We start from the raw sequence: 72,089 nt of genomic DNA on the forward strand, positions 1-72,089 counted from the left end.
AAAACACAAGGTGCGAGAGGGACTAAAGAATACTAGGGAAAAATAAAGGAGTATGGAATCTGACTGTTAAGGATTCAAAAAGACATATGGTTGATGAGAAAATAGGCAGTGGAAACAGCATCTATCCAAAATGCTCTGGGAACCTACATATGAAACAATGGTGTTCGAGCAATTTCTAGTAAGTGACGATTCTTACGTCCAGCAACATCGTTTTGCTTATGGGTAACGATACAAGAACTCTGATGAATAATACCATGATGGGAAAGATATGATTGGAAGGTGCTAGATACATATTATTTAGCATTGTCAAATTTCAAATACAAATAGATTTATTAAATTGGGTGTGAATCTCACCATGAAAGGCACAAAAGATAGTAAATAATTATGAACAATATTTCATAAGATAAAGCCAAGTAACATGTGAATAATCAACAAAGGTTATAAAATAACGAAAATCAAGTTTGGACACAACATGACACAAACCCATATATCAGTGTGCACCAAATAAAATAAAGACTCGGCATGTTTATTTATTTGCGAAGGATACAAAACTCTATGGTGCTTCAAAAATTGGCAAGCTTCACACTCTAGAGTAGAATCCCTCGAAAGACTGGGACATAACTTTAGCAAAATGGGAAACGACAGATGATTAAATTGACAGTGAATTTGTAAAAGATACGAGCTTGTATAGTCAATAGATCTTGTCACCTATCGATAAGTTGAATCAAAAGCATATAATCCATTCACCAAGTTCCTTCCACTAGTAATTAGCTTTGTCCCAAGATCATGAAAAAGATAATGGGTGGGATAAAAGTAGCACAACAATTAAAAGTCTTTGTAAGTTGTCTGACAGATAATAAGTTTAGAGAAAAACTGGGTAAGCATAAAACATATGATAAACAGATGTTGGGTGAGATATCCCTTGTCCAATTACATAAGCAGTTGAGCCATTGGCTAACATAATAGATGGAAAATTGGCCAAATGTTGAAAAGACGAAAAAATACATGTGTTGTCGGTCATATGGTCTGTAGTGCCATACTCAATAACCCAACTACGTGAGGATGTGGATAGACATGCAACATGATTATATGTATTATCTAAAGCAGAGTTTAAGGTTGATGGTTTTTCTACATCATAAGTCCCAGAGAGTTGCTGAAACCGAGCATACTCATTTGTAAAAATTGTGATAGAGAACGTGGTTAGGATGATGCCACCTTAAGTTTCCATATTTGCAGATCTCTTGAGAGCATTATGTCCTGATACTAGGGCGGTTTACAATGAAATTTCCAGCAATTTTTCTTAACATGCACTTCTCCCCCACAATGATAACAAGTACGAGGGGAACTACGGTTTCCACTAGGAATATTATTATCTTCACCTCTATGACCTTACCAACATTGCTTACCAATGGGATTGTGTTAGAGGACAATGTACCAAATACCATTACGCCATCCTTACAAGCGTTAAGTAGACGAGAATAAACTTCCATGAAAGATATGAGTGCCCTACTAGTCAACAACTATGTACGAGCCACATCATACTCAAGACCTAAACCCGCTTGAAAGAAATAAACAACAACTCGCTCCTTATATGCTTGCATCTGTTTTATATTAGACGCAATGGGAAACATAGCATTCTCTTCTTTGTATGCATGTTTCACTTCAGTATAATATTGTAGAAGAGATCATTTTTTTCTACATGATAAATCTTTAACAGTAACATAGGAAGATGAGACATATCCTTTTTATTAGCATGTAGAAGCTCAGGATATTCCCATAATTTATTAACAGTTTCACAGTGAGGCACAACATCATCAACAACGGGATCGAGAGTGTTTTGAATTTGATCAAACAATTTATACTACTCCATTAACCATTTCTTACGAACATCAACAATTATTTTAGGTGAGAGGTTACTAGTTAAATGGTCTTCTAAGTCGATACTGTTGACAAATCTATGAATAGTTCATCGCCATTGAGAATAATTTTGACTCCCACTTAATTTTCTATTTGTAATTTTAGAGGAGTTTAAAGTGAGTTTAGTGATAATTTTCTTTTCACCTCCCTCTGCAAGTGAACTAATTCAAGATGAATAAGGTAAATTTCTTTTTCCTTTTTTTAATAGCAATAGTACACTAAAATCCCAAACACAGTAACACAGATTCCATAACCAAATACAATAGAAAGAAAAGGCAAGAAGAAAGTTAGATTCAAGGGAGGACTTTCCTGACAAAGGTGCACACATAAAGTGGTCAGAAATGAAGTTGCGACGTCAGGAAGGTAAGGTGAAGCCGCCATGCCTCGCCACGCGAAGATGAAAGAGGAGGAGTTCGACAGTGGTGCGTGAGGCCCACACGCTGGTAAGATGACGGAGAAAATGAATGGGAGGGGTTGGAGATAAATTAATGTCCCAAACTATATAGTATTTAAGAGAACCAAGCTCTTGACATATATACTGAACTCTAGGAAATACTACCCAAAAAACAAAATTTAAAAATTTCTCAAAACCTTAAGCTCTAATACTATGTAATTTTTGCATTGGTATTTCGATAAAGTCTGTATTACATGCACATACATTTATATATACAACTAGCTAGCTAGTGATATTACCCTTAATGTCAATGAGACATCTTTATCTTGCAACGACCTAAACATCTTTAACCTACATTAGTCTCAGTAATATTTCAACAGTCTTAGATATGCTCTAGATTAATTACAATCTACATATACAATAAAATAATAAAATTTATGATCGAGAAGATAACTCAATTAATGCATACCAACATTAATCTCAATTGCATCATTTATAAAGGTAAGTAATATTACTCTTTAGCTTGCAATGATAAGAATACTTTTCTACCTTCTCTATTTTTTTCACTTAAAAAATCACTTATTCTTATATTTTGTTTGGTAAAATTAAAAAGAAATTAACTCTTTTTTTTAACTTCATTATTTCATTGGGTGTTTTTTACAATAAATGAATAAAACACTTGTATTTAAAAAATTATTATAGATACATTATGGCAAGATAATATTATACTTAAAATATTATCTTTGATAATATTTAGTTAATTATAACTATTAAGATGTCTCCTTAACTAAAGACATTTTGATTTTTTTTTTCTTTACAAAATCACTTAAACTTATATTTTGTTTTAAATTTTAAAAAAAGATATTTAATGATTTTTTATTTATAAAACACTTAATAAATTAAAAACAATTATAGAGACAGTTTGGCAAGATAATTTAATAATTAAAATAGTTTAGTTACTTTGTAATATATGTGCCAAAAGATTATAGATAATTAGAGTAACTCAATATTTAAATAATTAAAAAGATTGAGATATTGGAGCTATAATAAGTGTATGACCACTAATGATAATTAATAATTAATGATTATAACTAGATCTTGTGAATTAGTTGTATTAATATTTTAATTAAGAATAGGAATATGCTTTAAGGTATATAGTGATGATTAAATCCAATGATTGCAAAAAAATAGAGTCAAGCTTGATATTTTCACATCAATCAAGTTTTGTAAAAAATAAAATAAAAATAAAATTAGTGTGTACTAAATTAGTCAAAAAAAGATGATTTAAATTGATTAGATTTTGGTAATGATAACATAAGATTAGATTAGATTATATTAGAAAAAGTAGCATAATATAGACAAATAAACGTGCACCATCTTCAGTAAATTAGATTCACCTATTTCTAATTTTGGATTTTACCCCTACTTTAATTCTTATTTTTTAGTTTATTTTTACTGTTTTATTCACCAAAAAAAGAAAAAGAAAAAGTAGATTTAGATTTGATATTTTCATTTTTTTTTTGGTTGGTAGGGTTATTTTTTTTAAAGATTTTTTGGTTAGATGAAAAAAAGAAAAAATGCAATAAGTAAAAAGTGAGGAATAAAACACCATATAAACTAAAGCTAATACAAGATTCACGAAGGGATGAAAATGACTACAAAGAGCCATAAAATGTATAAAAAAGAATAACAACAAAAAACATATAATTTTCGTAAATCTAAATCTGTAGAAAAGCACATGTAATCCAAATTTCACCATTTAGGTCATTTTGAACATTTGGATTTGAGTCATTTATTTTGTTGCAACCACACGGATTTATTGATCCATAGATAAGATAAACCGTTTCCACTTTTGTTAAATTCGGAAAAGGTATAAACGACAGAATAGTTTAGATAAATAAAGATATCCGATAAAATATATGAATACAGATTACACAGAAAATAACAATAAAAAAAATACAAAAACCTAACTGGAAAGGAGGAGAAAGAAGGAAAATACACTTCTTCTGTCCTCAAAGTAGACTTTGAAGGACAAAGGGGAGGAGAAAAGAAAAACATTGACATTTTTTTTTGTTTCTGCAACCCTAAAAATAACTTATTGAGTTATTAAAACTTTGTTCCCAATTTTTGTAAATTTCAGAAAAAAATTGTGAAAAAAATTGTTGATCAATTATATACAATTACACACATTAAGATTTAATTAGTTTTTTTATTTTAAAAAAATTAATTAGTTGAATAAACATTAAACTTAATTAAAAATGTGTGACATCATTTGCTAAATTTTACTAGATATGAACTAAATTAGTTTCTTTTTATTTTAGAATAAATTAAAAAAAAACTCATGTGGTTACACGAATTGTTAATACATGCTTGTAGTCTTTTCCACGATCAAGAGATAATTGAGGTTATTTGCTTTGCTAAAAAAACGAAGATATTTTAGTTTGACACTCTTAAAAATGATCGTTAAAGACCTTAAAAAAAGAAATTTTCAAGAATTAATGTTGTTTTTAATCAACTTTAGTTTCTTGGAAATTTTTATTTTGAGGTCATCGACGTGTTGTCTGGTGAGAATAGATAAAGCGAATGTTTAGAGAGATAAAACTCTAAAAATGATGATTTTGAAAAATAAAAAACGTGATTCCATAATAAATTTTATACTAAACAACTTTTATTCTTGAAAGTTTTTATTTTAAAGACCTCAACAGTCATTTTTACACTGTCAAATTAAAATATCATCGTTTTAGCAAAACGAGAAACTTGATCGCAAAAAAACCACATGCATACGTTTAACAATTCGTGTAACTGCAATTTTTTTTTTTTTGGAAATTATCCTTTATTTTGTGGATTACTAAATCTAGCCATGAATTCCCACCCCTAGCCCCGTGAAAAGACCAAACTACCCTTTACCCAAAATTTGAAAAAACACAAAACCTCTCAAATACCCTACACACTCTTTGATCAAATCCGGACTAATTTGTGAACCAAAACATGGAGTGTAACAACAACCGTAAAGGGAAAGCGAAAATAATAAGATTTACCGTTTTTGTTTTTTGATTTAAGTTAAAAATTGAATCTGTGGGTGATTTTTTAAAAACGCCGGAATCACAGTCGGACGTATGAACATCACGCCCGACCTATGGTTCCGGCGTATGAATATCACGCCCGACCTGTGGTTCGGGCGTGAGGCTATCACGCCCGCACCATAGGTCGGGCGTGATATTCATATGCCCGCACCATAGGTCGAGCGTGATGTTCATACGCCCGACCTATGGTTCGGGCGTGATGTACATACGCCCGAGGGGTTTTTGAATTTTTAAAAAAAAAAAAAATTATATTTACATTTTAATTAAATTGTTAAATGTTTACATTAATTTGGAGTTTAATTTATATGTGAAATTTTGATATTAATTTGATTATAATTTATATGTTAAATTTTTAGATTAATTTAGTGTAATTTTGTAGATGGAGCGGCCTACTATCGGGAGAAATCCGTCCCGTCACCTGCTCGTCGTCTAGATATGGACGAGGAGGAGGATACATGTATTTATGGGTTAAATTCAATAGAGGAATAATTTTTTTACGGGTTTAATTCAACAACGGACTAATTTTTTTTACGTAACAGGTATTTACGGATTTAATTCAATAGCGGACTAGCTAATTTTTTTGCTCTCCCGACACGCGGACGTGTGGCTATCATGTCTCACCGTGTGGTCGGGCATGATAGCCCCACGTCTCACCGTGTGGTCGGGCGTGTAGCTTAAAATATAGAGAATTAAGATTATTGTATTCATAATATTCCAACCTGATTTTAGAACATCTTTTGTGAGTCCAGCTTGATTATAATTAAAGCTTCTGTTTTAAGCTACATTAAAGTGAAAATATAAAAATAAAAAATGAACTACAAAAAGAAATACCAAACGTATACTTAATTAATTTCTTTAATCTATATATAATATAAAACAGTAACGATGGAGCTGAGGTGTCACTTCCTCCTTTTTTACTGATAAAGAATATAATATATTAACTTTAGTTATATTATTATATTTATTTATAAAAAGATTATTTTATCCGTACTATATCTAAGAGTTCTACAGAATTTAAATTAATCCCTAAAATCTCTCTAATTCTCTGCATATCTATATCTAAAAGTTCTACATAATTTAAATTAGTCCCTAAAATCCCTCTAATTCTCTACATATCTATATATAATATAAAACAGTAACGATGAAGCTGATGTGTCACTTCCTCCTTTTTTACTGATAAAAAATATAATATATTAACTTTAGTTATATTATTATACTAGTTTTTGACCCGTGCGATGCACGGATTCATCTTAATATATAAATATTAACAAAAATATAATTAATAATTACAATTAATGATATAAAAAAAGGAGGAAGTGACACCTCAGCTCCATCGTTACTGTTTTATATTATATATAGATATGCAAAGAAATAGAGAGATTTTAGGGACTAATTTAAATTATGTAGAACTTTTAGATATAGATATGCAGAGAATTAGAGAGATTTTAAAGATTAATTTAAATTCTGTAGAATTCTTAGATATAGTACGGATAAAATAATCTTTTTATAAATAAATATAATAATATAACTAAAGTTAATATATTATATTTTTTATTATATTTTTTATTAGTAAAAAAGGAGGAAGTGACACCTCAGCTCCATCGTTACTGTTTTATATTATATATATAGAATATAGATATGCAGAGAATTAGAGGGATTTTAGGGATTAATTTAAATTATGCAGAACTTTTAGATATAGATATACAGAAAATTAGAGAGATTTTAGGGATTAATTTAAATTATGTAGAACTTTTAGATATAGATATGCAGAGAATTAGAGAGATTTTATGGATTAATTTAAATTCTGTAGAACTCTTAGATATAGTACAGATAAAATAATATTTTTATAAATAAATATAATAATATAACTCAAGTTAATATATTATATTTTATATTATATTTTTTATCAATAAAAAAGGAGGGAGTGACACCTCAGCTCCATCGTTACTGTTTTATATTATATATAGATATGTAGAGAATTAGAAAGATTTTAGGGATTAATTTAAATTCTGTAGAACTCTTAGATATAATACGGATAAAATAATCTTTTTATAAATAAATATAATAATATAACTAAAGTTAATATATTATATTTTTTATTATATTTTTTATCAGTAAAAAAGGAGGAAGTGACACTTCAGCTCCATCGTTACTGTTTTATATAGAATATAGATATGCAGAGAATTAGAAGGATTTTAGGAATTAATTTAAATTATGTAGAACTTTTAGATATAGATATGCAGGGAATTAGAGATATTTTAGGGATTAATTTAAATTATGTATAACTTTTAGATATAGATATGCAGAGAATTAGAGAGATTTTAGGGATTAATTTAAATTATGTAGATCTCTTAGATATAGTACAGATAAAATAATCTTTTTATAAATAAATATAATAATATAACTAAAGTTAATATATTATATTTTATATTATATTTTTTATCAGTAAAAAAAGAGGAAGTGACACCTCAGCTCCATCGTTACTATTTTATATTATATATAGGGGATTAATTTAAATTATGTATAACTTTTAGATATAGATATGCAGAGAATTAGAGAGATGTTAGGAATTAATTTAAATTATGTAGATCTCTTAGATATAGTACAGATAAAATAATCTTTTTATAAATAAATATAATAATATAACTAAAGTTAATATATTATATTTTATATTATATTTTTTATCAGTAAAAAAGGAGGAAGTGACACCTCAGCTCCATCGTTACTGTTTTATATTATATATAGATTTATTTATAAAAATATTATTTTATCCGTACTATATCTAAGAGTTCTACATAATTTAAATTAATCCCTAAAATCTCTCTAATTCTCTGCATATCTATATCTAAAAGTTCTACATAATTTAAATTAGTCCCTAAAATTTCTCTATTTCTTTGCATATCTATATATAATATAAAACAGTAACGATGGAGCTGAGGTGTCACTTCCTCCTTTTTTATATCATTAATTGTAATTATTAATTATATTTTTGTTAATATTTATATATTAAGATGAATCCGTGCATCGCACGAGTCAAAAACTAGTTTTATTTTATTTACACAACCATCAAATTTTGTACATTTAATCAAGATTATTATTATTATTATTATTTGAAATGATAATCAAGATTATTATTAATAAGTTAAGCACGTATTTTTTTTTCATTTATTCATTTTCGAGTTTAACAAAAAGAAAAAAAATTGATTTAGTGAACTGCTAAATACCACCCACCAATTACTAGTCACCGCTTCCATTTGAACTTTTTTGCCCTTTTCACAATTTTGATAAAAAACTGAAAATTCTTTCTCCAAAATCACAAACTCGAACAATAATAATTGAAATTATGAAAATAATTGATATATGACAATCCGAATCCCGAAAATGGATGATTACGAGTCGAAAACATTAACATTTACATTTTTTTATCAAAAAAATCATGAACATAATCCATATTTTTTGTGACGATTAACATTTTTCGTCACAAAAAATTGGAGAATTTTGTATTTCCCGTCTTGAAAAATTAAACGATTTAACAATTTCCGTAACTAAAAATCCACCAAAGCCATTGGCTGGGCGGATCCAGCACCTTCCTAGACCAAATTGACGTTTTTTTTTTCAAAAATTAATTTTTTTTTTCAAAAGGGTAAAATTGTCCGAATGGAGGCGATAAATAGCAACACCCTTGATTTATCTAAATAACGCATGGTCAATACACGTAAATGGTTAGATCTGTGCGATTTTATTCGGATCCGTTTATCCGTAAAGGTCTCAATCATAATTGATATGCAATTTACAATTTTATATTCAATTTAATGGCCTGTAATTGACGCAATTTACTGAATGGGGGGAAAATATAAATGAAATCTAGAATAGAATCTCCACTAGGCCATGTTTACTATAATTTGCATACACTTGACTAGAATAATTATTTTAAAGGGGAAATAGAATTTATTTAGTTAAAAAGAGAGAATTTTCATATGAATAATTCAGAGGTGCAACGTACCAAATTTAGTATATTTATTAATCACATAAAAATTGAGGGTCTTATAATTAATTGGAATTTGTCATAATTCTATAATATATGATTTTTGTTTGAATGTTTGATTTTATGAATTCCAAAAACTTAGTATTATTTGATAACATTTGCTTCTCGGATATTTTCATAAGTGATATTTAATCAATTTTGAATGGAAAACTAATTGATTCATTAAATTTTGACATGTAAATATAACAATTTATTATTTTTCTATATTATTTATCTATATATTAAATTTATATGGTAAAAAATTAAATCAATTGCCACATAGATGTCATGTATTAAAAATTGTATCATGCAACAAGAAATTTAGGCCTAATACATCACCAGCTTTCTGAACTTGTCCATAAAAATAGATTGACTCCTTGAACTTTGATAGTGTCTCACCAGCTCCCTAAACTTGCTTATTTCGTAACACCAGATCCATAAAAATAGATTAGCTCCCTGAATTTTGCAAGTGTATCACCAGCCCACTAAACTTATTTATTTCGTAACAACTAAATACAAAAACTTGTTAAACCTAAATTCTAAAAATACATATTCATCTATTCGAGAGGTAATTTTTTCTCTTCTCCTACCTTTCAACCTATTATAGGAGTAATTGTTGCAGGTTTGGAAGATCAGATGGATGAGAATCAAAAGTTAGCATTATGGTTTTTGTATTTAGTTGTTACAGAATAAACAAGTTTAGGAAGCTGGTGTGTAACTTGCAAAGTTCAGAAAGCTAATCTTTTTTTTTGAATCATAAAAGCTAATCTATTTTTATGGATAAGTTTAGGGAGCCGGTGATACGAAATAAACAAGTTTAGAAAACTAGCGAGACACTAACAAAATTCAGGGAACCAATCTGCTTTTATGAGCAAATTCAGGAAGCTGATGATATATTAGGCCAACATTTTAACGAGGTAGTTAGTTTTCCATCCAAAATGAATTCTATAAAAAATACTTCAAGGAATAAATGTTACCCTATAATACCACAAAGAGTAAATAACCAAATTTTAGATAACACAAGGACCAAACATGAATTTAATCCCACCTAAAATTCATAACATTTAAAATTATAATAATGATAAAAGAATGAGCCTGACTATAATACTACAAATAATTGCAGGCTATCTTGATTTTTCCATTTTATTTTTATTAACCAATCATTTTATTGATGCATTAACCTCAAAAACAATTATAATCATACATATTAAGTCATGCTTAATTCTTAATCATTTGCCCCTTTATTTGACCCAAAACTCAATTGCTCTATGTTTCAAAGACTCAGTTCTATATTCTTATCCAATTGCATTCAATAATCCATATTATTGTCCAATTAAAATCAATAACACTAAAACTTCAACTATACCGTTAACTTTCAAAAATTTCTATTCATTTATCTATTTGGCATTTTACTTTTAACACGTGATGAGACGTATTTCACATTTACGAATTACTAGAAAAGTTTGTTAAACATCAAATGTTAGAAATTGGATTTTATTTTTAGAGTTAAGCAGCACCCACCTTAACTTGGTCCAGCATGGCCTACTGGCCATGTGATGTCTTTTGACTGATGTTATTCTTTCTTTCCTTGTTTGAATTTAATTCTCTAATTCTTTCAATCTGAAATGTGAAATCTTCTCTTTCTTTTTTCTCCATCTTTTCATAATAATAAAGTATGTGGGAATCTTTTTCAACTCCATGTGATCAATTCAATATGCCTAGGATTGGATCACATTCCAACCTACTTTACTTTGTCCTCATTCCATCTCTTTTTTTTACTATTTTTTTTTTGCTTGCAAATCACAATTTAGATCATCTTGTTATTTACATGTATCATATAATTATATAAGATAAATGATAATTATATCCATCGTGTCATATCAATTAAGTTGATATCTATAAAAATTAGACACTTTTAATTGCAATGAACAAAGAGATGGAGATTTTGATCCTGTTTGTCAAATGGCTGTTAGCTGATTTGACTAGCCGATTGTGTAAACTTGTTTGGTAAAACTTAACTGATTGTTAATAACTATTTGTATAAAATGACATACAAGGACATAGTAAATTCTTTATTTGGAACAAAAAAAAACCCTCTAGAAAGACTTCTATTGTGGGCCGGAGGGAGTAGTAATTAAGGGTAAACGTGTCTTTCAAAAGAGATAAAGCAATAAGCTAATTGAAAAAACTCATAAAATGAGCTTTTTAGACCCAATAAACACAACAATTAGATGTTTGACTAGTCAAAACCTCTAAAGTGGCTCAAATCTCTAATTTTACCCAAAAAGCTCTTTACCAAACAGGGCCTTTAGCGTATCTATTGATCTTAATTTTTCCAGTTAAGGCCTAATGAAGTCAAATTCAATTATAGCCTAATTAGTGCTATCTTGTTTTTATTTATTTATTTAAACACACTTTTGTGCACTAATCACACCCCAACTGAAGTTACTTTCAACTCTTAGTTGTAAAGATGCCTACTTTAAAAGCATGTTTATAAAAAATTTGAAGTTTAGCCAAATTACTCTAATTTTGAAGTGGTAGGCACTTCATGTAAAATACCAAAATTTGGAATTTTAAAGAAGTTTATTTTAGTTTTTCAATTGTTGTTGTTAGCTACCGGTAGGTATTAATTGGGTTTTCTTCTAAAACTATTACTCAATCCTAACCAAATACTTTATATCTACCAACCCGTTTGAAGTAAAACAACAAAAACGACCTACAAAAAGGAGAACAAAATAAACCATTAATATATAAATCGCTTGTCATAAAGGATCTCCAAATTTGTTCCTCGTCATGAAACTTTGAGATACATTTTAAGGTGAATTGGACTTTTATGAAGCGGTATTTTAGATATCCCATATCGTTTAATTAAGAAGCTATTATCTAGCTCATAATACATATCACACAATCCTCCACCTTTAAGGTACATTTTGAGTGAGTTATGTCTTTGTCCATATACAGCGACAGATCCAAAGGGGAAATAGGAGAGCTTGAGCTCCCACTGGTTGCAAGTGAACTCCAAACAGTGTAACAACAACAACAACAAAACCTTAGTTCCGAAATGGTTCGGGGTCCGCTAATATGAACCATCATACGAAACCGTGAAATCAAGTCGTGTTAGCGACATAAATTCTCGTCCTCCACTCCGTCCTATCCACTACCATATTTTCCTCAATCCCTAATAAACTCATATCACTCTCAATCACCCACTTCTGTACGACACTTTAATTTTTCTACAAAAACTATCAATTGAACACCTACGAGTACCCCAAACATTCCGAGTCAGGGAATCCTGAATCCGTCTGTACATTTACTAAAGCTTTTATGACCAGCCATGATAATACTAGGAATCCACAGTAAATTCCATTCCACCTACTGAATCCAAAACTTTCTAAATACAAAAGAAAAGTAAAAAAGTTGTATGGAGTTACCAAATCAAGGTGGACAATAAACTTGTCTCAGCATCCAAGCAACAAACAGAAACCAGACATTTTTATACAACAATCAAAAACTGGAAAGAACATAACATTTGTATTTATACTTGAAAGAGAAATACAGCCAGCAACGTGTGGGCGGACATACACAGACAAGTCTCATGCAAAGACAAGGCTAATTAAGAAAGGACAAAAAAAGCTGCAAGTCTACGTGTTTGCCAAATGCCCCAAAAGCTTTTTCATTGAATGAACTTAAATGCAATTTTCTATACCTACTTTGCAGCCTTTTCAGGAAGACAAAAAAAGCTGCAACTCCAGTGCTTGGTTCAGCTTTCAATTCATTGACAGAGTGTTATCTGGTGATCTATGGATGCTTTTGCAGGAAAAAAAATCAAAGCTATGTACACAGTTTCCATGGAATTTTTCGGACAACCAGTGGATGGTCAAGCCCCTAATCCCCCTTGGATGTGTCTGTGACTTTAGTTGTTGTTGTTACTCCTAGGTAATTGTAGTCGCTGATAGATATTAGCTGATTTTTCTTCTAAAGTAACTATCAACAATTGTTTCTCAATTCTAACCGAACACTTCTATTCTACTAAAGGGCGGCTCGGTGCACTACACGTCCCTGCTAAGCGAGGGTCCGGGGAGGGTCAGAGGAGGAGTCCCACCACAAGGGTGTATTGGGGGCAAGCCTTCCCCTGCCAATTTTTTGGCAAGAGGCTGCTCCTAAGACTCGAATCCGTGACCTCTCGGTCACACGACAACAACGTTTACCGTTGCCAAGGCTCGCCCTCGAACACTTCTATTCTACTAAAAAAGGGCGGCCCGGTCGCACTACGCGTCCCCGCTGAGCGAGGGTCCGGGGAGGGGTCCCACCACAAGGGTGTACTGGGGCAAGCCTTCCCCTGCCAATTTATTTGGCAAGAGGCCGCTTCTAAGACTTGAACCCGTGACCTCGAACACTTCTATTCTACTATTTGAAAAAAAATAAAATTATAAAAAGAACCAAAACGGCCACTAAGGGCCTGTGTGGTCCAACTGTGGTTGATATATGTTAGCTGATTTTCCGTCTAAAATAGCTATCAAGTTATGGCAGAGCAAAACGACAAAAAGAAACTAGGAGAACTAAAAACAGTCACTAAATTTCAAATATATGTAATTAGGCCTATTACAGCCTATTACATTTGTTGCCGCTGTACTTGGTTTTTAAACTCGAACTGCCCTGGAACTTTCAAAAGTTTCAAATGAACCCATATTCTTATCTAATTGCATTCAATAACCTCCATTCTTGTCTAATTGCATTCAATAAACCCAAACTTCAACTGCCCCTGCCCTGGACTTTCAAAAGTTCCTGATTGTTTATCTATTTGACATTTTTTTAACACGTGGCGATCACTTTGACATGTGGCTGAATGTATCTCTCACTTTCTGCATCCAACAAATTCTATTGAGAAATAGGGGTCATTTGGAACTTTTGAAAGTTCAGGGAGGCAGTTGAAGTTTTAGGCCAAGTAGAGGGGTAAGAGATGTATTAGGCCATGTAAAAATACAAGTTATGACAGAGACAATGTCTGCAAGTTGGAACCTTTAGTAATGGGTTGTGGCCACTTGAATAATATAATAAATATCATTGAAAGTATGAGAAATGTATTTCTAGTAAGAAGAAGCTAGTGCTTATTATGCGGGTAAAGGGTCCTTTTCTTTTTTCCTTTAAGAGACAAAACATAGTAATGGAACATGGTAAATATGCAGAGAGGTAAGTGAAAGAAAAATAAAAAGGAGCAAAAGGCCCACCAATCATAGAACATACCAGTAATTGAGACTGCCCAATCTAGTCAAGATATCATCAGCCTTGGAAAAAGAATCTCCACCCTGCACGTTTCAGCAAAATGAACAGGAATAAAGGACAATTTATACAACAATCATAATCATACTAATTTGACAACTGGGTCAATAGCTCAAGCTTATATTTCAACAATCCCTGCTCAACTAATGTAATGTGCAATGATTTACCTAGCAATTGCACCAAATCAATTATAGAGCCACTTATTTTTGTGTCACTTCGTAGCTGGCACTCAAACAAACCAACATTTCCAAGATATGATTGATTAATTGATAAACGTTGACTCCATTTTCAATTATGCGATACACGTGTAAATCAAAGCCAAACTACTCCAAAAGTGTCTCAAAAGAGGAGGATTGTGAAGCCTAGAGAACCATCTGAAATGTGAAACAAATATCCAAGGGTCACGGTAAAGCTTATATGTCAACAATGCTTATTGAATGAACGTGCAATGATATAGCTAGCTATTGCACCAAATCAATCATAGAGCTATTTAGTTTTGTGTCATTTCGTAGCTGGCATTGAAACAAACCAACATTGCATTGAAACAAACCAACATTTCCAAGATGATCGATTTAAACATTACATTGAATGCATTTTCGACTATGTGATACATGTGAAACCCTCCACCCCCTGCCGCTCAACAAAATATAAATTAATGCAAAAGGGTGGGTGCAGAAAGAGATAAATTTGTGTTGGCAATATTAATTAATTCAAGCTGTGTGTAAGAGCAAAAGGACAAAATGCAGTCCTAAAACACGGTCTCATGAACAGATGTTCCTGCAGATCATTTCGTTTTGTTGTTTGTAGTTCAAGATGCTGATGAATCTTCTTCAATCAAGTTTCCTTCTGATCAGTCCTTGGAAGAAGTCAAGACTGCAATTACACAAAAATAAGACTGTGATTTCTTTTCTAAAGACATTGGCCATGATTGGGCCAAGCAAAAAATCAGAGCATCCAAATCTAAAATGACATTGTATTATTCAGAGAACAAGAACTGAAGCGTACAGACGTTAATTGTCCAGAAAAATTCTGAAAGCTCTAAAGAAGTTCTGTTGCTCATCTGGGTCAATTGAAATTGATGCACGTATACCCACTATAAATTTAGGGGTTTCAAAATGGGTAGTCATGTCATAAATCATGTTATGCGATCTATATATTCCACGTAAGTAAATATGATGTAAATGAAACAAATATTCATGTCAAACAGGCGGGTTGTGTGTAAATAGTGGTATAGCGTCATAAATTAACAGCACTATATAACAATCGAGCGAACACAAAAATAGGAAAGAGCAGTTAATACTAAACATTTATAACCTATAGCTAAACATTTCCAAGATGATGAGCCATAGCTACGGAGAAAAAATTAGACCTTAATTGAGAATCTAAGAATTATACAAATCAAAACAACTAACTGGTATTGCATTTAGGTCAGGTTAATATCAGAGGTAGAGGTGACAATTCGTGTAAGACTGTATGTGGACTGGTCATATTCATGTCGTGTTAATTATCAAGTTAGTGTCAAATGCTCAACTCTAACCCAACCCAGTATTTTTGGTGTCATAATGATGTCAACCCAATCGGATTAGTGTCGTTTTCGTGTCATGTTGACAGGTGACATGTGATTTACTACCTCTGTTACTGTTGGCATTTAAAAATATAGGAGGATATAGTAACATTTTTAAATATTTATGTCATTTTTAAATTAGTAGACTGTCCAAAAGTTTAAAATTAATTTATCAAGCCCCTAACCTGCTTATGTTATGTTGGGTTCCTGTATTGTGTTCACATGTCTAGTGTACTGTAATTTTGCTATCTCTATTGAAAATTACACAGTAAAAACATGAGAGGATATAATAATAATTTTAAATATTCGTGTCAATCCTAACCTAACCCAAAAATCTGGGTGTCGATTTCATGACTATTTACTTATTAAGAGAACACTAATCAATTAAATTTGTGTTGGGTTTGTGTCATGTTATCGGGTTGTGGACACAATTTCCACCTCTAACTGGAGGTACCTTTGGTGAACAAATTAATATTGGAGAGATTTTGAGAAATATAGGCCTTAGGCAAGTTTCTTATGGTCTAGTAAGGATGCTGAAAATATGTCCCAGAGCTAAATTATTATCCAATTTCCATAAGTCCTCATTTGTCATTTCTGATTCTTATTTGAGAAACCACCTAAGAGGTAGAATCCAACTTCAAACCCATAATTTATCCTCAAACGGTGTACTTTCAAAAATCATCCCCACGAAAATAATTTTTTCAGACTCTGCACTCTCAAAAAATTTGTATTTACTATCTACAATTAACATAAGATAATGATAGTCTTAATGATCCATTTGGTTTACCAAGCTGTTCCTCCACCACACAAAGCTGAGGCATATGCCTCTCTTTTTTTCCATAAGGAAAAAGAGATGTACATATTTACTTTCATGCAACCAGGATTTAATTGCTTATCATAGTGTTTCTCAGATTTTATGCTGCTCTCAACATATTATTGAGAAGTTCCTGTCAAGGAACCATTTGACCAAAAAACTTAAGCTGATAGGTAAAACTCGAGAATAGTTTTTATTATTTATCTATGATGCATCCCTACATGCAAATACCCCTTGGGCTTGAAGCGTGTACAACACAAGCTCATCTTACCATGTGTTGAAATTCTATCAACAAATGGAGTTGTCAGGATTTGAACTCTCAATCACTTGGTCTAAGAGGCTTTGTTACCTTACTAAATTTGGACATAACTAACCCCAAAAAGGCATCTTGAAAAGGGAAGGTTGCCTCACAGTTTACCATACTAAATTTGGACATAACTCACCCCTAAAAAGGCACCTTGAAAAGGGAAGGTTGCCTCACAGTTGTAAGCGACTCGTTACCTTTATAACTAGTCAATGTGAGATATTTAACCCACCCCCTCATGTCCAAGAATGCACGGCTGGAGTGTGAAATTTGTAAGACTGGATATCTGTAGGTGGCCCAACATTGGATTCGAAGGCTCTGATTATGGAACCATTTGACCCAAAAGTTTAAACTGATAAGTATACACAAGAATAATAATAATTATTATTATTATTATCTCTGATATTTCTAAACATTGCCCATGTACTAGACATTTTATTTCACAATTACAACCAAGTATGTGTCAGTAACGAACACCATTTATTCCATGCATGTGTTGTACCATACTTCAAGAAAGACATGTTTCAGAAGAGCTTGTCTGCAATTGAATCCTATTATAAGCCATAAAAAAGCCTCACATGTCCAACGAGAAAGCAAAACTTTACCTATTGCCATCCGGATGAAGTTCACACATTTGGTTGTCATCACCAATAGCTAATAAATACCCTGAGGATGTCAAACCCTGCAAATATAAAATGAACAAAGTAGTAAATAACATATTGTTTCAAGTTCCAGCACCAGTAACATAATATACCCAACATTCACTAGGCACTTCCTATGAAATGTAATGGCACCTAAATTTTTGCTAATTGTTGAATATCAATAAACAATTTATGTTGTATTCTTCTTTTTCAGGATATTGAAAGAACTTTTCTTATTAAACAAGTTTTGTTTCCTGGAAAAATATACACGTAACAAAGATTACAAAATCTAGCATGACATCCTCAGTTCGTCAAGGCAGAAAAATAAAACCCTTCAATCAAGTGCCAATAGGTATAGTGTATGTTGCACAGAAATTTCAAAGCGTTTCACGTTTCCGAAACGTTTCACAAACTGAAACTTTAAGCCAACTTATATGAACGTTTGGGGTCACGTTTCCATAATTTATTAAAGAATTGGAAACTCGTTTGCTAGGATATAGTGTATTTTCAGAAGTAGATCAATACTAATCACATGTTCAATAAATACCTGATATTTTAGATCATCTTCTACAAGCTATCGAAATGAAAAAATCTATTTTTTCCCTCTATTATGTGACTTTTATGCAATTATTTTAATGCGTATATATATATAAGCAAACATAAATTTTCATTATTTTAATTTTTTTTATAGATATATCCATATAGTTTATTATTACACGTTTCCCTCAAGTTCCTGTTTCCTACATTTTTTAGAAATATCGTTTTACGGTTCCCGTTTCCTTGTAACATAGCATATAAGGTTTATGTGCAACTTAATCTATATTTGGCTATTACCATAGATACCCAAATTTAAGCAGTAACTGATTTAAAACCATTTCAAATCAGAATACCTGAATAGTTACCACGTCCTCCACTAATTGATCCCCCTTTTCTTCTTGTATGGTAACCCACTGCCCACTACACGCACATATCAAAACAGAATCACAGCTACTCTTGTAAAGAATGATAAAATCTATATCACATGTTAAAGCTTGACAACCATATTCAATATCATGGTTCCACATATTTTGGCTTCAAGATGAGACTTTTTTACCAACAATATGACCGTTGACTTGCCTATTCTATTTGATAAGAGAAAAAGTGAGATGATGCAACTAAAACCTAGTAGCTGAAAAAGAATCCAGGAACATGCTTGTCAAAAGATTGTTCAATTTCAATGTGTCAGTCCATATATCAATAAAAGTGAGAAATCATCTACCCTAGTGAGTCACTTTCCCCCAAAATGAAGCAACGTAGCAGATATAAGTATGAAGACAGAAAGATTGTGATTGCCGAAATAACAACTTAACACCTGTAAGAAGATAGGAGCTACCAATATTTAAGGGCAAGAGGAGAGGGTTTTTAATATATGCAATGGAAACAAATAGCTTGCATTGAATAATATAAAACACGCTTTAAGCACAAGGCAACTTGAAGGACATGGGATACATAAATGAAGGCACGGGAGTATGGATTACTGATCGATGGTTTGATTTGAACAAACAAATCACCTTCAACATATGCAAAGTTTGTAGAATAAACCTCACCCACACAGATCATAGCAGTCTCTATAGGTTCATTCGAGTTGTTTCTATGTCAGTTTAGCAATCTGCTGACTGAAAGATTAAACCCATGATGTCCAGTTTCCAAGGGAGTCAATTCATTTCCTGGCAGTACAATTATTAGATATGATGGTGATTTACAAAAGTGATAATTGTTGCCAACCCAGAACAATTTTATCCCTAACGTCATAATTGATACAATTAAGGGCCTAATATTGACAAGTTGAACCAATTCAAGACATTATTAACGGAGACCTCTCCCAAGTCACGAATCCCATTATTCCACTCCACCCCCATGTTATCACTCATCACTAACAGATCAAAGATAAGCGTACACAGGTGGCATCGTGTGGGTCCCATCTTGTCCAGATTCTTATCACGAGTTCTGTACATGTTGGACAATAATTTTTTTATAGAAACTCAAATATTTATCCAGCTTCAAAGAATTTCATCCCCCAAACCTATTCTAAAATCGCAAAAAAAACGAAGAATTCTTGCTTTCTAAACCAATTGATATGAAGCTGGTGCGGAACGTGAATAAAATATTTGGATTTTTTAATAATGTCTAAAATTGGCCCAGTTTATCAACATTAGGTCCTCAATTAGACCATTTATGACGTTAGAAGTAAAATTGCCCTTGGCTCCATCAATAAGTTTTTTTTTGTACCTTATCCTTTTACAAAATGACCTTCTTTTAAATTCTCTCTGTTTCATAGCATGTTTGGACACAACATTTTGAATGAGACAATAATGATATGAGCTCTTGTAGCTTCCAATTGACATGAATGATTGTCAATGTCGAAAATGATGCGTGCATAAATGATTTCAGATTAATAAATATAATGCACATCTCACCTGTGTAGCCATGTGCTATAATACAGCTTCTCAAGAGGTTGAAATCCTGTATGATATGCAATAAAATGTAGCATCGTCACATATAGGGTTTATAGTTTGGAAAAATAATTGCATTAACAAATAGGGTTTATAGTTTGGAAAAACATTTGCTGCTTATTTTTAAATGGACAATTTGCAAATCATGTGCAAGCTCCACAAGACTAGAGATTCTAACGGAAAACTTCATTGTGTCGGATAGAATTTGTCACAAGTAGTATCGGTATTGGATCAAATAGGTTCATAGTTTGGAAATTCCTCTCATCAAATATAAAACTTCTCATGCATAGAGGAGAATCAATTATTCGAGAGCTAAAGAGCTCTAAATGAAAGAATCAACCATAAAGATTCCCCAAATCAATTAATCAAGGTCCAGTAAGTTCAATTCCTTTCGTAATTGAACCTAAGAAATAAATAATTTCAGGCTAGCTTTCCGTGACACATTCTATTGTAGTTTTCGATTACCTTGCGTTATCTTATCTCTTCAGACAACTATATAAATAATAACAACTATACGATAGTTTAGATGTGCATGACATCAATGGAAATCATCATACTGCATAATCAGACATCTCCACCACAGAATGAATAATAGTTGGAAATGATTCAATTAAAAAATTGGAGATAACTTTTTCAGAAATTGAAAGGTAAATTCACCTTGACTGGTGAAAAGGCCATAGAAGTTTTCAAACTTGTTGAAAAAGGTGGAAAGAAAATGTTCTCTTCTTAATTTAGGAGCAGAAGGAGATAATTCTCTTAATACTCCATTCAAGCATGTTGTTGGTTTGTCATTATCAATATTCAGACCAATACCTGCAGGAGGAATGATGCATTAGCTGTATCATGGAAGAACATTTAGAAACAGCCTCTTGTACATACTGCATAGAATAAATTATGGACTGCCTACTGGAAGCCGTAAACTGCACCGAAGCTAGTTGGAGTTTAGGATCTGTTTCACAAAAGTCATTAAACTTTATTTTCTTCCAATAAAAATAATGAACTTCACCTTTAATTTCAATGAAGTCATTTCGCTCAATTTGTGTTCAAAAACTCACCGAAATTTTGACATTGCACACAAGACAATTGACTATATGCCAACTAAGCGTCATACTGAACAAGGATGTGATTTTCTAATTTTTTTTTTTGTGGCCAAGGATGTGGAACGTGGACACATCACATGTGTCTGCCAGGTCAGCCCTAAAAGTCAGGCATGTCTGTTGTGGCACTTAGTAGGCATATACTCAAATACCTTTTATGCCACATCAATGTTCTCGTGGCCGGAATGACTTTATTGAAATCAAAAGTGAAATTCAGTTATTTTATTGAAAGAAAATAAAGTTTGGTGACCTTTCTAAAACAGACTCCAAACTTCAGAGACTGTCGGTGCATTTTATGCCTACATACAGGAAGATAAGTTATTTGGAAGCATGGATACTCCAAAACAGAGCAAAAGATAATATGTTTACCAGCACTGACATTGAACTTCTTTGATCTATATGTTGAAGTGCATAGGATGCCACCAACTTTAAGGCCATTTAAGTAAATATCATTTGGCCATTTTATTTTAACATCCAGATATGGTAAGCCCTGAAATAAATGACATTACTGAAATGAAGGCATCGACTAGAAGATTCTTATAAAACTATGAAGTGAAACATAATCCTCAAATCACCAAAAGTGAAAAACAAGGTTCTATATTGTTTTGTTTTGGTCCTAACCTATGTTACATGGAAACAGAAACGGATATAGAAACTGAAACGGAAACCAGAAAACGATATTTGTAAAAGATATAGGAAACGAAAATGTGGGGAATGCGTAAATAAATGAAGTTTTAAAAACAATAAGTATGTTTGTTTATTTTATATATATATCTAGATTAAAACAATTACATAAACGTTACCTAAGGAGGGAAAAAAGAGATTTCTTTCTTCATTTCGAAAGCTTATATAAGATGATCTAGAAATATTAGGGAGTTACTTAACATGTGATTAGCATTGATCCACTTGTTTCCAAATTTTAAGATACGAGTTTCCCATTACAGAAACTTGACCTGAAACACGTCATATAAGTTTGTACAGAGTTTCTGTTTCCGTGCAATGATTATAACTCCAGCCATACACCACCCCAGAAAAGTTTCTGCTAATCTCTAAACCCGCATATTCTACACCCAACTTGATTGATTCCAGCCAAGTCATCATCAACATCCCAACTTATGCAGTTAAAATCTCATTCAGATAACTTTGAAAGACAAACACAGATTCCATACATTTTTTCAGCAAACACAATGAATGAAAGTTCCAAGTGGAAAGCAACTCACATTATCCTGACAAACTTCTTTTATTGCCTCTGTAACAGCCAAAGATACCACGTATTGCAACAATGGCACAACTCGGCCATCCTCCATCTGAACAGTAAATGAAAATAACAGGCAGCCCAATGGAGATTCCCACACATTTTTGGACCGACCTAAGCAAGTAATCAACAAATCATAACCAACAATGAAATCATTATGAAGAACTTATAATTTCAAACCTCTCCCTTTAGATTGAATTTCAGCCACACATACTGCACCAATTGGAATTTCGCCAAAATTGCTGACAAAAAAAACCAGAACATGAATTTAAATATTCAATTATGAACATTGAACATGCAAACAAGCAAAAAGGGAACACTCTGAATCAGTTGATACTTACTGTGAAACGACATCGTGAGTAGAAGTTAATCGCGGAGACCAAATGAGGAACCTACCGAATTGACTAGTGTGAAGAGAATTGAAGAACAAGTCTACATTGAAAGGCGCTTCTTTCTCTGGTTTAGCAATCTCCGATTCTAAATGTAAGGAAACTGTGGTACTTTCAGGAAGTTTAATAGAGCAATTTTGCTTCAGTGCCGAAGCTATCTGCTTCTCCTCATCGGATTTTCCAAATAAGACCAAGCTGCAATCCGCCGAACTGGTGCTATCCATTGCAGCTAATGACCGGCGGAGATTGATCACAGGTAAGAGACTGTCTACAAAGCGAAACGACGGAGAGATTAACCGCCGGCAGATACTGAGTGGCATGAGCGGAGAAGTTTCACTTAACCGTCGGGTTTTCGAGGGAAATTCAGACGGAGATCCCAATACATATAACCGTCACAGCGCAGCTTCAGAATTTACTCTCACAGTCAATTCTGCTCCGTGGATATTGAAGAATGAGACACGTCATATTCATCAAACGGTTAATAAAGCATCTGTGACGGGAATAAAGGACAAAGCCATGTCACCCTAACTTTTATGTTTTTTCTTTTGGCAGCTGTATTTGAAATTAGGATTTTGAACATTCTGGAGGCAGTGAGGGGAAAGCGGGAGAATCTGCCATGGAAGAGTTGCAGAATACTCTTCAAAATTGGGGTTTATGTGTTTCAAATTCTCCAGAGAAAGGACGGTGTCTGATTACCTCTAAGGATTTCTCTACAGGTATTATTTCTTCCTAATTATCCGATTCAAAACAGCTCATTTTGTAAAGTATTCATCTGTTTGAAATTGCAGGAGAAGTGATTATAAGCCAAGAACCATACGTATGTGCATCAAATAACTCGCCGACTGAGTTGCGGTGTGATGCGTGTTACTCTTCAGCTAATCTCAAGAAGTGCTCTGCTTGTCAAGTTGTGTGGTACTGTGGAAGCTCCTGTCAGGTTTGTCTATCCTTCGCGAATCGCGCCTATTTGTTTCTTTTCATTTTTTATTTTGTCTTCTACACTTGTTTATCTTCCTCATCTTTAGCTGCAAAAGATGCTATTTAAACAGTATAGTCTTCCTATTCCTGTTTATTATGATGGGATTGTGTGTGTAATTAAGCAGAAGTTGGAGTGGAAGTTGCATCGTCTTGAATGCATTGCTCTGTCTAAGCTTGACAAGGAAAGGCGGAAGTTTGTTACACCTTCTATACGTTTGATGGTGAGACTCTATCTTCGAAGAAAATTGCAAAATGAGAAGGTAAATAGTATATTATTTTACTTCTGTGTGCTATTGCTTACAATTTATCCTCTTTGTCTTTGTCATTTTCAATTCTTTATTGGTTGTAATTGATGCACTTTTCAGTTTTCAGCAAGTCTTATCATGCTTGATTTTGTTGATGCAGGTTATCACTGCTACTGCTACAGACAATTATATTTTAGTTCAGGCTTTAGTGGCTCGTATCCTTTGTAGCTTGCTTGTGTGGTTTGATCAGCTTGATATATCTTCCATTGGTGGTACAGCAATTCTATTAGTGGATTGTTTTGTTTAACCTTCAATTTGGACCAGACATGAAAGATATTGATGAGAAGCAACTACTGCTTTATGCACAGATGGCCAACCTTGTTAGCTTAATTCTTCAGTGGCCTGACATTAACATAAAAGAGATTGCAGAGAACTTCTCCAAGGTTGCCAACTCCTATTTTCTTGCTCAACTGCTCCTTTTATGTTTCTAATAGATAGAAGATGCTTGGAGTAGACTTAGTGCTGACTTGAACCAATGCAATAGGGGTGTAGAGTCTTACTTAAGAATCTCTATTCACGCGTTTAACCTGATGGCCGCTTAATAAATTCTTTTATAATGTTTGAGCAAGGGTGCATAACTTTTAATGCAGAATATTATTGATGTGTGACTTACGATCAATTATCACTTAATTTTTGGTTCGATGCATAGTGATACTGTAACATGATGCAAGTTTCAATTGGTTAGACAAATCTTCTGATGCTTGGTCTTACTGTGATCATCAACGATCAAATGCAGCTTTCGTGCAATGCCCATACCATTTGTGATAGTGAACTGAGACCCCTGGGAACAGGGCTGTATCCGGTTATTTCCATCATTAACCACAGGTGCCCACCTCAATGGAATGTTTTAATTTGTTGTTTTCTCTTGTTTTGGTTTTCTCACTGGCTCTTATGCTGCAGCTGCTTGCCCAATGCTGTTTTGGTATTTGAGGGAAGACTGGCAGTGGTGCGTGCTGTTCAACATTTACCAAAAGGGGCTGAGGTAAGGCAACAATTTCTTATCCGTTATGTTACAAATTGACAGAAGAGCATATCTGGTTTTTTTCACATGGTTAATTGTGAGAATATGTGAAGTTATTAATCTGTTTGTTGAATGGATTAATGTCTCCACGCTTAATGTGTTCTTGGAGCACTTTGATGGTTTGTTAGGATAGGAATTTGCTGTGATTTTCGTACTTGCTTGCGAAATAGAGCTATAAAATTGCACAGCACAAGTCCAAAGAATTCTCAAATCTTTTATGAGTTTCCTATAACAATGAATTCGGGAAGGATATTAACTGCAAGATATGGAGTTGAAGCAAACCTACATGTTAGGATTTAAGACATAAAAAGAGAAAAAACTAAGTTTGATACATATCCCAATTGCACATTGATATCAAGGAAAGGGTAATCTTGAGATTTCTTGTCAACCGCCAGGCAAGAGATCCCTTTGTACTGACCTACAAGACAATGAAGTTAGGGCAGAGCCGGTGACTGAGGACTGTATTTGAGGACTGTATTTCGATGCCTAAGTTAGTATTAGGAGAGAGAAAGATTAGGATAGGGAGAGTTCAAGAGAAAATGATGAAGAACGATGCCTTAATATAGCGGTGCATTCATCATTACGTGGTGGGTTCGTGGTGTCTAGTGCACTATTTCCCAATGGATTGGTGGCTTAATCCTTGTGAAGGCATGTCAAGCACATTCTATCAGTCCCGCGGAGTATCAAATCAGTCCACTTGACTAGATAGACCATGTGAAGTCCAGTACATGCTTTTTTTATCACCGGTCCACGTCAAGGTAGATCATGACTGGGTGTTATCACATGCCAAGATATTATATACATTCTTTCCTTTGTTTTGTTATGATTTTCCTAGCTTAAATTAAACATTCTCAATGGAAATATGATGCTGCTTGAGACTTTTGTTGTGCTGTCACATTATATGACAGCATCCAGTGTTACCCATTCTTATCTTTTTGAATTTAGAAGTATCATATTATGTTTGCTTATTTTGTATAAGGTATTTATTAGTTACATAGAAACTGCTGGATGTACTATGACACGGCAAAGAACTCTCGAACAGCAGTATTTTTTCACTTGCTCTTGTCTCCGATGCAGTAAAGTGGTAATTCCTATTTGAGTTTATTAATAATTGCTTTAACTTACATTTTCTCATTGATTGATTATTAATCTGGATGTTCTAATCGAAGGGTCAGCAAGATGATATCCAAGAAAGTGCAATTCTGGAAGGATACAGGTGCATAGATGATAAATGCAATGGTTTCTTGCTTCGGGATTCTGGTATGTGCTTTAGTTGTAGTCTAGTGATCAATCAGATGGTTTGCACATATTTTTTCCAATTTTGTCTTTAAATATGCAGCTGATCAAGGATTTGTCTGTCAACATTGTGGCCGTCTTAGAAGCAAGGAAGAGGTAAAGAAGTTAGCAGCTGAGATAAGAGCAACTTCAGAAAAGGCCTCCGAGTCTATGTCCTCCGACAGTATCCTTTCCTGTTATTTGTGTTGAGAATCATTCATCTCTTTTATCCTTCTAAATATTTTATGCTCTATTTGACAGCATAGAGCCATAGATCAAACATATATAACATTAAACAATATATTTGTTCCTTAAGTGACGCTAAGGTAAGCGGGAAGCCATTTCTATCTATAAGAGTATTGAGAAACTTCAGAGGAAATTATGCCATCCCTTTGCGATTAGCTTGATGCAAACTCGAGAAAAGCTTTTAAAGGTAGCATTGCGAGTGCATTTATATTTTAAATTTTGTTTTCTTACTTAATTGTTGATCAATTGTAATGATACAAGAATCATTTGCTTTTTGCAGATGTTGATGGAGCAAGAAGACTGGAGAGAAGCTCTGTCATATTGCAAATTGACCATACCTGTGTATCAAAGTACGCCCTTCTTACTGGAAATGCTTCTTTTATTCTTAAATTCAAGAATTAAAATTGCTTAGAATATCATTTCCATCAGCTCTACAATGGAGAGTTACCTGCTAGCGGAGTGATCAAAGGTTAAAGGACTTTTATGTTAGTAAAGGTCAAAGTTGAGTGATTTTTATGTCCCGTATTGAAGTTGAGCTACAATTATGTTAGTAAGGAAAAAGTTGAGTAGCTACGGGTGTAATTTACTCATAATATATTCTCAAGACATCTTCATTAGAATATCTATTTCGGTCTTGGGACGCTACAAGACTAACTCAGCATACTTAGCTCATACACTTATTCTACAATTGATTACTTTTGAGTTATAATTATAAAGTGAACGGTTTCAAAACTGTTATATGGTGCTTTAATGTCATACATTTCTTTGAAAGAATAGGAGGTGTAAGTGAGGTATTTTGTCCAAAATTCAAAACTTCAGTTATTTAGCTAACTCTTTGCTAACATTGATTTATCGCATGAATCAAACCTCCATAGATAGGATCGTCTATTCTAATTTATAATTGTCTAATTAGAACCCTAGTGAAAAAGATAAAAATATTACCTCTTGTAGACTACTCGTAGAGTTTCAAGCAGTAATATCAGTTCAGTAGCATTCAGTTCAGCATTCAGTAATTTATCATTATTTATTATAATTATAATTATTTATATATAATTTATTATAATATATATATATAATTTATAATTTAGTATTATTTATATTTAATTCATCATTATTTATTATAATTATATTTATTCAGCATTCAGTAGCATTCAGTTCGGTTTACTTAAATTCAGAGCCTTAGTCCACACGAGGACTTTTGCTCTTAGCAATGATTTTTGTTCTTTATCTATTGAAGGTTCAAAACCAAATAAAATTTGACTTCATTTCATTCTTTGTTCATTGCAGAGGTTTATCCAGAATTTCATCCTTTGCTTGGATTGCAGTATTATACTAGTGGAAAACTTGAGTGGTCAGTATTTTTCTTTATAAATTCAGTTGATCTATCTGCAATGTTGGAGTTTTTTTCACTGATAACTTCCGGCTATTCGATGGTTTACCAATCTCTTAGAAGACCAATATCAGGTTGTCAATTTCTGACATGACAACACGATTTACAGAGACAACCTGTTTTTGCATTAATGTCATACGTAATAATGTAGAATATATAAATCACATGATTATGACACCGACAATCTATTTTGACGCCCTAATATCAGCATTTTCATTACTTTGGTCCTGAAGGTTACTTGGGGACACAGAGGATGCTATGAAATCACTGACCAAGGCATTGGATATACTTAGAATTACTCATGGAACAAAAACACCATTCATGAAGGAGCTCATGATGAAGTTGGAGGAAGCACGTGCTGAAGCTTCCTATAAACTTTTATCGAAAGACGATGACTAGCAGAGTACATGTAGCTTTGCTCCCGATGTCTCTAATCATTGGCTTTACTGATAGAACCGCTATCTCGAGGGAACCAACTAGTAGATGATTATATTAAAGATGATTTATAACATCTTTGAAAAAGAATTTAACTCGGGACCTTTACGAGAGAAGGAAGTTCCTCCATTCCATCTTCCTGCAGGAGAAAGCCATTGATGCCTTACACTGTAATGCTAACTTATGTTTTGATAAAATACATTGTTTAGTCCTTGTATTTTCAAAAACATATGATAAAGTTCCTAATCTTTTTTCGATGAACTGTTTAGTCCCTAACGGTTTTCTCAGTGAACTGTTTAGTCCCTGCCGTTAGACTCTCATGAAGATTTTGTTAGTCAATTTGGATTTGCGTTCTTCTTTTCCTTTATTTTCATTTCCTTTAAACTCTAATGCATCTGAAATCAATTTTGAGTGTTCTTCTTCTTGATTTTCTCCTTAATCGTTCAAATTCGTAAGCATTGGGTCTGTTTTTTTTTCTTGTTCTCCATACAAATAACTTCTTCTTCTAAATTGGATTTCCTCTTCTAAAGTTTGAAGGTAAATAGTAAAGTGTAATTTAATCATTTCCGAAATCATAAACGGTAAAAAAATCTAACAAACAGACGGAATGAGTAAACAGTTCACTGAGAAAAAGGTTAGGGACCTTACCATGTGTTTTTGAAAATGTAGGGACTAAACAGTGTGTTTTGTCAACATATAGGGACTAATAAATTAATTACCCTTTATTTATTAGACTTTCTGCATTTGGTTTTAGTGCACTAGGTTCTTTAATTTGTAATCAGAAAATAATCTTTTGGCTGAAATTTCCTAGTCTCACAATTGAAAATGTTAAATTTTATGTAATCCTTTCAAATTTTGTTGAAATTTATAATTTGACATTAAGTTTTTAATCAATTATAATTAGGGTAAATAATTTATTAGTGCCCATTTTTTTAACACATTGTTTAGTTCTCTTATTTTGACAAACACATTATAAGATCCATATCTTTTGTCAATACTAACTTTTTGATCCCTTTGTCTATTTTTTTAGATTTTTAACCGAACATATTTTAGTTTGAAGACCGGCATAATACGATACAAAATGGTCATATTACTTTGTTATTTTCCATCTATCTATTCATGCTAAATATAATAGTTAAAAATCTTTAAAAAAAATAGACAGAAGTACCAAAGAATTAATAATGACAAAATATAGAAATTAAACAATATGTTACATAAAAAGGAAGAGACTAATAAATTATTTTAGTTTTATAAATATTATGCGCTTAGTTATTAACAATTAGCAAAGTTAATTATGAACATAAAATTCAATAAAAAAACCAATATTTATTTTGTGTATTTGAAATTTTATTTTTAATACAACAACAACAAAGCCTTAGTCCCGAAATGATCCGGGGTCGGCTAACATGAACTATCATATAAAACTGTGAAATCAAGTCGGATCAGCGACACAAATTCTCCCCATCCACTCTGTCCTATCCACTACCATATTTTCCTCAATCCCCAATAAACTCATATCACTCTCGATCATCCTCCTCCAAGTTTGCTTAGGTCTTCCCTTACCCCTCACCACTACATCCCTTTGCCACTCTTCAGTTCTTCCTAACCGGCGCATCAAGCGCTCTTCGTTTTACATGGCCAAACCACCTTAGTCGGTTTTTCCTCATTTTATTCTCAATAGATATAACCCCTACTTTTGTCCTAATTATTTCATTACTCACCCGATCCTTTCTCGTATGACCACACATCCATCTCAACATACGCATCTCCGCCACCGACATCTTATGGATGTGACAGTTTTTACTGCCCAACACTCCGTACCATATAACAATGCATGTCTGATTGCCGTGCGGTAGAATTTTCACTTCAATCTATTAGGCATGCCGGGGTCACAAAGGAAATCCGTAGCACTCTTCCACTTCGTCTAATCGGATTTAATCCTATGAGCAACATCTCCATCTATTTGGATAATAGATCCTAAATACCGAAAGCAATCCGATGCCTGAACAACTCTCCTAAATTTTATTTTTAATAGTTCGAAAATATTTTTTCATATATACAAAATGTTGCTGTAGACACCGAGTCGGAGGACCTGTGACGAAAACCTGTAACAAGACAGTTGAAGCGGTTGGTTCCGGGAGTTTTAAAGCAAAAAATATATAATAAAAAAACGAGAGGTCAGTAGGAGTTGCGGTCGTCGAGTGGACGGCTCGCGAGTGCTCATCGACGTGGTGCGAGCGCCTAGCGGCAGTCGGCGCGCGCCCAACGACAGTTGGACGCGCGCCCGACAGCCGTTGGGCGAGCGCCCAACGACGTGGGGCGAGCGCCCAACGTAGGTGGGGCAAGCGTCCAACGTCCGTTGGGCGGACGTCCAACATCCGTTGGGCGTCCGCCCAACATTTTGGGCGTAGCCCGACGGGCGTCGGGCTACGCCCAATTTTTTTTGGGATCCGTGCCTATAAAAGGCACGGATCCCCATGCATTAAAAGAGGGATTTTTGGGAGCTTCTCACTCTAAAACATTTTTTAGAGAGAGAAAGTTATTTTTTTTGGGAAAAAACATTTTTTTTTCCTAAAAAATCCGAATTTCCTAAAAGTTAAAATTTTACCAAAAACACAAAAAACACCGGAAAATCACGATTCGTGGAATCAACCGACTTCAACTGTCAATACCAATCTTGAGGTATTATCCGAGGACTAGACTCGTGTTATTTATTTTAATTATTTTATTTTTTTATTTTTATTTTTAGTCTTTATTTTATTTATTTATTTATCACGTTTATTTATTCTCCCGTATTTATTTAATTCTCGTCCCGTATTAAATAAACGTTCGTTTTGGTTTTGAAATAAAAAACCTCGTTTTAACATCCCAATACGAACCGTGATCCGATTCAAAGGTAGTTCGGGATTAAAAAACGTTGTAATTATAGGCTTTGAAATTGTTTTTCTAAATAACGTTTTAAAATAAAAACATCGTTTAGGAACCTCTGTTATAGACTATGATCCATTTTTGGTAGTTCGGAGGTCCAAAATGATAGAATAGATCTAATTTAAAGCGTTTGAATAAATCTGGAAGGTTGGGGACTGTTTCTGTAATTCTGCCATATTCTGTCACTAACAGAGGATTGGCGACAGATTTTCCATCGGTAATCTGCTGGAAACCGAAAATCACCCTTTTAAACCCATTTTCTCAACTTTTTGGTATTTTAATCCTTCATATATATATGTATAATTATGTAATATGTTGGTGAAAATTATTTTTGAGGTATTTACTTAATAACTATCTATATATTTACTTATTTTGTATATTTGATTATAATTTTCATTAATTTGGTTTTGATATATATATATATATATATGGTTCTTTGGGCTATTTGGGTTATGTTAGTTATTATTAGGTGAAACTATTTTAGGGTAAATGATATTTTCTCATTTAGGAGTTTTGTCCTTTATTTTTACATATTTTGAGAGTAAGAATGTATTATATTTAGTGTTTTCACTATTATTTCTTATATATTTATTACATAGTATCTTTTCACTTATTCTTATTTTATCTATAGATATACCATTATTTTTAGCTAAAAATGTATATGTATATGTATATATTCTTTTTCTCATTCTTTCGACGTTTATGGATATATATTTCAAATGGGCGTTACTTGGTGAATTTTGGTTTAATTGTTGTGATTATATTTAAGTGAGGAGTAAATAGAGTGAAAAGGGGAAAATAAACCACAAAAAGAGATTTCAATTTGGTTATTTAAGCTAAGAGTTTTTAGAGGTTCCTAAATATAAATAAAAGGTTTTTCACCATTTTAAATCGTTTCCTAAAATATCACGTTTTAAAACCTTAATTCGTTCTAACGACGGATTAAGCGAACCTTGTAATTAAAATCATTTTCATTCTAAATAATTGAGTTTTTGAATCGTTTTCGCAATGGTTTTGTACAAAAATAAATGGACTTGTATGCTTAATCACGTTTTTGGTTCAATGCATTTTCATCTCACGTTTTCAAGCACTCGAGTCGTTCCAACGGCGATTCGAGTGAACATCATGTAAATTAACGGGGTTTTGAAATGTGCCTAAATCGTTCCAACGGCGATTAAGGTACGAACCATATAAATAAACTCGTTTTTGGGGAATGAGATTAGCTTAGAGTTAGTGTGTAGTCTAAAGCATAAAATCACACTGTGAATAAATTAATTCTTTCTTCTCCCCCTCTCTCTCCTATATACTTTAAATTTATGCAAAATGGGTGATTCTTTACTAAAATGGCTTTTGAATAACATGCTCAAAACGGTTTTCAAAGCGAGAAAGAAAAGGTTTCAAATGAATTTTAAACTTAAAGAAATATGCGATTAGTCCGTTATCGCCTAACACGCTGAGTAGGAGGCTGGTGGTTCATAATCGGGCGATGTCGGGGTGCCTAGTAGCCTTTCTCCGGAAAGGAGCTAGCCTTCTCGGCTCGTACCTAAGTTTCCCGAACCCTCACCGGTCTCCCGCAAGGGATCAGTGTTCATTTTCCCATTCGTGGGTGGCGACTCTTCCATACTCCGAGCTCCGGTTCTGCCGAGCAGCTTGATTCCACGATTGGTTGCTTTCGGCGCCAATCACCGCTTACGTCGCCATGAGGTGTCCACCCCCCGGTCCGCCCGGGCGAGGCCGTTCGGCACCTTGTCTAACAAGTGGCGACTCTGTTGGGGAAGCGAGAAATTTGATTCCGGAAGGCGTGTATTAAGCCCTTAACGGGGACGGATCGTATTATTTCTTTTCGTATGCATTCATAAGCATTATTGCAAACCTTTTGGGTAATTTCCGCGAAACCTCTAGCGAGAGTCCATTCGTCGCTCGAAAGAGGCTAGTGTAAGTTTCCCCTTATAGTAAGGCGCCAAAGGGTCCCCATCCATTCGTTAGGGGCGAATTTGTGCGGTCTTGTGAGGTCCCGCGATCAGCCGTGTCAGCATATAGTAGCCTTAGAAGTTGCCATAGGATTACCCGTTACTATTTTTGATGTGATAAATGAATCAGTTCGTGTTTTCAAATTGCCATGATACGTGTCTAATCCTAAAATATGTAAAGAAAATGAAACGATACGTTAATATATACTCTTAAACCGATATACAAACTACCCCAAAACATCAAAACGATTCGAACTAAAGACGACTTAGTCATCTCGTACGAATGAACTTGTGCGACCCGCCTGGTCCCTTTCCGTGTCCCGAAGAAGGCACGTGTTCAGGAAATGCGTTATGACGTAAGCACGTATTAGTATGAATCGGTTTGGTATTAAGGATAGTTATATCTCGATTCAAAAGACTATATTAACAGTAACCGTTATTCACATTCTTTAAATAGGTTGGGATAAAACGAGATTATGACAAAACGAAAACAAAGAACATTTCTATTTCGAACGACCCCGTTGTAACATAAAGAGTTTCATAAACATGGCTCGACCCTTCTAAATGGAAAATGAACTCTTACGTTACGCCTTGTGTTGTTCTTAAGAGAAATGGACGTATTCGCGAAAGTGACTAAGGAAATAAAAGAAAAGTAAAAATCAACAAACGACCAAAATCATTCTGTATCTACGATATATGTCAATCCCGAGAGTAGTTAAAAAAAATGAACCAATGTCGTTAAATACGTGCCTTGAACTGGTATATACGCCGTTTAAAATCACGAAGCCGAATTAAGACAAGAAACCGCGTGATTGCACCATATGGACGAGACTGTGGGTTTTGACTAATGGCTCAATCATTTTGACCGTTACCAAACTACAAGAAATATGGCCCGACATGCGTGTTTGCTTAACTCGTGCCTAAATGAAAAAGAACGGCAATATCCCTGCTTCGAATAAGCATGCGATTCAATGAAACGTTGATTTTCTATAACCACGCTAGGATGGTATATCCCGTAAATTGGAAAGAAATAAAAGTTGTTAATAGCCAAAAGATTACCATGCGCTCAAATAAGACTCGTCGTCTTTTCACGTAGCAAAAACGAGCAAACAGATTCTTAACGCTAAAAACAAACACGTTACGCGATGAGTCCGTTCCTTAAAAGTGCTTTCATCACTAAATAAACACGTGGTTACGTCTCTCGATAGATCCAAAAAGATCCCGTTGTAATCCAAAGATCGAGACACGAACCCACGCGAATAAAAGGGAACGAGTCATTGTCAATAACGAACGATTGAACCAGAAGAATAACTCGTACCATATCTAAATCCGAGATACGCTCAAAAGGGAATCAAAACCCGAACTAATGCATCTCGCGAAATGACAAAAGACGAGTTATTCGAAAGAACAATCCATTTGGTCGATATCTTAGTCACTGGATGTGGATACGTCAAAACGAACTGTATTGTCTGATGGATGATTTACTTTTTCCGCAATAATCGACGGCATCACGCGTCCCTTGGACCGCAATGTGAGCCCCAAACCAAAATCCTAGAAAAGAGACTTGGACCATCGAGTGTGTGGAGGAATAAGGGTGGAAGAGAGATGCTGTGATACGTGTAATTAGACTGACGTTTGTTCTTCTTATCTTATATATCCGTAAATAAATAAACGCACACACCACGAATCATGCATATAAAATCATGCATACATACTGATGGATACCGTTCGCGCAGACTTCATCATTAAGCGATTGTGGTTTCGCGAGAGTAACCGGCTAGTCAGGCAGTTTGATCAGCTACAGATTGACAATTCCGAATCGGTAGTTGTGGCTTCTGAGTCATCTTCGTCCGAGTATACTCAGTCTTCTGCCAGCATGTCTACGACCGATGAAAAAGTGGCCGAATTGGAAAATTCTATGAACAACATTAATGATCAGTTGGCCGCAATTTTGGCCCAGCTAGCTGAGCTGGCATTGAAGGATAACAAGAGTGGTAGTAAGCGCGCTGAGAATGAAGTAAACGCTGGCCCCCGCTTTGGGAACGAGGATGACTATCAGGATTATATCCAGAAACAACTTGAGAAAGAGAAGGCTAAGGAAGAGGAGTGGAAGCAGCACATCACTCAGGAAGTGCAGGATCTGCGTGGGGGAAGTTCCGGGAGTCAAGACTTTTATAATTTGAAGAACTGCTTGTTGGCAACGGCTTTGCCCTTGAAATTCCGGCTCCCGGACATGAAGAAGTTCGATGGAACCGGGGATCCCACGGCTCACATGAATCAGTATGTTGCAGTAATGAAGCACACGATCCTAACTGAGGATCAAGTCCTGGGGCTGTTTAATACTTATCTGGAGGGGGCTGCCCTCGTATGGTTCCATGCGTTGCCGATGGTTACGAAGAGAGATTGGAAGGAGTTAGCGAAGTCATTCATCGCTCAGTATAGCTTCAACACCATGCTTGAGGTTACTCTGAAGGAGCTAGAGAGCACTAAGCAACAGACTGGGGAATCTTTTTCCGATTTTGTGAGGAGATGGAGGGCCAAGGCCGCAGTTATGAAACAGAAGCCGCTTGAGCAGGATCAGATCCGAATGGTAATTAGCAACGCATTACCGTATATTAAGAGTGAGCTGTGGTATATGCATTTTACCGATTTTAATCAGATGTATAGCTGCGCCTTGATAGTTGAGGGGGACGGAGAGCCGAAGAAAGCTTATACCAAGTGGACGAAGTCTGGATATAGTGCCGGAGGGCCAAGTGCGAGTGCAGAATCTGCCGCAGTGAAAGTGCTTGATCTTAACGCTATCGAGAAGAGGCAGTTTGCCAAGTTCGAGCAGACCTACGCAAAAGTTTTCGAACGGTTGCAGAAAAAGGGGTTGTTGAAAGCTCTCACTCATTATAACAAGGCACCGCCTGCTCCGCAGATACAAGCTAGGGGATACTGCGAGTTCCACAGTAATTATGGGCACACTATTGAGAACTGTGAAAGGTTGAAGCACGAGATCCAAGATTTGATTGAGGAGAAGAAGATAGCTGATCCTTCGTCAGCGAACCCTTCCACTAGGCGTAATCCACTGCCTAATCATAGGGTGAGCATGATCGGATTTGGGCTGAAAGAAAGCATGGTTATGGAATCCTTCGGGGAAAACGAAGAGGAGTTGTTGGACTCCGATGAGAAGAGCAATGTGGGAAATGGTTTATATGTGTCCTTCCTTGGCAAAGAGCAGGAGGATGAACCGATGGGGGAAGAATTAGACGGCGGAGCACCGTATGCTGAAGATAGTGCTGAAGAGACCGGGGAAGGGTCGTCTCGAACTATTGTGCCAGAATTGAGTCTATTCAGTGGAGGAGAAAATCCTGATGTGCACTTGCGTGAGTATATGCATGATATGTTTGTTGAATCCTTTGGGGTGGATGAGATTGCTCAGTGGTTCCACCATTCGTTAATTGGCGAGCCTTTGGGATGGTTCCACTCGTTGCCTGACTCCTGCAAGCATGATTGGGAACAGTTGTCCGATTTATTCCTAGAAAAGTACAAGAAAGCTAAAGATAAGACTGCTGAGTGTTTTGCACTCCAAATTGGACCTATTAAGCGTCCGTTGCCAGCTGTCAGTAAATACAACGGCAACAAAGATCCAATGGAGCACCTTCACTTCTACTTGTCGGCCATGGGGCCATTGGGTTTTAAGGAGGAAGAGATCACGAGTTTGTTTTGTAATTCACTGATGGGTGAGCCGTTGATGTGGTATATGTCGCTCCCGATGCATGTCAAGAGCGATTGGGCGGCAATGACGAAGAGGTTTATCAAAGAGTATACAGTATGGATGCTTGCGGAACAAACACCAGACTCGCCCTCCTATGAGACACCTGAAGCGGTGTTAGCAATGCCTAGGTATGGTGGATATCGGGATCCTATTGAGCATGCGAAGTTATTCCGCAACCATATGTATGACGCTGGGTTCCCTCAATGTGAATTACATGAACATTTCCCAGAAACTCTCATGGGAGAAGCCTTGTTGTGGCACCAAGGCCTATCAGAGGAAGAAATGGGTCATTGGATACCTCTTAGGGATGCGTTTGTGTCAAGGTATGAGATGTATGTTCCATGGACGGGATCCCTGGAAGATCTGGATAGGATCAGACAATTCCCAGAGGAACCGTTTGTGGATTACGCTAGGAGGTGGAGGTATCGCTATGAGCAGTGTCACGAAATGATGAGTGATAAGGTGCAGCTCATGTGCATACAGAGAGGCGCTATTCCGATGGCGGCAAGAAGGATGAGCAGAGTGTCCCTCAGGGATTATGAGGAGTTGATAGGCTGGGCCATGTATGGATCGGCGGATCCCTTTTATTTGAACTCAAACGTCCCTCATGTAATGGATCTGATGGTTGTGGACATTTGGGAAAGTTCCTCGGATGAGGAGGATGCTGATCGGAGAATTCCTATCAATATTTGGGATGAATCTGATGATGAGCCAGAGATCGCCGTTATGACAAGATCAGGTCGGGTGGCCAAGAGGAAGGCACCAATGGTGGAAACCGAGGCGGGAGAAGGATCGGCTCCCAAGCCCGATGATCAAGTCCTCGAGCAGTTGAAGAAAACACAAGCTAAGTCTACTGTGTGGGAGGTCTTATGCCATTCTAAGTACCACCGCGAGAATTTGATGAAAGAGTTGCAGAATTTGGTCATCTCTACCGATACTGAGCCGACGGCACTAGTAGGGGCAATCATGGCCCGAAAGAGAACTGAAATCACCTTCACCGATGAAGATCTCCCAGAAGAGGGGAAGGCTCACAACAAGCCTTTATACATCCGAGCTGAAATTAATGGGAAGAAAACCAGCTGTGTAATGGTTGATGATGGATCAGTCATTAATGTTTGCCCGCTGAAACTCTTGTCCAAATTGGGAGTAGAAAAAGGAGATTTGACTGCCTCGGAAACCATGATCAGGGCTTATGATGATAGCCGTAGGCACATTGAAAGAGTCTTTAAGGCCAAGCTGAAGGTAGGGCCGCATGAGGAAGAAACTGAGTTCACTGTGCTGGATATATCAGTGACCTTTGCTGTATTATTGGGACGCCCATGGTTCCATAAGCTAGGAGGTGTGCCCTCCATGCTCCACCAAATGATCAAATTCCCCTTCGGGGAGGAGATAGTGACGATTAGAGCTGAGAAGTTGAGTTCAGTGGCTGCATTGGGAATTGAGCCTCAACTTTTCTCCGGATTCCAAGTCTCAGGGATATACGAGTCTAGCATGACCGCTGATGTGGTGAAGATGATGAAAGGGGGTTTCATCCCCGGTATGGGCTTGGGAGCACACCATCAAGGGTTGCCAGAATCTTCGGACTTCAAGAGTCAGAAAACCCGGAGGGGTTTGGGATATGAGCTGGGAGGTCCGTCCAACACAGGTGGTGAAGGAAAGGTGGGCCTAAAGAAGTATTTTGTGAATGAGGGACACGGGAAGGTTTATTCTGGGACTCCCGAGTCATGGACTAGCGCCGAAGGAAAGATTCAGCCGGGCTTTGAGATCTTCAATGATGTTACCGACTGGGGCAAAGGAAAGGCAAGCTGTTTCGTCGAGGAGATCATGATGTTAGATCTAAATACCGAGGAGCAGGTGATCACAATGGAAGCAACTGTGGGAGCGGTGAATGAGCCCAACACCTCCGAGCCTTATGAGAAACCCGAGAACCCTGTTGATGACAATTGTATTACTGCTTTATTTGAATCCGATGATGTACTCGCCAACACTATCAATGAAATGAATTCTGATTTTGCTTACTTGCTTGATGTTGATTCTGATCATTCCATGCATTCTCATTCATATAACATGCCTACATTTGAAATCAATACAATAGAAATGTCAACTTTCAATCTTGGCACGGATGAAAATCCTAAACTTATACAAATTGCTCAAGAATTAACTACTGAAGAGAGGAAAGAATTTGAGAGAATAATTAAAAAATACGAAATAGTGTTTGCTTGGACATACGAAGACATGCCAAGAATCGATCAATCAATCGTAACTCACCGTATCCCAACATACCCCAATGCTAAGCCCGTGAAACAGAAACTCCGACGCATGAGGTCGGAATGGGCAGATAAGATCAGAGAGGAAGTGAAGAAACAGTTAGAAGTAGGGTTCATCGAAGTAATTGACTATCCCCCTTGGGTCGCAAATGTAGTGCCAATCGCGAAGAAGGACGGTAAAGTGAGAATGTGCGTCGATTATAGAGATCTCAATAAGGCTTGTCCCAAAGATGAATTCGCATTGCCTCACATCGACGTACTAATCGACAGTGCTGCATCGAGCGTCTTGCACACGAATGTTGACGGCTTCATGGGCTACATGCAAGTTCAGATGGCAGAAAAGCACAAGGCAAAGACCTCGTTCACAACTGAGTGGGGAACATACTGCTATAGGGTAATACCGTTTGGTTTAAAGAATGCCGGGGCAACTTATCAACGAATGGCTACGACACTGTTCCATGATATGATAAATAAAGAGGTAGAAGTTTATGTGGACGACATGATGGTCAAGTCGGAGACGAGAGAGGGGCATTTCGCGGCACTTGAGAAGTTTTTGGCCCGAATTGCAGAATTCAAGCTAAGGTTAAACCCGAAGAAATGCTTCTTTGGCGTTTCATAGGGGAAAATCTTAGGCTATGTGATCAGTAACAAGGGAATTGAGGTAGATCCCGACAAAGTGAAGGCCATACAGGAAATGCCGGCACCAAAGAATGAGAAAGAAGTGAGAGGATTTCTGGGACAGGTTCAGTATATCAGTCGGTTCATAGCAAGACTCACTGCGATCTGCGAGCCGATCTTTAAGTTGCTACGGAAAGATCAACCAACGGTTTGGAATGACAAGTGCCAACAAGCATTGGAGAGTGTTCGGAACTATCTGTCTAATCCACCGGTTCTGAGACCGCCTAAACTTGGAAAACCGCTTCTCCTCTATGTAGCGATCGAGGAGCGATCTATTGGGGCAATGCTGGCCCAGGAAGGGGACACCGGTGTGGAGCACGCGGTGTATTATCTGAGTAAGAAGTTCTTGGAATACGAGCTTAAGTATAACATGATCGAAAAGACGTGTGTGGCAGTAGTATGGCTAACAAAGAAACTACGGCACTATTTTCAATCTTACAAAGTGATCATTATTTCTCGGATGGATCCCGTAAAGTATCTGTACCGAACTCCGTCTCTAACAGGGAAGCTAGCCCGATGGTTGTTGCTCTTGTCCGAATTTGATATCGAATATGTAACAAAGAAGGTTATTAAGGGGAGAGCCGTAGCGGAATTTCTGGCCAACCAGCCTCTGAACGCAGAAGAGGAGGAGATAAATTATGATTTCCCCGATGAGCACTTGAACGCAATAGAAGTTATACCGTGGAAAATGTTCTTCGATGGAGCGGTTAACTCAAATGGAGCCGGAGTAGGAGTGCTACTTATCTCACCAGAAGGAGAAAGGGTCCCAATGGCAAAGAAGTTATCCTTCCCTCTCACCAATAATATGGCCGAGTATGAAGCGTGCATCTACGGGTTAGAGTCGTTAGCAGCACTGGGAGCATCATATGTTGAAATCTGGGGCGACTCAAAACTGATTATCGAACAAGCACAGGGAAACTGGGAAGTAAGAGAAGAAAGGTTGCGTCCATACTTAGACCAGTTGGAGGGATTGGCGCAGAGATTCAGCGAATGTCGTTTTTATCACATTCCTCGAGCATAGAACCAGGCAGCGGATGCTTTGGCCACTTTGGTGTCGGTATGGGATAACCCTCGGAACTTTGCCTCGAAGCCTTTGGTGCTGAGGAGGTCCCACGAACCGTGCTACGAAGATGTAATGCTATTAGAAGTGGACGAAAAGCCTTGGTATTTCGATATCGTAAACTTCATGAAAAGTGGGGCGTACCCGACAGAATCAGAACTTAGGGATCAGGCTGTGATTAGAAGGTTAGCTCAGCAGTTCGTCATCCACAATGACTTGCTTTACAAAAGACATGCCGATGGATTATAACTGAGGTGCTTGGATGAGGGAGAAGCCCGTGAGGCAATGGAGTCAGTACACTCGGGAATTTGTGGAGCCCATATGGGAGGAGCAGTATTAGCAAAGAAAATCATAAGGCAAGGCTTCTATTGGCTCACCATGGAAAGAGATTGTAACGAATATGCGAAGAAATGCCATGATTGTCAAATCCACGGAGATTATAATCACTTACCAGCTATGGAACTGCACGTGTTAGCACCCATTTGGCCGTTTGCGGCTTGGGGCATTGATATCATCGGGGAGGTGAGGCCTAATGCGTCGAACAGACACAAATTCATTGTAGTCGCCATTGATTACTTCACCAAGTGGGTAGAGGCAGAATCATTTAGCAAGTTGGGGTCTAAGCAGATAAGGAAGTTCATTGAAAAGCACTTGATCACCAGGTTCGGAGTGCCTCATCACATGATCACGGATAATGGGGTCCAGTTTCAGGGAGAGGTGAGAAGTCTCTTCCAAGAGTACGGTATTGAGCATCATAGGTCTTCTCCGTATCGTCCACAAGCTAATGGCGCAGTAGAGGCGGCTAATAAGAACCTTAAAAGGATTCTCGTAAAGACAGTAGAATCGCACCGGAATTGGCACGAGCAGCTTCCACTCGCTTTATGGGCTTATCGGACGACGGTTAGAACGTCAACTGGGGCAACACCGTTCTCCTTGGTATATGGGGCCAAAGCCGTCCTCCCAATTGAGATTGAAAAGCGATCGTTAAGAATCGCAGTAGAAGCAGAGATTCCCGAGACGGAATGGGTGAAGAAGCGATATGAGCAGTTAGCATTGGTGGACGAGAAAAGGATGGAGGCCCTTTACCATGTGTAGTTATATCAGAGAAGGATGGCCCGAGCCTTCAACAAAAAGGTCAAGGCCAGCCCTATCAAAAAAGGGGACCTGGTGCTGAAACAGATCCGAATGACGCACACCGACCATAGGGGCAAGTTCAGGCCAAACTGGGAAGGACCGTTCCTCGTGAAGAAAATCCTAAGCAAAGGGGCGGTGAAGCTTACCACTATGGACGGCATGGAGTTCTCCGAACCTACCAATCTGGATAGGCTTAAGAAATACTTTTCGTAAAAAAAAAGAGAAAAAAAAAGAAATGAAAATTCCCGATAGGTTGAAAACCCGCAAAGGGCGACCTATGCAACAAAAAGGGACATCCCAATGGGTGAAAACCCGAAAGGGCACTCATTTGAAAATTTCGGGATAATAAAAGGAGAGATGAAAAATCGCTGGGATCTGAAAACCGAAAAAAGGCGGGTCCTGGTAACAGTAGTTATATCTTGAGAAATTATGAAAATAATGTATAAGCGGCTAAGTATTTCTATTGTTTGTAAATAAATAAAGGCATGAATATATTCGAAGAGGATGATTGGAATCATTACAATCTACTGAATGCATTGTATTATGAATCATGAGTTATACATTTCCTACCTCTTTCACATAAAAAGCCTACGTCCTATCCACCCCTCTCCCTATATACAAGTTATACATCGGGGTAATACTAATGAGGAAACTGCAAATAATGAGCCTAATGAGGAGGAAGATCCCAGAAGTCCTCAAAGTCCCTCAGATGAGAAGCCCGCTCCGCAGATAAGGCCTCCTCGGCAACCCGACGACCCTCCTCGGCGGCAAGGCGCCCCGCGGTCTCCACTCGCGTCCTCTCCTCTGCAGCAAGACGCCCCTCGGTCTCAACTCGCACCCTCTCCGACCAATGAGCATCTCTCTCGCGATAGACATGCCCGACTCTAGCATCGGCATCCCGCTGCGACTCACTGAACCGCTGCTCATTTACATGAAGATCGCTCTGCAAAAAAAAGGGAAAAAGAAAAAAAAGGAAAAAGAAAAAAAAACATCAAAACAGACAACAACAAAAGTCATACATACATATGTGCATCACACGCATACATTTCACTACACTAAAACAGAATAAGAATACTCACCAGGTGGTCGGCACAGCGCAGAGTGAGCTGCTCTCTGAAATAACCGGACAATCCCATATAATCAGTACACGTCTCCCTCGAAGTATGGAGAGCATCAGGGGGATCGAACGGCATCCTCGAGGTAAAAACCGAAGGGGCTGTCTCGATCCCGGAATAGGCCACACCCGCCTCGCCGTAATGAATCACTAGGAAATCTCTCCCTGGGATCGAGAAGGGTGTGCCGGCGAAGCCGCTCGGGTTGAGCAACGTCGGAGGACTCGCCTGCATAATAGGAAGGCTCGCTCGCAGAGGTCTGGGCCTGAGCACCATCGAAAAAGTCAGACGTCCGAGCGCTCCTCAAGGAACCCTCCTGCATGTAAAGACACAATAAACATCCCTAACCACCTCGTAAATAAAGGAAAAAAAAGTCAAGCACTCACCGGGATCTCCTCACGACCAAAAACCGCAGCAACAGCCTCCGCTGAGAACACGTCCGCCCCCGGATCCACGTCCATCGCAACCTCAGGAGGGTCCACCGGAGTCAATAACGTCGATAAATAGCAGGCGCGACCCCCTGCATGGTCCCACACATCTCGAGGGGCAAATCGGCGAGTCAAATCGCGACGAATGTCCGACAAGAGCATGGTCCTCACCGCAAACATGGAGGCAGGAATCTCGCCAGGTGTCCAATGCGAGGCGCTAACCCCGGTAATGCCCCGGTCGTCCAAGTACCATGCCGACGCACAGGGACCTGTAAGTACGCACTGCTGCCCCTGGATGCGGGTAACGTAAGCGTAATTGGGACCAAAGTCGAGGTCGTCCCATCTAAATCGAATCTGAAAAAAAGAGAAAAGAGAAGAGTCAGGTGTGATCGAACGAAAATCGAGAATAGTTGTTAGACGAGGTGCCGCGGCCTAATCTCCCGGGCGGACCGGGGGGTGGACACCTCATGGCGACGTAAGCGGTGATTGGCGCCGAAAGCAACCAATCGTGGAATCAAGCTGCTCGGCAGGACCGGAGCTCGGAGATATGGAAGAGTCGCCACCCACGAATGGGAAAATGAACACCGATCCCTTGCGGGAGACCGGTGTGGGTTCGGGAAACTTAGGTACGAGCCGAGAAGGCTAGCTCCTTTCCGGAGAAAGGCTACTAGGCACCCCAACATCGCCCGGTTATGAACCACCGGCCTCCTACTCAGCATGTTAGGCGATAATGGACTAATCGTATACTTCTTTAAGTTTAAAATTCATTTGAAACCTTTTCTTTCTCTTTTTGGAAACCGTTTTGAGCATATATTATTGAAAAGCCACATTAGTAAAGAATCACCCATTTATATTATACATACACAGAGAAGGGGAAAGAAAGAAGTGATTTATTTACAACTTTATTTAAATGTCATGCTGTGTGTTTATTCTATGCTAACTTATATCCCCCCAAAACGAGTTTATTTACGTGGTTCGCACCTTAATCGCCGTTGGAACGATTTAGGTGCGTTTTAAAACCCCGATTGGTGAAGTTTACTCGAATCGCCGTTGGAACGACTCAAGTGTTTGAAAACGTTTGAGATAAAAAACCTTTAGTAAGAAAACGTGGTTAAACATACAAGTCCATTTTATTTTGTACAAATTCTTTTGAGAAAATGGTTCAAAATATTCGATTATTCACAATGAAAATGATTTTAATTACAAGGTTCACTTAATCCGCCTTTGGAACGGATTAAGGTTTTAAAACGTGGTGTTTTGAAAACGATTTGAAATATTAACAAAACAACTATATTTATTTATATTAGGAACCTCTAAAAATTCATTAGTTTAAATAATTAAATTGAAAACTCTCTTTTTGGGATTTATTTTCTCCTTTTATTTGATGAACTCTTTACCTATTATAATTACAATAATAAACCCATTTAAACCAAGATTCACTCCCAAATAAAGCCCATTTGAAACATGGACCCATAAATGGTCCAAAAGAATAAAGAAAATAACTTAAGCATATATATATACATCCAAATCAAAAGAGAATATGAAAATAAGAGTTAATAAAAAGAAACTATACATATATGAAAATACTAGGTACAATATATTTATACTTTAAAAGAGGTGAAAATAGTAAATAAATCTCATTAGATAAGAAAATAACATTTATCCAAAATAGTTTCATATAATAAACAATAACATAACCCAAATATCCCAAAACTATATATATATACATAACTAATATAGTTTTAAATACCAAAAATAACATATATCCATATACTAATACTTACTAATTAGTTTCCAAAATGCCCAAATAAATAACCTTTTAAAATAGAATCTAATATAACTCAAATGAATAAAAAAGGAGAATATATATATACATATACCTATGCTAAAAAAAATTGAATACAAAATGATATACAAACATCCTAAATAATTATATACACTAAATATCTAAAATGGTTTGAAAATATATATTACATAACTATACATATATATATTAAGGATTAAAAGCTTAAAAGTTAAGAAAAATGGACTGAAATGGCATTTTTAACATTTTGGCAGATTTACCGACGAACAATCCGTCGGTAAACAGCAATTAGTGACAGAAACGGAAAATTACAGCAGCACTCCAATTGTTTCCAGATTTATTCAAAAGCTTTAAATTAAGTCTAATTCAATCGTTTTGGATTTCCGAACTACCAAAAATGGATCATAGTCAATGACGGAAATTCCTAAAATAACGTTTTTATTTTAAAACATTATTCGGAAATTCTTTTAAATTAAAACTTATAATTACAACGTTTCTAACACCCGAACTACCTTTTTATCGGATCACGGTTCGTATTGGGATATCAAAACGAGGTTTTTTATTTTAAAGCAAAACCGAATTTTATTCAACACGAGACGAGAATTAAATAAATACGAAAAATTAAATAAAACGTGATAAATAAATAAATGACAAAATAAATAAAATTATAACATAAAAATAAATAAAGGAAAAGAAATAAATTAAATAAAATAAAACGAGTCTAGTCCTCGGATAATACCTCAAGTTCGGTATCTGACAGTCGAAGCCGATTGATTCCACGAGTTGTGATTTTCCGGTTTTTGTGTTTTTTTAGTAAAAATTTAACTTTGGGAAATTCGGAATTTTTGAGAAAAAAAAATATTTTTCTAAAAAAAAATCACTTTCTCTCTCTAAAAATGTTTAGAGTGAGAAAGGCTCCCAAAATTCTCCCCCCCTTGAAATGCATGGGGATCCGTGCCTTTTATAGGCAAACGGATCCCCGACGGAATGGGCGACGCCCGAAGAGAATTGGGCGTCGCCCAAGGGGGTTGGGCGGCCGCCCAAGGCATGTTGGGCGGCCGCCCAACCTTGCGTTGGGCTACCGCCCAACATTGTTGGGCGGGCGCCCAACGATTGTTGGGCGATCACCCAACGATTGTTGGGCGATCGCCCAACAACGTTGGGCGAGCGTCCAACACGAGGTTGGGCGCGCGCGCCCAACTGTCGTTGGGCGTCCGCCCGACGCGGTTGGGCGCCCGCCCAACGGCCGCCGGGGCACGTCTCGCACCGTCGGGCGTGCACGCCCCACGGCCGTCGAGCTTGCGTTCCGCGCCATCGGGCGTCCACGCGTCGTGACCGCCGAACGTGTGTTCCGTACTGCTGGGCGCACATGTCCCGTGGCCGACGAGCACGCGCCTCGCGCCGCCAAGCTCGTGCATTGCTCAGACGTCGAGCGCGTGCTATCCGGGGTTGGATGCGCGCGTCCAACGGACGTCGAGCGCGCGCTTTGCGTCGTCGAACGGGCGTCCGACTGTCGTTGAACGCGCGCCGGCTGCCGCTAAGCACTCGCACCATGTCGTTAAGCATTCGCGAGATATTCGATCAACAGCAGTGACCCACCGTAACTTATTTATTTTTTTTTCGAAACTTTCGGAATCAATCGCTTCAACCGTCTTGTTTTCAGGTTTTCGTCACAGGTCCTCCGACTCGGTGGTTACAGTTGCCCCTACTTTTCTATTTTGACAGTGATGTGTGTGTTTTGAAAACGTTTTTTGCTAACGTAACACATGCAATGTAAAACATATAAAAGTAAAAGACACGTAAAGAGTAGGAGGGATCATACCTGACCTTCACGCTGCGCGTTCCGGTGTTGTTTGTCGATTCTTTCCTGCCTCGCCTCTGAATCGGCCGTCGGTGGATGTTTTTCTCTCGGAATCTAACGTACGTTGACTATGGGTAGGAATGGCTAACAAGCTACCTCGGTCGTGAACCGTAGGTAAGATGGCTAAAAAGCTACCTCGGTCGTGAACCGTAGGTAAGATGGCTAAAAACTACCTCGGTCGTGAACCGTAGGTAAGATGGCTAAAAAGCTACCTCGATCGTGAACCGTAGGTAAGATGGCTAAAAAGCTACCTCGGTCGTGAACCGTAGGTAAGATGGCTAAAAAGCTACCTCGGTCGTGAACCGTAGGTAAGATGGCTAAAGAGCTACCTCGGTCGCGAACCGTAGGTAAGATGGCTAAAAAGCTACCTCGGTCGTGAACCGTAGGTAAGATGGCTAAAGGGCAGAAAAGTTCTTTCTAATGATTCTGAATTCTTTTAAAACACCATTGTCTGGAGCTAGTGTCTCGGAGGTTTAATGGGAACGTGTTTTGGTCTGGAATGATATAGACTAACGATTGTTTTTCTGTTGACTGTCGTCTGTATTTTGACTGGTGTCACTGTTCTGTAAAAATTGACTGTTGTCTGGAGTTCATATCTTGACAATATTGGCTGCTGTCTGGGAGAAATGCAAGCTGAAACGGACTGCGAATCGGAGGTCTGTGCGCCTAGTAATTAATTATTTACTTTTTACCTTTATGTCAAATCGTACCTTTTTCACTATTTACGGGAATGCCATTCCCTCTTACTATATAAGGTGGTGGGGTTTCATTTCAACCCCACACCTTCTCTTCCTTCTTTCTCTCTCTAGACTTTGATTTTGGATTATTCTCGGGATGGATTTAGATGAATGGGATGGCACTAGAGGCATGGACGAGGTTTACGTAAACCTAGATAGAGTGGATCCCTTCCACGACCCTACAACGCATCTGAGCCGGACACGCTGCAACGAGGTAAGTAATTTCTCACTTTTATTTGATTCAAACTCTAGGCTTTAGCATTCCTATCCGAACATGATTTGCATGCTAACATTTAGATTGCCTTAGAGGACTTTAGCTAGAAAACATGAATTTCTTCACTTACAAGTAACACTTGTTTATTTCTGTGAGAGAATGCGCGCTATATGCATGTGAATAGTGACACTACGAATTTATGCATGCTAATAGTAAAAACAACGTGAATAGTGCACGTGAATAGTAAGAACGTGAATAGTGTACGTGAATAGTAAAAACTTAACTAATGCACGTGAATAGTGAAAACTTAACTAATGCATATGAATAGTAAAACTTAACTAATGCACGTGAATAGTGAAAACGTGAATAGTGCACATGAATAGTAAAAACTTAACTGATGCACGTGAATAGTGCACGTGAATAGTAAAAACTTAACTAATGCACGTGGATAGTAAAAATGTGAATAGTAAAAACTTAACTAATGCACGTGAATAGTAAAAAAAACGTGAATAGTGCAAACTTAACTAATGCATGTGAGTGTAAACCTAATCTATGCCCCTCGTCTATGCAGACGAGAGTGGGTTAAAGAATTGACTAAACCTTACATGGACGACCCTAAAGGAGAGATTTTTACAGAAAGTTGGTCCTAGCTGACCGGATGTCTCTAGGTTAGATAATGAAAGAATGCATAGTCTTAACGCGTCCTCATTAATTGCATGCTTTAGGAACTGTATTCAAATTTTCTCATCTTGTCCTTTCTAGTTTATTGAGATTTCTGGGACCACCGCCGAGATTCACTCGTGGTATGCTAGGCTGGGTGCCGCGGCGAGAGCTCGCGTGCGCGAGTTGGGCTTCGAGCCTTTTATTGCAGCGTTGCCCCGCGCCAATGGGGTATGTGACCGTTTTGGCCTACGCGCCTTATGTGAGCGGTGGGTTGACTCGACCCACACTTTCCACCTTTCTTTCGGGGAGATGACCATCTCGCCCAGAGATTTTTCACTGTTGACAGGATTGCGAGGGAGCAGCACTCCCGTTCCTCTTCATTTCGATATGATACGACCGCGGGTCGACCTCGCTAGGCTCGCTGCTTTGATTGGATCGGGAGTTCGCCCATGCGCCAAATCTACTCCGGCGAAGTTTATTTCCACCGCGAGCCTTTTGAGTCGGCGAGATTTTTGTGAGACCGACGATACCGACTTGGCGGTTCGTAGCTTCTTGGTATATACTCTGAGTGAGACGATTTTCCGCACGAAGGGCGGAAAGGTACACGCGGGTCTCATTCAGGCACTCATCGATCTGGATGCGGCGGCTTCCTATGATTGGGCGGGGGCAGGCTTAGCCTTTCTCTACAAGTTTTTGGATCTAACTTGCCGGAAGCGCAAGGATTTCGGTGGTTACACCTTCGCTTTGCTGGTACGCGACGCCTTTTTGACTTGCCCGTCTTATCTTCTTTGCGTCTTTCACACTCTTAATCCTTGTTTTTACCGCAGGTGTGGGCGTATGAGAGGCATATTCTTCCCAGCCGGTCTCGACCTCGACCGAGAGTACCGAGGCCACCTTTCATGACCCGATGGAGAGATTTTGACTTGAGCGCCGAGAGGAGTCGGATGGTGCCGCGGCTCCTAGATTGGATCGACTCGCTGACCTTCAGACAGGTAGATTTTGCCTAGTCGTGCGGATTTTTGTTTGAGTCTTTCTGACTTTCTCTTTGTGCATTTTTAGATTAAGTTCAGGTGGGACGACCTCGACTTCGGTCCTGATTATACGTATGTATCTATGATCCAGGAGCAGCAGTGTGTGCTCACCGGCCCCTGCGTGCGGGCGTGGTATTTGGGGGACCGAGGCATCACCGGAGTTAGTGACGCATATTGGACACCGGGTGAGATCCCCGTCTCTATGTTTGCGGTGCGGACCATGCCCCTATCGGTCGTTCGTCGGGACTTGTCTCGTCGGTTCGTTGGTAGAGCGGTGTGGGTTCACTCCGGGGGCCGCGAGCTTTACTTATCTACTCTGCTGAGCGCGAGGGATGCCCCGACGGCAGCGATGGAGGTGGATCCGGTGGCAGATGTATTTTCGAGGGAGGCTGTTGCGGCAGTCTTTGGTCAGGAGGAGGTCCCGGTAAGTGGTTCCGCCCCCTTCTCATTTTACCATTTCATTCATGAGACGTTTAGAGGTTTTTATTGTGTGTTTTTTTTGCAGGAGGGATCCTGGAGGAGTGCCCATTTATCCGATTTCTTTGACGGCACTCGAGCTCAGACGCCTGTGTGCGAGCAGCCCTACTATATCGGTGAGTCCTCCAGCGCTGCCCGACCGGAGAGGTCTTCCCTAGGCGTGCCCCTACCAGACTACGGGAGAGACTTTGCCATGATTTGTTATGATGAGTTCGGAGCCGCTTATGCGGGATTCGAGGCGGCTCCTCCCATCTTCTCCTCGAGGGTCCCATTTGATCCCTCAGACGCTTCGCTGACTACGAGGGAGACTTGCACGGATTACGTGGGGCTGTCTGGTTATCTCCGAGACCGCCTCAGCTTGCGCTGCACCGATCACCTGGTATGTATCATTATTTTACTTTAGTGTAGTGGAATGTATGCATGTATGTATGATTTATGTTTGTGCCTACGCTGCTTCTTATTTTTATCTGTTTTTCCTTTCTTTTGCTTTAGAGCGATCTGCATGCCCACGAGCGGAGGCAGAGCGAGTTGGTGCGGGAGGCCGATGCCCGGGTCGGTCAGGTGTATCAGGAGAGAAATGACCACTGGTCAGGGATGATACGACGGGAGACTGAGGGTCGCCTTGCCGTCGAGGAGAGGGCGCGCGATGAGTCGATCGGACGCCTCGTTGCCGAGGAGAGAGCACGGGTCGCCGATGAGAGAGCACGAGTTGCTGATGAGCGAGCGCGAGCTGCCGAGGAGGCACTATCTGCGGAGCGGGCATCCCACTTGAGAGATTTTGAGGACTATTGGGATTTCCCTCCGTATTAGGCTCGTTATGTATTGCTTTGTAGCTTTCATTATTGCTTTGTAGCTTTTATTGGAGTTTCCCCGCTGTATAGCTGATGTATAGGGAGTGGGGTGGATAGTAGGTAGGCTTTTTGTGAAAAGTAGGATAGGAAATGTATAACTCGTGATTCATATTACTATGCATTCAGTAGATTATGATGATTCCAATCATTCTCGTCAAATATATTCATGCCTTTATTTATTTACAAACAACAGAAATACTTAGTCTCTTATACATTGTTTTTGTAATTGCTCAAGTCATAACTATTGTTACCAGGACCCGCCTTTCGGTTTTCGGATCCCGGTGATTTTTCTCCTCTCCTTTTACTATCCCGGAATTTTTAAATGAGTGCCCTTTCGGGTTTTCACCCATTGGGATTTCCCTCATTGTTGCATAGGTCGCCTTTTGCGGGTTTTCAACCTATCGGGAATTTTTCTTTCTTTTTCTTTTTTTTTTTTACGAAAAGTATTTCTTAAGCCTATCCAGGTTGGTAGGTTCGGAGAATTCCATGCCGTCCATTGTAGTTAACTTCACCGCTCCTTTGCTTAGTATCTTCTTCACGACGAATGGCCCTTCCCAGTTAGGCCTAAACTTCCCCCTTGGGTCGGTGTGCGTCACATGGATCTGTTTCAACACTAAATCTCCTTCTTTGATAGGGCTGGTCTTGACTTTTTTATTGAAAGCCCGAGCCATTCTTCTTTGGTATAACTGTATATGGTAAAACGCTTCCATCCTTTTTTCGTCAACTAGAGCCAACTGCTCACATCGCCTCTTCACCCATTCCGCCTCGGGAATTTCTGCCTCCACTGCGATTCTCAATGATCGCTTTTCGATCTCAATCGGCAAGACTGCTTCTGTTCCATACACCAAAGAGAATGGCGTTGCCCCAGTTGGGGTTCTAATTGTCGTGCGATAAGCCCACAACACGAGTGGGAGGTGCTCATGCCAATTCCGATGCGATTCCACTGTTTTTACGAGAATCCTCTTAAGGTTCTTATTAGCTGCTTCTACTGCTCTATTAGCCTATGGACGGTACGGAGAAGACCTGTGATGTTCAATGCCATATTCTCGGAAAAGATTCCTTACCTCCCCCTGAAACTGGACCCCGTTATCCGTAATCATGTGATGAGGCACTCCAAACCTGGTGATCAAGTGTTTTTCAATGAACTTTCTCATCTGCTTGGATCCCAGTTTGCTAAACGACTCTGCTTCTACCCACTTGGTGAAATAATCGATGGCGACAGCAATAAACTTATGTCCATTTGAAGCGTTAGGCCTTACTTCGCCGATGATGTCAATGCCCCAAGCAGTGAATGGCCAAATAGGTGCTAGCACATGTAGTTCCATGGCCGGAAGATGACTGCAATCGCCGTGGATTTGACAATCGTGACATTTCTTTGCATACTCGTTACAATCTCTTTCCATGGTGAGCCAATAGAAGCCTTGCCTAATAATTTTCTTAGCTAGTACTGCTCCTCCCATATGGGCTCCGCAAATTCCTGAATGTACCGACTCCATTGCCTCATGGGCTTCTCCCGCATCTAAGCATCTTAGTTGTAACCCATCAATGTGCCTCTTGTAAAGCAAGTCATCGTGGATGACGAACTGACGAGCTAACCTTCTAATCACAGCTTGATCCCTAGGTTCTGACTCTGCCGAATATGTTCCATTTTTCATGAAGTTCACGATATCGAAATACCACGGTTTTTCATCTGTCCCTAATAGCATTACGTCCTCGTAGCATGGTTTGTGAGATCTTCTCAATACCAACGGTTTCGAAGCAAGGTTGCGGGGATTGTCCCAAACTGACACCAAAGTGGCCAAGGCATCCGCCGCCTGGTTCTGTGCTCGAGGAATATGATAGAAACGACATTCTTTGAATCTTTGTGCCAACCCTTCTAGCTGATCGAGGTACGGACGTAGTCTTTCTTCTCTTACCTCCCAGTTTCCTTGTGCCTGTTCGATGATTAACTTTGAGTCACCCTAAATTTCGACATATGACGCTCCCAGTGCCGCTAATGACTCTAAACCATAAATGCACGCTTCATACTCGGCCATATTATTGGTGAGAGGGAAGGATAACTTCTTGGACATCGGGATCCTTTCTCCTTCTGGTGAAACAAGTAGTACTCCAACTCCGGCTCCATTCGAATTAACTGCTCCGTCGAAGAACATTTTCCATGGTATAACTTCAATTGCGTTTAAGTGCTCATCGGGGAAATCATAATTTATCTCTTCCTCTTCTGCATTCAGAGGTTGGTTGGCCAGAAACTCTGCCACGACCCTCCCTTTGATAACCTTCTTTGTTACATATTCAATGTCAAACTCGGATAAAAGTAGTAACCATCGGGCTAGTTTCCCTGTCAAAGACGGAGTTCGGTACAGATACTTCACGGGGTCCATCCGAGAAATAATGATCACTTTATACGATTGGAAATAGTGCCGCAGTTTCTTTGTCAACCATACTACTGCCACGCATGTCTTTTCGATCATGTTGTACTTGAGCTCGTACTCCAGGAATTTCTTACTCAAATAATACACCGCGTGCTCCACACCAGTGTCTCCCTCTTGAGCCAACATTGCCCCAATAGATCGCTCCTCAATTGCTACATAGAGGAGAAGCGGCTTTCCCAGTTTAGGCGGTCTCAGCACTGGCGGATTAGACAAATAGTTCCGGACGCTCTCCAGAGCTTGCTGACACTTATCATTCCAAGTAGCGGGTTGGTCTTTCCTTAGCAACTTAAAGATTGGCTCGCAGATTGCGGTGAGTCTCGCTATGAACCGACTGATATACTGAACCTGCCCCAAAAACCCTCTCACTTCCTTCTCATTTCTCGGCACCGGCATCTCCTGTATAGCCTTCACTTTATCAGGATCCACCTCGATTCCCTTATTTCCGATTACATAGCCTAAGATTTTCCCCGACGAAACGCCGAAAAAGCACTTCTTCGGGTTTAACCTTAGCTTGAATTCTGCAATTCGGGCCAAAAACTTCTCGAGCGCGGCAAAATGCCCTTCTCTTGTCTCTGATTTGACCATCATATCGTCCATGTAGACTTCTACCTCCTTGTGTATCATATCATGGAATAGTGCTGTGGCCATTCGCTGATAAGTTGCCCCGGCATTTTTCAAACCAAACGGCATTACTCTGTAACAGTATGTCCCCCACTCGGTTGTGAACGAGGTTTTTGCTTTGTGCTTTTCGGCCATTTGAACTTGCATGTAGCCCATGAAACCATCCACATTCGTGTGTAAGACGCTTGACGCTGCACTGTCGATCAATACGTCGATATGAGGCAATGCGAACTCATCCTTGGGGCATGCCTTGTTAAGATCTCTGTAATCAACGCACATCCTTACTTTGCCGTCCTTTTTTGCGATTGGCACCACATTTGCGACCCAAGGGGGATAGTCGATCACTTCGATGAATCCTGCTTCTAACTGCTTCTTCACCTCCTCTCTGATCTTATCTGCCCATTCTGGTCTCATACGTCGGAGCTTATGCTTTACGGGCTTTGCTTCGGGGTAAGTTGGAATGCGGTGAGTTACGATAGATTGATCAATTCCAGGCATGTCTTCGTATGTCCATGTGAATACAATTTCGTATTTTTTAATTATTCTCTCGAATTCTTTTCTCTCTTCAATAGTTAATTCTTGAGCAATTTGTATAAGTTTAGGATTTTCATCCGTACCAAGATTGAAAGTTGACATTTCTATTGCATTGATTTCAAATGTAGGCATGTTATATGAATGAGAATGCATGGAATGATCATGATCGACATCAAGCAAGTAAGCAAAATCAGAATTCATTTCATTGATAGCATGGGTGATTACATCGTCTGATTCAAACAAGGCAGTAATACAATTTTCATCATCAGGGTCTTCAGACTTCTCATGAATTTTGGAGGTACTAGGCTCATCTCCCGCTCCTGCAGTTGCTTCAATGGTGATGACTTACTCCTCGGCATTCAAGTCTAGCATCATAATCTCCTCGACAAAGCAGCTCGCCTTTCCTTTGCCCCAGTCGGCAACATCATTGAAGATTTCAAAACCTGGCATAATCTTTCCTTCAGCGCTAATAGCCACTTCCGACTCATCATCAGACTCATCCCAGATGTTGATCGGAACCCTTTGATTGATACCTTCCTCGTCGGAGGAACTTCCCCAAATGTCCATGACCATCAGATCCATTATGTGAGGGACATTCGGATTTATGTAGGAAGGGTCCGACGATCCATACCGAGCCCAGCCTATCAGTTCTTCATAGTCCTTGAGGAACACTCCATTCATTCTTCTAGCCACGAGTGGAACAACACCCTTCCGGATGCACATGAGTTGCTCCTGATCACTCAAGGTGACCCGACACGAGGCATACTTGAGCCTCCATCTTCTAGCATAATCCACGAATGCTTCCTCAGGAAACTGCTTGATTCTTTCTAAATCTTCCAACGACCCTGTCCACGGAATGTACCTCTCATACCTCTGCACAAAGGCCTCCATGAGGGATCCCCAGTCCCCTTTTGTCTTTGCCGAGAGCATTCGGTGCCACGTCAAAGCTTCTCCTATGAGTGTCTTTGGAAAATGCTGGACTAACTCACTTCGGTAGAGTCCCGCGTCAAACATGTAGGCACGAAAACGGTTTATGTGATCAATGGGGTTCTCATCTCCCTTATATTTAGACATGGCTGTTGCTGCTTCAGATGTCTCCTCTTCGGGTAATGCAGGCATTTCCTCTGGACATTCCCGTGCGGCGTATTTCTTGATGAATCTCTTAGTCATTTTTGCCCAATCTGCTTTAACGTGCATTGGAAGAGACATGTACCACACTAGTGGATCTCCTGCCAATGAGTTGCAAAACAAGCTCGTGATCTCCTCTTCTTTGAAACCTAGAGGACCCATAGCCGACAGATAAAAATGCAAGTGCTCCATGGGGTCCTTCCCTTCATTATACTTGCTGACAGTCGGAAACGGACGTTTGATAGGCCCAATTTGCATCGCGCTATATTCCCCTGCCCGTATTTTGTCTCTTCGATACTTCATCAAAAACAAGCTTGACACCAGTGACCAATCAAGCTTAGTCGCGTCAGGTAGCGATTGAAACCACTTCAAAGGTTCGCCCACCAGCGAAAGATGGAACCATGGAGCGACTTCTTCCACTTTGTATGGCTCTCCAAACATAGCACACACGTATCCATACAAATGAGCTTCAGGGTCTTCTATCCCACTAAATAATTTCAACACGGGCATGATCCTCCGAGATGATACTTCCTCGGTTTCCTCAGTTTTAGTTCTATCGTCCACCACCTCTTCCGTTGGCTCTTCCTCCAAAACAGACACGTATAAACCATTTCCCACCTTCCTTTTCTCATCGGAGTCCAACAGCTCCTCCTTATCTTCCTTGAAGGATTCCATGAATAAACTTGCTCCGAGCCCAGACCCGATCATGCTCACCCTATGGTTAGGAAATGGATTACGCCTAGTGGAAGGGTTCGCTGACGAAGGATCAGCTATCTTTTTTTCCTCAATCAAATCCTAAATCTCGTGTTTCAGTCTCTCGCAGTTCTCAATAGTGTGCCCATAAATACCGTGGAACTCGCAGTATCCCCTAGCTTGTATCCGCGGAGCGGGCGGTGCCTTGTTATAATGAGTGAGGGCTTTCAACAACCCCTTTTTCTGCAACCGTTCGAAAACTTTCGCATAGGTCAGATCAAATTGGGTGAACTGCCTTTTCCCGATAGCGTTGAGTTCAATCACCTTTACCGCGGCAGGTTCTACATTAGAACTTGGCCCTCCGGCACTATACCCCGACTTCGTCCGTTTAGCATAGGCTCTTTTCGGCTCTCCATCCCCTTCAACTGTTAAAGCATAGCCATACATCTTATTAAAATCGGTGAAAGGCATACACCGTAGCTCATTCCTAATATACGGCAAAGTATTACCGATTACCGCTCGGATCTGGTCCTGCTCCGACGGCCTCTGTTCCATAATTGTCTCCTTAGCTCTCCACCTACCCACAAAGTCGGACAAAGACTCCCCAGCCTGCTGCTTGGTGCTCTCTAGCTCCCTCAAAGTGACCTCAAACATAGTGTTGAAGCTATATTGGGCGATGAATGACTTTACTAACTCCTTCCAATCCCTCTTTGTCACCAGCGGCAACGCGTGAAACCACACGAGGGCACCCCCCTCCAGATAAGCACTGAACAGCCCCAAGATCTGTTCCTCAGTCAGAATTGTGTGCTCCATTGCTGCCATATATTGGTTCACATGGGCGGTAGGATCCCCAGTTCCATCAAACTTCTTCATGTCGGGAAGTGGGACTTCAAAGGCAAAGCCGTTGCCGATGAATAGTTTTTCAGATTATAAAAGTCTTGACCTCCGGAGTTTACCCCACGTAGATCATGCACTTCCCGAGTGATGTGCTGCTTCCGTTGCTCTTCCCTTTGCTTTCTCTTCCCCAAATTGCTTGTTACGCAATCCTGATAGTTATCTCCAAAACGGGGACCCGTGCTCACAATGTTCTCAGCTAGTTTACTGCTACTCTTATTACTCTTAATTGCAAGCTCGTCCAGCTGGACTAAAATTGCGGTTAACTGATCATTGAGGTTGTTCACCACTCTTTCTAACCTTGATATTCTCTCATCTGGCTTAGACATACTGATCGAATACTGAGCTGATTCGGACAACGATGATTCGGATGTCACAACTGCTGATTCGGAACTGTCAACCCGTAGCTGATCAGACTGCCTGGCTAGTCGATTACTCTCGCGAAACCACAACCGCTTAATGATGAAGTCTGCGCGGACGGTCGTGCATTAGTATGTATGCATGATTTTATATGCATGATTCGTGGTGTGTGCCTTTATTTATTTACGATTATAAGATAAGAAGAACAAACGTTAGTCTAATTACACGTATCACAACATCTCTCTTCCACCCTTATTCCTCCACACACTCGTTGGTCCAGGTCTCTTTCCTAGGATTTTGGTTTTGGGCTCACATTGCGGTCCAGGGGACGCGTGATGCCGTCGATTATTGCGGAAAAGTAAATCATTCACCATACAACACAGTTCGTTTTTGACGCATCAATGCTCAGTGACTAAGAAATCGACCAAGTTGGATTGTCCTTTCGGAATAACTCGTCTTTTGTCCTTTCGCGAGATGCATTAGTTCGGGTTTTGACTCCCTTTGAGCGCATCTCAGTTTTTAGACGTGGTATGAGTTATTCTTCTAGTCCAATCGTTCGTTATTGTCAATGACTCGTTCCCTTTTGTTCGCACGGGTTCGTGTCTCGATTTTTGTATTACCACGGGATCTTTTGGATCTATCGAGAGATGTAACCATGCGTTTATTTAGTGATGGAATCACTTTTGGATTTTATTTTAGGGAACGGACTCATCGCGTAACGTGTTTGTTCTTAGCGTCGAGGATTTGTTTGCTCATTTTGCTACACGAAAAGACGGCGAGTCTTATTTGAGCGCACGGTACTCTTTCGGCTAACAACAATCTCTTATTCTTTCCGATCTACGGGATATATCACCTTAGTGTGGTTATAGAAAATCAACGTTTCGTTGAATCGCATGTTTATTCGAGGCGAGGATATCACCGTTCTCTTTCCTTTAGGCACGAATTAAGCAAACACGTATATCGGGCCATATTTCTTGCAGTTTTGGTAACGGTTGAAATGATCGAGTCGTTAGTCAAAACCCGCAGTCTCGTCCATATGGCGCAATTATATGGTTTGGCTTAATTCGGCTTCGAAGTTTTAAACGGGGTATATACTTGTTCGAGACACGTATTCAACGGCATTGGTTTATTTTCTTTAACTACTCTCGAGATTGAAATATATCGTAGACTCGGAATGATTTTGGTCATTTAGTTTTTTCTTTTCTTTTATTTTCTTAGTCGCCTTTCCGGACACATCCATTTCTCTTAAGAACAACTTGAGGCATAACGTAAAAGCTCGTCTTTTATTCGGAAGGGACGGGCTACTTGTGCGAAACTTTTTTCGTTACAACAGGGTTGTTCGAAACAGAAATGTTCTTCGTTTTCGTTTCGTCATGATCTCGTTTTATCCCAACTTATTTAAAGAATGTGAATAACGGCTACTGTTAATATAATCTTTTGTATCGAGATGTAACTATCCTTAATACCGAATCGATTCATACTAATACGTGCTTACGTCATAACGTATCTTCTGAACCTGTGCCTTCGTCGGGACACCGAAAAGGGACAAGGCGGGTCGCATATGTTCATTCATATGAGATGACTAAGTCGTCTTTAGTTCAAATCGTTTCGATGTTTTAGGGTAATTAGTATGTCGATTCACGAGTATATATTAACGCATCGTCTCATTTTCTTTACATACTTTAGGATTAGACACGTATCATGGCGGTTTGAAAACACGAACTGATTCATTTATCACACCAAAAATAGTAACGGGTAATCCTATGGCAACTTCTAAGGCTACTATACGCTGACACGGCTGATCGCGGGACCTCACAAGACCGCACAAATTCGCCCCTAATGAATGGATGGGGACCCTTTGGCGCCTTACTGTAAGGGGGAACTTACACTAGCCTCTTTCGAGCGACGAATGGACTCTCGCTAGAGGTTTCGCGGAAATTACCCAAAGGGTTTGCAATAATGCACATGAATGCATACGAAAAGAAGTAAAACGATCCGTCCCCGTTAAGGGCTTAATACACGCCTTCCGGAATCAAATTTCTCGCTTCCCCAGCAGAGTCGCCACTTGTTAGACGAGGTGCCGCGGCCTAATCTCCCGGGCGAACCGGGGGGTGGACACCTCATGACGACGTAAGCGGTGATTGGCGCCGAAAGCAACCAATCGTGGAATCAAGCTGCTCGGCAGGACCGGAGCTCGGAGATATGGAAGAGTCGCCACCCACGAATGGGAAAATGAACACCGATCCCTTGCGGGAGACCGGTGTGGGTTCGGGAAACTTAGGTACGAGCCAAGAAGGCTAGTTCCTTTCCGGAGAAAGGCTACTAGGCACCCCGACATCGCCCGGTTATGAACCACCGGCCTCCTACTCAGCATGTTAGGCGATAACGGACTAATCGTATACTTCTTTAAGTTTAAAATTCATTTGAAACCTTTTCTTTCTCTTTTTGGAAACCGTTTTGAGCATATATTATTGAAAAGCCACATTAGTAAAGAATCACCCATTTATATTATACATACACAGAGAAGGGGGAAGAAAGAAGTGATTTATTTACAACTTTATTTAAATGTCATGCTGTGTGTTTATTCTATGCTAACTTATTTCCCCCCAAACGAGTTTATTTACGTGGTTCGCACCTTAATCGCCGTTGGAACGATTTAGGTGCGTTTTAAAACCCCGATTGGTGAAGTTTACTCGAATCGCCGTTGGAACGACTCAAGTGTTTGAAAACGTTTGAGATAAAAAACCTTTAGTAAGAAAACGTGGTTAAACATACAAGTCCATTTTATTTTGTACAAATTCTTTTGAGAAAATGGTTCAAAATATTCGATTATTCACAATGAAAATGATTTTAATTACAAGGTTCACTTAATCCGCCTTTGGAACGGATTAAGGTTTTAAAACGTGGTGTTTTGAAAACGATTTGAAATATTAACAAAACAACTATATTTATTTACATTAGGAACCTCTAAAAATTCATTAGTTTAAATAATTAAATTGAAAACTCTCTTTTTGGATTTATTTTCTCCTTTTATTTGATGAACTCTTTACCTATTATAATTACAATAATAAACCCATTTAAACCAAGATTCACTCCCAAATAAAGCCCATTTGAAACATGGACCCATAAATGGTCCAAAAGAATAAAGAAAATAATTTAAGCATATATATATACATCCAAATCAAAAGAGAATATGAAAATAAGAGTTAATAAAAAGAAACTATACATATATGAAAATACTAGGTACAATATATTTATACTTTAAAAGAGGTGAAAATAATAAACAATAACATAACCCAAATATCCCAAAACTATATATATACATAACTAATTTAGTTTTAAATATCAAAAATAACATATATCCATATACTAATACTTACTAATTAGTTCCCAAAATGCCCAAATAAATAACCTTTTAAAATAGAATCTAATATAACTCAAATGAATAAAAAAGGAGAATATATATATACATATACATATGCTAAAAAAATTGAATAAAAAATGATATACAAACATCCTAAATAATTATATACACTAAATATCTAAAATGGTTTGAAAATATATATTACATAACTATACATATATATATATTAAGGATTAAAAGCTTAAAAGTTAAGAAAAATGGACTGAAATGGCATTTTTAACGTTTTGGCAGATTTACCGACGAAACATCCGTCGGTAAACAGCAATTAGTGACAGAAACGGAAAATTACAGCAGCACTCCAATTGTTTCCAGATTTATTCAAAAGCTTTAAATTAAGTCTAATTCAATCGTTTTGAATTTCCGAACTACCAAAAATGGATCATAGTCAATGACGGAAATTCCTAAAACAACGTTTTTATTTTAAAACATTATTCGGAAATTCTTTTAAATTAAAACTTATAATTACAACGTTTCTAACACCCGAACTACCTTTTTATCGGATCACGGTTCGTATTGGGATATCAAAACGAGGTTTTTTTATTTTAAAGCAAAACCGAATTTTATTCAACACGAGACGGGAATTAAATAAATACGAAAAATTAAATAAAACGTGATAAATAAATAAATGACAAAATAAATAAAATTATAACATAAAAATAAATAAAGGAAAAGAAATAAATTAAATAAAATAAAACGAGTCTAGTCCTCGGATAATACCTCAAGTTCGGTATCTGACAGTCGAAACCGATTGATTCCACGAGTCGTGATTTTCCGGTTTTTGTGTTTTTTTAGTAAAAATTTAACTTTGGAAAATTCGGAATTTGTGAAAAAAAAAAACATTTTTCTCAAAAAAAATCACTTTCTCTCTCTAAAATGTTTAGAGTGAGAAAGGCTCCCAAAATTCTCCCCCCTTGAAATGCATGGGGATCCGTGCCTTTTATCGGCAAACAGATCCCCGACGGAATGGGCGACGCCCGAAGAGAATTGGGCGTCGCCCAAGGGGGTTGGGCGGCCGCCCAAGGCATGTTGGGCGGCCGCCCAACCTTGCGTTGGGCTACCGCCCAACATTGTTGGGCGGCCGCCCAACGATTGTTGGGCGGTCGCCCAACGGCGTTGGGCGGTAGCCCAACGCAAGGTTGGGCGGCTGCCCGACGCGGTTGGGCGCCCGCCCAACGGCCGCCGGGGCGCGTCTCGCACCGTCGGGCGTGCACGCCCCGCGGCCGTCGAGCTTGCGTTCCGCGCCGTCGGGCGTCCACGCGTCGTGACCGCCGAACGTGTGTTCCGCACTGCCGGGCGCACACGTCCCGTGGCCGACGAGCACGCGCCTCGCGCCGCCAAGCTCGTGCATTGCTCAGACGTCGAGCGCGTGCTATCCGGGGTTGGATGCGCGCGTCCAACGGACGTCGAGCGCGCGCTTTGCGTCGTCGAGCGGGCGTCCGACTGTCGTTGAACGCGCGTCGGCTGCCGCTAAGCACTCGCACCATGTCGTTAAGCATTCACGAGCCATTCGATCAACAGTAGTGACCCACCGTAACTTATTTATTTTTTTTTCGAAACTTTCGGAATCAATCGCTTCAACCGTCTTGTTTCAGGTTTTCGTCACAGGTCCTCCGACTCGGTGTCTACAATAGTTAGAAGGTATTCACCTGTCCTAAGGTCCGCGAGTCGATCCATGCTAAGAATCGCGCCACTGTCCGCCCCTCCTCGGCCTCCAACTCAAAATCACTCCACCGCGCCATGAGTGGAAGCCTAACCACCCGCGGCCGGCTCCTGCGGGTGCACGGAAGAATCCGCCTCTCGTAGGCCCAAACCTGCTCGTAGAAACGGATGTCAAAAGCAGAAATCGCGAAAAGAATAAGGAGACAAGCCAATGATAGACGACGTACCAAGAGGGCAAAGGTATAACCACCGAAATCCTTGCGTTTCCGGCAAGTGAAATCCAGGAACTTGTACAGAAAAGCCAAGCCGGCTCCTGCCCAATCATAAGACGACACCGCATCCAAATCACGAAAGGCCTGGATAAGACCCGCATGTATCGTCCCGCTTTTAGTACGGAAGATCGTCTTGCCCAAGGCATATAGAAGAAAGCTGCGAACGGCCTGATCCGTGTCGTCTCGGCCACAGAAGTCCCTGCGACTCAGTAAGCTGTAGGTAGTAATAAACTTCACCGGGGTGGACTTGACACCCTTATAGACTCCTGGTCCAATCAAAGCAGCTAACTCAGCACGGTCAACCCGGGGACGCACCATGTCAAAGAAGAGGGGAACCGGGATACCGCTACCCCGCAATCCGGTCAGCAAGGAGAAGTCGCGGGGTAAGATCGTCATCTCCCCGAACGAGAAGTGGAAAGTATGGGTCGAGTCCACCCATCTCTCGCATAAGACGCGCAGGCCGAACCGGTCACATACCCCATTGGCGCGAGGCAGCGCCAGGATAAAAGGCTCGAAGCCCAACTCTCGTACCCAGGCTTTGGCCGCCGGGCTAAGCAAGGCATGCCAAGCATGGATATCCTCTATGGTCCCGGAAATGCCAATGATCTGGAAGGAACGGAACGGGTAAGTTTAAATCTCGCTTCTAGGCTCACGTCTAATAAAGGTTTGTTAACCTAGTTATTCTTTCGGTTATGTTTAAATCTAACCTAGAGCTCTCTGTCAGTTAGGACCGTCACGTTGTGAGATTTCGTTCTTAGGGTCATTTGTATAAGAGTTGATTAATTCATTATTCTTTGGTGTTCCACTCTCCCACGTGTTTGCAAGGAGATTAATCCAATTCTAACGTAGGTTAAAAGCATTTGATTTAGTCGTTTATGTTTTTTTACTATTCATGTGCACTATTTACGTTTTTACGGTTGGCATGCATCATTCATGTTTTTACTATTCACGTGCACTATTCACGTTTTTACTATTCACGTGCACTATTTACGTTTTACTATGCACGTGCGCTATTCATGTTTTTACTTTGCGGTTAGCATGCATTATTCAATGTTTTTACTATTCACGTTTGTACTATTCACGTTTGTACTATTCACGTGCACTATTCACGTTTTTGCGGTTAACATGCATCATTCATGTTTTTACTATTCAGGTGCACTATTCACGTTTTCACTATTCACGTGTTATTCACGTTTTTACTGTTGGCATGCATTGTTCGTATTTTTACTATTCACATGCATATAGGTCAAATTCTTTCAAAAAATAAATAAAGCATTGCTTACGTGAATAGAAATTCGCGTTTTCTAACTAAAGGTCTTCTAAACGGCTTAGAGGTTATCATGCAAATGATGTTCAAAGTAGGGCTACTAAAACCTAGAAGTCTAGTCAAAAGATAAAAGAGTAGAGGGGTACCTACCTGATTAATGTTGGTCCGGCTCAGATGAGAATCAGGATCCTGAAAGGGAGCCACTCCCGTCAAGTTCGCAAAACCCACTTCCATGCCCTTCGTGCCATCGTATCTATCCGAACCCATCACAAGAATGCTCAAAGGTTAGAGCTAGAGAGAGAAAGAAGAGAGAGAAGGTGTGGGGTTGAAATGAAACCCCACCCCCTTTTATAAGGGTAAAAAAGGACATGGATGTCATTGTAAAAAAGGTTGACGTGACATAAAGGTAAAAAGTAAACAATTAATTACCATGTGCACAAACCTCCGATTTGCAGTCTGTTTCAGCCTGCGTTTCTGCCAGGCGGTGACCAATACCCCAAGGATATGACTCCGGACGACAGTCGAAATTTTACAGAACAGTGGCGCCAGTCAAAATACAGACAACATTCAATAGAAAAATAATTGTTAGTCTGAAGTGTTCCAGACGAAAAGATAAGGACGTTCCTATCAAACAACTCAAATACCCGAGACAATAGCTCCAGTGAAAATACAGACGACAGTGTTTTAGAATTCAGAATTGCTAGAAAGAACCTTTTTCCTTTTGAGCCATCTTACCTACGGTCCACGACCGGGGTTGCTTTTGAGCCGTCTTACCTACGGTCCACGACCGAGGTTGCTTTTGAGCCATCTTACCTACGGTCGACGACTGAGGTTGCTTTTGAGCCATCTTACCTTCGATCCACGATCAAGGTTGCTTTTGAGCCATCTTACCTACGGTCCACGATCGAGGTAGCTTTTGAGCCATCTTACCTACGGTCCACGACTGAGGTTGCTTTTGAGCCATCTTACCTTCGATCCACGATCAAGGTTGCTTTTGAGCCATCTTACCTACGGTCCATGACCGAGGTTGCTTTTGAGCCATCTTACCTACGGTCCACGACTGAGGTTGCTTTTGAGCCATCTTACCTTCGATCCACGATCAAGGTTGCTTTTGAGCCATCTTACCTACGGTCCACGACCGAGGTAGCTTTTGAGCCATCCTACCTACGGTCCACGACCGAGGTTGCTTTTGAGCCTTCTTACCTTTGGTCCACGACCGAGGTTGCTTTTGAGCCATTTTTACCCGCGATCGATTTAGAGACTAGGGTCGCTAGAAAGAGCTGTTTATCCGCAGTCGATTTAGGCTAGGATCCTTAAGAAAAACGTCCGCCAGCAGCCGATTCGAAGGCAAGGACGGAGAGGATCGAAGACGAAGCTGGAGCGCGCAACGCAGAGATCAGGTATTCTTCCTCCTACTCTATATGTGTTTTTTACTCTAATATATTTACATTGCATGTGTTGCATTAGCAAAAAAACGTTTTCAAAATACACACATCACTGTCAAAATAGGAAAGTAGGGGCAACTGTAGACACCGAGTCGGAGGACCTGTGACGAAAACCTGTAACAAGACAGTTGAAGCGGTTGGTTCTGGGAGTTTTAAAGCAAAAAATATATAATAAAAAAATGAGAGGTCAGTAGGAGTTGCGGTCGTCGAGTGGACGGCTCGCGAGTGCTCAGCGACGGGGTGCGAGCACCTAGCGGCAGTCGGCGCGCGCCCAACGACAGTTGGACGCGCGCCCGAGAGCACGGGGCGCACGCCCGACGGCCGCTGGGTGCGCGCGCCCGACAGCCGTTGGGCGAGCGCCCAACGTAGGTGGGGCAAGCGCCCAACATCCGTTGGGCGTCCGCCCAACATTTTGGGCGTAGGCCCAAAATATTTTGGGTGTAGCCCGACGCTCGTCGGGCTACGCCCAAATTTTTTTGGGATCCGTGCCTATAAAAGGCACGGATCCCCATGCATTAAAAGAGGGATTTTTGGGAGCTTCTCACTCTAAAACATTTTTTAGAGAGAGAAAATTATTTTTTTTGGGAAAAAACATTTTTTTTTTCCTAAAAAATCCGAATTTCCTAAAAGTTAAAATTTTACCAAAAACACAAAAAACACCGGAAAATCACGATTCGTGGAATCAACCGACTTCAACTGCCAATATCAATCTTGAGGTATTATCCGAGGATTAGACTCGTGTTATTTATTTTAATTATTTTATTTATTTATTTTTATTTTTAGTCTTTATTTTATTTATTTATTCTCCCGTATTTATTTAATTCTCGTCCCGTATTAAATAAACGTTCGTTTTGGTTTTGAAATAAAAAACCTCGTTTTAACATCCCAATACGAACCGTGATCCGATTCAAAGGTAGTTCGGGATTAAAAAACGTTGTAATTATAGGCTTTGAAATTGTTTTTCTAAATAACGTTTTAAAATCAAAACATCGTTTAGGAACCTCCGTTATAGACTATGATCCATTTTTGGTAGTTCGGAGGTCCAAAATGATAGAATAGATCTAATCTAAAGCGTTTGAATAAATCTGGAAGGTTGGGGACTGTTTCTGTAATTCTGCCATATTCTGTCACTAACAGCGGATTGGCGACGGATTTTCCGTAGGTAATCTGCTGGAAACCGAAAATCACCCTTTTAAACCCATTTTCTCAACTTTTTGGTATTTTAATCCTTTATATATATATGTATAATTATGTAATATGTTGGTGAAAATTATTTTTGAGGTATTTACTTAATAACTATCTATATATTTACTTATTTTGTATATTTGATTATAATTTTCATTAATTTGGTTTTGATATATATATATGGTTCTTTGGGCTATTTGGGTTATGTTAGTTATTATTAGGTGAAACTATTTTAGGGTAAATGTCATTTAGGAGTTTTGTCCTTTATTTTTACATATTTTGAGAGTAAGAATGTATTATATTTAGTGTTTTCACTATTATTTCTTATATATTTATTACATAGTATCTTTTCACTTATTCTTATTTTATCTATAGATATACCATTATTTTTAGCTAAAAATGTATATGTATATGTATATATTCTTTTTCTCATTCTTTCGACGTTTATGGATATATATTTCAAATGGACGTTACTTGGTGAATTTTGGTTTAATTGTTGTGATTATATTTAAGTGAGGAGTAAATAGAGTGAAAAGGGGAAAATAAACCACAAAAAGAGATTTCAATTTGGTTATTTAAGCTAAGAGTTTTTAGAGGTTCCTAAATATAAATAAAAGGTTTTTCACCATTTTAAATCGTTTCCTAAAATATCACGTTTTAAAACCTTAATTCGTTCCAACGACGGATTAAGCGAACCTTGTAATTAAAATCATTTTCATTCTAAATAATTGAGTTTTTGAATCGTTTTCGCAATGGTTTTGTACAAAAATAAATGGACTTGTATGCTTAATCACGTTTTTGGTTCAATGCATTTTCATCTCACGTTTTCAAGCACTCGAGTCATTCCAACGACGATTCGAGTGAACATCATGTAAATTAACGGGATTTTGAAATGTGCCTAAATCGTTCCAACGGCGATTAAGGTACGAACCATGTAAATAAACTCGTTTTTGGGGAATGGGATTAACTTAGAGTTAGTGTGTAGTCTAAAGCATAAAATCATACTGTGAATAAATTAATTCTTTCTTCTCCCCCTCTCTCTCCTATATACTTTAAATTTATGCAAAATGGGTGATTCTTTACTAAAATGGCTTTTGAATAACATGCTCAGAACGGTTTTCAAAGCGAGAAAGAAAAGGTTTCAAATGAATTTTAAACTTAAAGAAATATGCGATTAGTCCGTTATCGCCTAACACGCTGAGTAGGAGGCCGGTGGTTCATAACCGGGCGATGTCGGGGTGCCTAGTAGCCTTTCTCCAGAAAGGAGCTAGCCTTCTCGGCTCGTACCTAAGTTTCCCGAACCCTCACCGGTCTCCCGCAAGGGATCGGTGTTCATTTTCCCATTCGTGGGTGGCGACTCTTCCATACTCCGAGCTCCGGTCTTGTCGAGCAGCTTGATTCCACGATTGGTTGCTTTCGGCGCCAATCACCGCTTACGTCGCCATGAGGTGTCCACCCCCGGTCCGCCCGGGCGAGGCCGTTCGGCACCTTGTCTAACAGTTGCCATTAAAAAATATAGTTTTTTTTTGTAGGTAGATGAAATGCATAACGATTATAACTAACTTTTTCTAATAATTATAAATTAGTGCGTTAATATGTCAACTGAAAGATTAAAAATTTGATTAACGAAAATTGAAGGTGTTCGTTGTGTTCCTCTGCTTGCTATTTGAGGTAAATACAGACCGGTTCTCTGAGTGGCTCCAGAGTGTTGTGGGGACTGAGGGTAATTTTCGGAATACTTGAGAGTTTTTCATGGGGACTTTTTTGTTATCTCCGACCTTTGCCTACATTACCGAATTGAGTGCAACTATTTACGCTATTGGGGAAGTTAGGGGTGTTCTACTCCTCTACCTTCTTCTACCCTCATGCTTTATACATCTTAAATCTAATGGTGCTTTTTTCCAATCTCAATTAGAATATTAAATTCTCAGTATCCAATTTTTTTTTTATGTATGAAATTATCTCAGAAATTAAAATATTAATATTTTTTTTGGCTTAAACCTTATCCAGCCTCCTAAACTTGGTCACTTTGCCCCCTCAACTCTTGGGACGTCCTATTAGCCCCCTCAACTTGGAAAAAATGAACCACTTAGCCCTTTGGTTGCTGACATGGCAGAATCACCATTGACTCGTGATTAACACGCGCCTATTTGCTGACTTCGCTCTTGACACGTGGCTGCTGACTGTAAAAAGAAGCGCCATGTTAGCAAAGTAATATGGAAAGACAAAAAAAACCCAATATCTATACAGACATCGATTCACTTACAAATCGAATCTCGAGAATTAGATTGAATCCCTCAAATTACTTCATTCTCTCAAGAACTAAAGATTAAAAATTAAAGAAATTTCGAACCCCGATGATATTCCATTTTAGGGGTTAGTCTAGGTTTCGATGTTAGGGTTTAGTTTCGTCTGTTGCTGTTGGATTTTGGAGATTAATCAAAGCAAATTGAATTAGGGTTTCATTTCGTCATTCTCAGTGGATTTGAAGTCAAGGTTGGTATTTAAGTGTTCTAATACATATTTAGTCCTCTTTTTTCATATTATATGGTTATTGGATTTACTATTTAAGTATTTTTGTGATTATATGTGAACTATGTGGTCATTCTTTACATACATAAATAATGCATTTTCATTGATATCTGTCATGTATTGCTTTCTTTATGTTGTTTTAATTGATTACCACTCTTTTTTATGTCGTTTGTCATTCAAAAGGAATCTTATTGCTTGTACTTTATTCTATGTACTGTCTATCTTAGTGAACAGGATGGGTAAATTGACAATTAGATTGCATCATGGGGGCAAAGTTTTGAATGAAAGAAATGGGTTGAATTATGTTGGAGGTGTTGTGTATGATGAAACTAATGTTGATGAGGATTCTTTAAGTATGATTGATTTATTATGGATAGTTAAAGAATTGGAGTATGACTCATGTGGTTCTCTGTGCCATAGAAATGGAAAGAGTGGAGATATTCTTGTGTTACTCAATGACATTGACGTTTTAACCATGGTTAATTGCATGGGTAATGAGGGATTTATTAAGGTTTATGTAGATAAAACAGTTGATGCCAAAGACGATGAGGCCCATATAGAAAATGACATAGATACCAATGGCACCGTGGACATTGTGGCAAACATGTGCATTAACACCATACCTACTGCACATGAGGCTGTTAATGATAGGACTGAAATTGTGCATCCAGATCCAGATTTAGAAGCTGATAATGGTGATAAGGACTTTCAGTTGAGTGCACAGTCAGAAGGAGGGTCTAAGACAGATTCTGGCAAAGATTCAGATTCAGATGAACTTCTTATTGGGAGTGACATTGATGATATAGAAATGAAGATTTAGTACAAGTGAGAGAGAGTATTTCAAAGGAGAAGGAAAAGAAGAGGGATAGATCTAACAGAAAAAGACCACAACCTCCAGTTAAAGTTCAGTTAGGTCCACTTGGAACAGATAAAGGTTTTGAGCATGAAGGATACGTACATAGGAAAGACAAAGAGGGTCTGCTTGGTGGAGATAAGGACTATATTGGTTCTTCAGATATAGACAGTTTTGACTCAGATTCTGAGGACGAGGATGGTCCAAAAAGGAGGAGAAATAGAACAGTTCATTATGACCCAGAAGCAGAGCAGCCTGTGTTTGAGCTAGGAATGGTCTTTAAAAGTGTCTATGAATTTTGGGATGCAATAGATAATTATTCTGTAAGGAGAGGAGCAAAGCTAAGGGTTAAAACTAATGATTATGACAGAGTTAAGGCTAAATGCAAGGGTAAGAAAGGTTGTCCATGGCATTTATATGGTAGTCTGAATAAAAAGACTAACAATTTTATGGTGAAGACATATATCCCGACTCATACTTGTTCGAAGACAAACAGGAACAAACGTTGCCATTCAAAGTTTATTTCCAGATTTTTGAAGGAGAAAATAATGGACAATCCTAACATTAAGATTTGGAGACTGCAGGAGCTTGTGAAGGAAAAACTAGAGGTATATGTGGGTAGGACTGTCTGTAGGAGAGCTAAATTCAAGGTTATTCAACAGTGCATGGGTGATTTCAAGGAAGAGTTTAGGAGAATCTATGACTATAGGGATGAGATTCTTAGGTCCAATCCTGGATTTACATGTGAGGTGCTTGTTGATCAGGAAGATATCCCTATACGATACATTTTCAGAGGCTTTTATGTTTGCTTCAAGGCAATGAAAGATGGGTTTAAGGAAGGTACTAGAAGATGCATTGGGGTGGATGGGTGCTTCTTAAAGAGGGTATGTAAGGGACATGTCCTATCATGTATT

At 38.7% G+C, this 72,089-nt stretch overlaps 2 protein-coding genes across 4 annotated transcripts; one reads left to right on the forward strand and one right to left on the reverse strand.

Moving 5' to 3' along the window:
* Positions 1 to 12,144: 12,144 nt before the first annotated feature.
* Positions 12,145 to 23,687, reverse strand: LOC136235267 (biotin--protein ligase 2-like). Of its 2 annotated transcripts, XR_010691738.1 has the most exons (10): positions 23,207 to 23,687; positions 23,046 to 23,107; positions 22,831 to 22,979; positions 21,980 to 22,100; positions 21,171 to 21,326; positions 20,478 to 20,523; positions 18,912 to 18,978; positions 17,986 to 18,062; positions 14,866 to 15,072; positions 12,145 to 14,724 (listed from the first exon to the last, which is right to left on the reverse strand). XR_010691738.1 is itself a non-coding variant. In XM_066024862.1 (9 exons), exons 1-9 carry the CDS (start codon positions 23,572 to 23,574, stop codon positions 15,529 to 15,531), a joined length of 1,089 nt encoding a protein of 362 aa, XP_065880934.1. In that variant the 5' UTR covers positions 23,575 to 23,657; the 3' UTR covers positions 15,217 to 15,528. The 2 variants fall into 2 exon arrangements, 1 of the variants encoding a protein (XP_065880934.1); XM_066024862.1 differs by lacking the exons at positions 12,145 to 14,724; positions 14,866 to 15,072 and adding an exon at positions 15,217 to 15,571 and having other exon boundaries at positions 23,207 to 23,657.
* Positions 23,688 to 23,759: 72 nt separating this feature from the next.
* On the forward strand, positions 23,760 to 29,748 carry LOC136235266 (histone-lysine N-methyltransferase ASHR1). Of its 2 annotated transcripts, none has more exons than XM_066024861.1 (14): positions 23,760 to 23,970; positions 24,043 to 24,188; positions 24,355 to 24,489; positions 24,635 to 24,689; positions 24,799 to 24,917; positions 25,271 to 25,359; positions 25,435 to 25,516; positions 26,535 to 26,639; positions 26,731 to 26,815; positions 26,895 to 27,014; positions 27,157 to 27,263; positions 27,357 to 27,426; positions 28,364 to 28,427; positions 28,700 to 29,748. In XM_066024861.1, exons 1-14 carry the CDS (start codon positions 23,871 to 23,873, stop codon positions 28,863 to 28,865), a joined length of 1,443 nt encoding a protein of 480 aa, XP_065880933.1. In that variant the 5' UTR covers positions 23,760 to 23,870; the 3' UTR covers positions 28,866 to 29,748. The 2 variants fall into 2 exon arrangements, with proteins under 2 accessions (XP_065880933.1, XP_065880932.1); XM_066024860.1 differs by having other exon boundaries at positions 26,725 to 26,815; positions 28,700 to 29,747.
* The last annotated feature ends 42,341 nt before the right edge of the window (positions 29,749 to 72,089 follow it).

Source organism: Euphorbia lathyris, chromosome 7 (genome assembly GCF_963576675.1).
Source record: "Euphorbia lathyris chromosome 7, ddEupLath1.1, whole genome shotgun sequence".
Lineage (NCBI taxonomy): Eukaryota > Viridiplantae > Streptophyta > Magnoliopsida > Malpighiales > Euphorbiaceae > Euphorbia > Euphorbia lathyris.

Excerpts from the sequence above, each read along its gene's own strand:
- LOC136235267 (XM_066024862.1), bottom strand. The coding sequence starts at position 23,574 with ATGCCACTCAGTATCTGCCGGCGGTTAATCTCTCCGTCGTTTCGCTTT. Across the intron at positions 22,101-22,830 it reads AAGAAGTTTGTCAGGATAAT|GGCTTACCATATCTGGATGT; the intron begins GTGAGTTGCTTT and ends CATTTATTTCAG. Across the intron at positions 18,063-18,911 it reads AGGACGTGGTAACTATTCAG|GGTTTGACATCCTCAGGGTA; the intron begins GTATTCTGATTT and ends TTATATTTGCAG.
- LOC136235266 (XM_066024860.1), top strand. The coding sequence starts at position 23,871 with ATGGAAGAGTTGCAGAATACTCTTCAAAATTGGGGTTTATGTGTTTCA. Across the intron at positions 23,971-24,042 it reads CTCTAAGGATTTCTCTACAG|GAGAAGTGATTATAAGCCAA; the intron begins GTATTATTTCTT and ends TTGAAATTGCAG. Across the intron at positions 27,264-27,356 it reads CTCGAGAAAAGCTTTTAAAG|ATGTTGATGGAGCAAGAAGA; the intron begins GTAGCATTGCGA and ends TGCTTTTTGCAG.